Source organism: Mesoplodon mirus (genome assembly GCF_964341445.2).
Source record: "Mesoplodon mirus genome assembly, chromosome: 7".
NCBI lineage: Eukaryota > Metazoa > Chordata > Mammalia > Artiodactyla > Ziphiidae > Mesoplodon > Mesoplodon mirus.
The window spans coordinates 63,606,970-63,679,058 of record NC_138983.1 but is presented as its reverse complement, the minus strand read 5'-3'; the positions used below and the strand labels follow the sequence as shown (position 1 = coordinate 63,679,058).

Genomic DNA, 72,089 nt, shown 5'->3' with positions numbered 1-72,089 from the left:
AGCATGAGTTAAGATGCCATCTCTCTCCCTAGGGAGCCCACTGTCCAGAGGGGGAGCAGACAGGAGCAGACCCTTGTGGCCATAGGGCAGGCAATGGACACACTGAGATGGGAGAAAGGGGCCACCTGAGGGGAGAGGAGGAAACATCCTGGAGAAGCTGAGACTTCAAGGAAGACTTGCTTTCCCAGCAAACGTTTGAGGGAGGGCTTTCCAGGCACAGGCGGGGAACCCACCTCCGCCTTTCTCCTGGCTCTGCAGAGCTCCCATCTCCCTTCCACTCTACACCAGGACAGAGTCCACTTCCAAATGAGGGGGCATGTTTCATCTTCTGCTGGAGGATAGCAGCGCTGCAGTGGGGCCAGGGGGCCAGGGAATCACGAAGCTGTTTCCCACTTACCTCAATAGATTCTGAGACTTCCAAGGAGCATCCTCCAAGGAAAGCCAGAGCTCTCGCCAAGGGAACTTCTCAACGCAGAGCAGAGAGGAGCAGAAGCAGGACACCGAAGTCACACAGGCTGTCCAGACCCACAGGCTGTCCTCCGAGCCTACACCACCTGGAGTTAGTCCAGGAGGATGGAATAGAGCAAGGCCACCCATCAGGATGCTGTCTCTATAGCGCCCTCTGCTGGGCTCCCAGGAGAAAGACCCCCTTGGCAGGATATTGTATCCTCGTTCCACAGGAAAGGCCAAGACCTATTGGGCACGCTCATCAATGGGAGAAGAGGCAGCGAGAATTTTGGCCTCAGCGATGCAACGCTGTGACTGATAAGCAGTGAATCCTTGAGGGCTGTTCACGTCTGCCTGGGACTTACAGAGTCACAGACCAGAGCCTGCATCCCAGCTCCCCCATTAATTAGTTCCATGAGCTTAGGTCAATCAGTTTACCTCTCTGGGCTTCATTTGCCTTATCTGTGAAATAATCCTTGGTTTGTCCACCTTCTAGGGTTGCTGTGAGGAGACAGATAGGTAATGAAAAACAGCGTTGGACAGGTGTGGGATTGCTCTCCAAGTCCATTTGTCTCATAAATATTTATTGAGTCCAAGCTATGTGCCAGGCACTATTCCAGTGCTGGGGATATAACAGTGAATGAGACAATGTCTCCTTATGGAGCAAACATTCCAGGTGATTGGAGAGAAAGAGAACAAACACATATATAATGTCCGTAGTAAAAAGTGCTCTACATAGAGAAATAAACAGAACAAGAGTGATGTAAATGCTACTTGAAATAGGGTATTATGAGGAAGTGACCTCGGAGCAAAGATCTAAATAAGGCGAGGGAGTGAACTATGCAGATATCTGCAGGAAGAGGGGGAGCAAAACCAATGGCCCTGAGGTGGGAACACAGGTGGAGTGCCTGAGGGTCAATGCAGGGGTCAGTGTGACTGAGTAGAGTAGGGGCCTGAGGCTGGAAAGGGGCAGGGGCGACACGTGGAACTAGTAGGACATGGTATTTTTTCTAAGTGGAATGGACTGTCTTTGGAGGATTACTATTATCATTTATTAATGATATTAATAATGCATTAATACTATCCAGTGCTATGCTGTGGCTTATATTCTAGCTAACATTTCTTGGGCATTTAGTATATGCCAGGCTGGACCAGGTACAGTAATCATTCCATTTCATCTTCCCAACCTCCTTGAGGCAGGTACTTTACCATCTCTATTTCATTGATGAGGAAACGGAGGCTCAGAGAAGTTAAGCACCTCACCCAAGATCTTTCATTTATTCAGCCAGTGGTTAGGAGCACCTTTCTTCATGCTCTTTCGAAAGTTTTAAGTCACAGCGTCGTGATTCAGACCCTGCACTGCATCTCGAGAGCCAGCCCTTACCACCACGTGCACAACTGCATGTTGAGGGGACAGAGAGGGGGAAAGACAGGAAGAGCCCCATTCCAGCGACAGTGAGCCCCTCCTTCCTGCGGGTGCGCAGAGCTAGTGAGTATGTGAGGGTCACAGGACCTGAAGTGAGGAGCAGTCAGCCTCCAGATCCCCCTGTAATAGGTTGTTATGTCCCCCTCAAAAGATATGCTGACTTCCTAACTCTCGGTAGCTGCCAATGTGACCTTATTTGGAAATCAGGTCTTTGCAGATGTCATCAAGCTGTGCCAGAAAGCACAAAGAAATTTAACACAGATTTAATCATTATTCCTGGGGACACTATCACACAATCTAAAGAGTTAGCAAAAGTTGTAAACAAGCCATTTTAAGGATCACTTGAAAACTCTGTATGCTAGGGACTTCCCAGTCCAGTGGTTAAGACACTGCACTTCCACTGCAGGGGGCACAGTTTCGATCCCTTGTCGGGGAACGAAGATCCCGCAATCCGTATGTTAAATGGAGATGGAAAATACCCCACCTACTGGACAAATGGAAAGGCCATATGTCCTAATGTGATGCAGTTGGGCACTTGTAACTCAGGTGCCAGGAGCAACGTTGCTCCTGTAGTTCTTATGTGCTGCCCTCAAAAGGACCTGTGTGTTACCAGAGCGGCCGGAGCCGCTACCCCTTCGGCCCCACTCCCTGCAGCCTGAACTGGTTACATATCTTCCCACTGGGCCTCCCTCCCTCCCTCCTCAGGCCAGCAGAAGGCTAAGTGCCCCCTGTCATCCACCCTGGACCCCCCGCCCCCTGAACATCTCCATACACCTGTTAATCCATGCCAATTCCCCACCCATGCTCTCTCAAGCCCTTCCTCCATACCCTCTGGGTCCCACAGTCCATCACCAGCAAATGTCCCTGTATCCCCAATCTCTCTCTGAACATTCCTGCCACCTTGTTCTGAAGGAAACCCAGCTGTCCCCTGATGCCATCACTTCCCCTGCTGTCCTTCCTTTCATGCCAATGGCCTCGGGTGGGCCAGTGTCCACCTTGCTTCCCACCAATGCTTTCCAGCCACATCTGCCCTTTCTTCCGAACACCCAGATCCTTTGAAGTTTGTGCCATCGGACGTCCCTACCTCCCCGGTATGTTGACTTCCCTATTCTTCAAGATAACCATCTCACATCTTCTCCTCCTTCCCTAAGTCTTCTCTAACTCTCCCCTCCCTGTCTCTCCACACCCCAGCCCTACCTGGTGAAATTGCCTTGCCAGGCTTTTCAGCCCCAATGAAAAAAAACTGTGGGTGTTCCCCCAGCGAGGGCACATTTGCAATGATATACAACCTTGCTACTCCAAGTATAGTCTTTGGACTAGTATCACCTGGGAACTTGTTAGAATTGCAGAATAACTGGTCTTACTCCAGACCTACTGGATCAGAATCCCATTAAAGTTTGATGACCCTTGATATACAACCTAATACAGCCCCCCTTGCTGACCACCAAGGATTGTACTGTGTCCCCAGCTGTGGTGGCCTGGGACTCAGCTTCTACTTCATTGAGAAGCAATTCTATTCCCCCATCTCTTCCTACCATTGAAACTACCGACTTGCCAACAATTGTCCCCACGTGACTCTCCTCCTTTTACTATGGATCAAAGGTCCTAGCTCTTTCTGGGACTTCCCTGGTGGCGCAGTGGTTAAGAATCCGCCTTCCAATGCAGGGTGCCTGGGTTTGATCCCTGGTTAGGGAACTAGATCCCACACGCATGCCATAACTAAGAGTTTGCATGCCATAACTGAGGAGCCCATGAGCCTCAACTAAGGAGCCCGCCTGCCACAACTAAGACCTGGCGTAACCAAAATAAATAATAAATTAAATAAAATAATAGTTTTTATTTTAAAAAAAAGGCCCCAGCTCTTTCCAAAAGCCAAATCCTCCCTCCATTCTCAGACCCCATTCCCTGGGGCTAAATAACTATAAGGCACTTGCTGTCCGCACCACAGGAAGCAGAGGGCCACTGGCCATAGCACAACTGTCCCTGGGATTACACTGTCAGCTCATATGACAACTGAGAGCTTCAAAGCTGCTTTGAATAGGGGTTTTGCACAAGATCAGCTGTATGCAATGTGAGATTGCAGCATGAAGAGTCCCTGAGTCTTCTTGGAATCAGAAGAGTGGAAATCTGACTTCTGCAATTTCTGTGAACCATGAAAAAGAGGGATGCTCGTGGCTCCAATGCCAGAAAGTTCAGACTAGACCGATAAGAGGGTTGCAGGTGCTGAAGCAAGATTTGAACATCCATTAAGCCAGCCCCAGCATCTGTCCCTCCTTTAAGTGTTCACGGCCAAGGAATATGGTGGTGCTGCCTTTTCCCACCTCCTTGGCCCAAGAGTGCTCCTTTGCATTGCTTCGCTGCCACAGAACGCTGGGGGGAGCAGGAAGAGAGAGAAGCGAGGAACGTGTCTGCAGGCAGGCACGGCGCATACATGCAGGTCAGGACAGCCTGGCAGCGGGCTGTGGCAGGAAATGAAGTCTCCACTTCTTTCCAGTCAAGGAAATTGGAGCACTGGCTCCCACTGGAGAAATCAAAGCAGCATTGTTTCAAAGAACAAAACAGTCCAGGAGAGAACAAAGGTTTTGGCATTGAGCTCTCTCGGGAGAAGATGCTGTCAAAGACACTCCACCCCACTTAGAGGAATCCAGTCTGTCTGGGGCTAAAAACCAACCCACAGTTTCATTTATTAGGCTCATGCTCAGAGGGGTCATCTTTCGGTAGTTTGACTAATATTTGCTGCCTTCACAATTGTCAAAATGAGACCCAAATCCGGTGAGCCGTATTAAAGGTTTCTAAGAAACTGCAATGTTACAATTTACAACCATGTGGAGAGTCTGACAGTGCACTTGCTGATGGCTGCCATGTCTGGGAAGGGGCATCTGGGCTCGGACCAAATGGCTGCCATTGACAGTCCAAGTGTAAACACGGCTCCAACAAAACAAATTTGCCAAAATCCATTGTAGGCGAGAAGGATGGAGGCACCAGATACCTCAGAGCAGAGAGTCCAATCTTTTCCTGCAACCTCCATTTTTAGATACGAAATTTGATTTTTTTTTTTTTTTTTTTTTTTTGCGGTACGCGGGCCTCTTACTGTTGTGGCCTCTCCCGTTGTGGAGCACAGGCTCCGGACGCGCAGGCTCAGCGGCCATGGCTCACGGGCCCAGCCGGACCGGGGCATGAACCCGTGTCCCCTGCATCGGCAGGTGGACTCTCAACCACTGCGCCACCAGGGAAGCCCAAGAAATTTGATTTTAAGAACAAAATATAAATGAGCACCTACTTCTTGTTGTCTTATGCTGGGCTCTTGGAAAAGAGATGAAAAAGATATAATCCTGGTCCTTGAGTTCACTGTCTGGTGGGGACATATGAATAGATCATTTCAATCAATAGTCTGGGGTCATTCAGGGCAGAGCTAAGGAGCCTGACACAACTCACTTTCTATAGGAACACGCAACAATAACCAGTGTTCAGATTATGACCCTGAATCATCACAAGAGGGTTAATACCTCACTCAAAAGTATCGTATGTGGGAATGGAGAGGGCAGCAACAGAGAAAGGGCACACAGGAGGCCTGTGGTAGGGGTATAGGTCTTGTATTGTTTTCACATCACATATTCTTCTGTGTTCATGATAAAAGTAATGAATGAAGCTGAGTCTTTGACAATACTGAGTCTTCTGATTGAACTGTACCTTCCTTTCCCCAAATCCCAGATGTCCAGCACAGGATACAATAAATTTTCCTTACTGTTAAATCGGTTTGAAACAGTGTTTTCTGTGACTTGTCACTAAAAGCATCCTAATTTCAATAGGACACAGCATTTTCCTAACCTATCTGGCTATGGAATTTATTTTTCAAAGAATATCTTTTGGGACTGATGTTTCATGGAAAACATTCTGGGGAACACACTGGATTAGAGTTCTACTTAGGAGATAGAATTGACAAGAAGGTGAATTCACAAATTTAGTGACCTCTGGATAAGAGGCTTGAAAATCCAACCCTGACGTCTTTTACCTAAAATTGTCCTCTTTGCTACTTAGCTGTGGACTACATAAAAAAAAAACAGGGCTTCCCTGGTGGTGCAGTGGTTGAGAGTCCGCCTGCCGATGCAGGGGACGCGGGTTTGTGCCCCGGTCCGGGAGGATCCCACATGCCGTGGAGCGGCTGGGCCCGTGAGCCATGGCCGCTGGGCCTGCGCGTCTGGAGCCTGTGCTCCGCAACGGGAGAGGCCACAACAGTGAGAGGCCCGCGTACCGCAAAAAAAAAAAAAAACCAAATACAGATTTGCCCCGGGAGTGTTGCCACAGGCAATCTAGAATTGATCAGCTATGTCAAGGGAGATGAATAAAAAGTTAAGATATTTTCCAAAACTCAATATTTTCAAAATGAAAAATGTTACAAAAACATTTTTTTGCTGTAGTAAGCAGAATAACTAAGCAAAAAGAGCAAATACATATATTTCGTAAGCAAAATATATAATCTGTATTGATGAAAAAATAAGTTTCCAGTCACTTGACACAGAAAGACCTCAAATTACTAATGCAGTTGACACATAGACTAGACAGTCTGTTTAAAATTCTCTGCAATGACCCTGAAACATATAACTTAGAAGGATCTCAATCTTATTTTATAGGTAGGGATACGGAGGCTGAAAAGTGAAGGATTTTGTCACACCAGTGGGGGTGACAGTCAGGCTAGAGGCCAGGGCAGCCTTCCTATTGCCTGCGCTTGGTGCAAAGTAAGACTCTGAGGACAGGCTGCAATCTGTTGACCTACTCCACCCAAATCAGTGTGTGCACTGAGATCTAGATGAACTGGATTAGCCTGTAACATAAACCCTTTCCTGTGCTCCTGATGTTATACAGCGAACATCACAACTGACCTGCACTGCTCTAACTTACCCAAATGACCAGAGCATCAAAACTACCTTTAGGAAAAGGTTGTGCTGCCCTACGCTCCAAATTCTAGTTTTAGGAGTTGATTCTTGTCTCTTTTAAATGGTCTTTCTTGCCTCTATTGGCTACTTACTCTCCCAGGGAAGAAATTATTCATTAGTGGAATCAAAATAAAGGATACTTTAAAATATTTTTCTCAACAGGAACTAGGAAGAAGCAAGCATTTTTGAAAGGATGACCTAGGAAAGGGTAACTGACCCAGCCCCCCTTGGTCTGAACAAGGATCCGTAAGTTTGACGAATATTGTCAGACATTCGGAACTAATTTGATCATAGGGAGGACATCACTGGGAATTGATCACAGGCTCATCACTGAATCTGCCTTCATAATCCTCCCAACAATCCTACGAGTTAGGTATAGTCTCCTGCTATATTAGAATAGTTGTCCAATTAGGAAACTTCATGTTATAAACATAGTAACTCCAGTGGAGGAAGTGAGTTTCAAGTCAGAATAGCAAAATGGTTTTTCTTGCCACAATTTAAGCAAAATTTATTTTAAAGCTTAATAGCTAGAATTATGGTTGTGGAACTTGGTCTGGTTCTGAATTAACATCAAAGCCAGAGCAAATAGCATTCTCTAATTGTGACAGATCCAACTGAGGCTTTCAAAACATACAGGGTAGGAGAAATGGTTCGTGTTAGAAAGTGGCCTAACTAGGTAAGTAGCTTGCCTCAGGTCCCACGGCTTGTTAGTGGCAAAAGGCGAGATTCCAGGACTCCTGGACTCCAGTATCTCTGCTCTTCACCAGCTATTCCCTGCTGCCTTCTGCTAACACCAAGTCCACTAAGAAATGGAAGGCGAATGTTCCAGTTCAAGGAGGGGACACAGAAGGATCCTGAATTCACCTCCTCCCACGAACATGCTGAATCTACAGCTATATAGGGAACAATTTTCTCTGAAAAAAAACCCCTAAAAACTAGCAGAACAACTCCTTCCTACTGGGCACATGAGAAAAAAACCACATTAAAGTGGGTAGGAAAGGCTGAAACACCATTTTGTTATGAAGCCCCTAACCCTCAATGGGCACAATGGGAACGGACCCCAAAGCCAGAGCTTCTCCCTGAGGAGCAAACGGCTTGAATCCCACGTTGTGCACTCCACCTTTCAAGACCTGCTCCTGAGACGAGCCCCTGAAACATCTAGTTTTGAAAACCACCGGCTCACGCTCCAAAGACCCGTGGGGCCCTGGCAAACCGAGAAACGTCTCCAGAAGAGCTCACACGGACTCACGCACCCAGGACCCAGGGCAGGGCAGCCTTTGCAAAGTGCCCAGCCTTGAGGTGAAAGAGGTTCATCTGCTATTTTTTTTTTTTGTGGTACGCGGGCCTCTCACTGTTGTGGCCTCTCCCATTGCGGAGCACAGGCTCCGGACGCGCAGGCTCAGCTCAGCGACCATGGCTCACGGGCCCAGCCGCTCCGCAGCATGTGGGATCTTCCCGGACCGGGGCACGAACCCGTGTCCCCTGCATCGGCAGGCGGACTCCCAACCACTGCGCCACCAGGGAAGCCCTCATCTGCTAATTTTAAAGCATTGGACTGAGAGGCCCTGGCCTGCTGGCCCGGACGGAGGCCTGTGGTTTCCTTCTGTGCTCCTTCTGCCTTGCTAAAGCCAGCAGGCACTATCTTTTTCTTTTTCTTCTTCTTTTTTAATCTCCTTTATCTTTAAAAAAATCAAAAAAATTTTTTCAGTGGGCACCATCCTTGCACCTCCCCCCGACCTGGCTCCAGCTGGGCGCCATCTTTCCTCCCCTGCTGCCTTCCAGAGCTGGGATCTCCTGGAGGGGAGCTGCTACACTCACCCGGTGCCCCGGGTTTTACATCTGGTGACCCAGTTTTTAAAGCTGTAGCCCAGGGGACGCCCCTCCATTGCCTGGCTCTGGAGGCTGGGGGCCCTTGAGTTCCCTGGGCCCACGGAATTGTAACAATCAGAGAAACAGTTGTTGGCAGACATCCACCCCCAGGCAGCACAGACAGCAGATTGAAACTTACCCTGTCTTTCTGTTGAAAGAGGCCTATTTGCTTGTCCAGCAGCTGTGGTCTGAGGGGCAGGCACACTCCAAGGACCGGCTCAGGGAACAGAGGCCGGTGGATGCCATCTTTGTGTTCTCCCTCTGCCTTGGCCCAGCTTCCCTGAATCTGAAATACCTCCCACCCTCACGGCCAACAGACCCAGGAATTCAGCCTTTTTGTGAAAGAGGCCTATTAGTGTATCATCATTGCTGCTGCCTGAGAGTCTGGTTTCCAATCAGCCTTAATCTAGGTGTTGATTGAAATCCTCTCCTCTGGGACACTGACAGGTGTCAGCACACCCTCAGCTACTAGGAGCTATTAAAAATAAAATAGGCTGCTTGGACAAGCACAAAGGTTTGAGAGACAACCAAGAGCTAGGGCAGGGTTAAGCAATAAAGTTTGTCTGTCACCATACATCGTTACAAAAAAGTTTTTTTTCTTGTGATGAGAACTTTTAAGATCTCCTCTTTCAGCAGCTTTCAAATATGCATTACAGTATTAACTATAGTCACCATGCTGTACATTACATCCCATGTCTTATTTATTTTATAACTGCAAGTTTGTACCTTTTGACCCCCTTTACCCTTTCACCCACAATCCACCACCCCCTGCCTCTGACAACCACCAATCTGTTCTCTGTGTCTATGAGCTTAGGTTTGTTTGGTTTTGTTTTTTAGATTCTACGTATAAATGATCATATGGTATTTTTCTCTGACTTATTTCACTTAGCATAATGCCGTCAAGGTCCATCCAAGTCATTGCAAACAGCAAGATTTTCTTCTTTTTTATGGCTGAGTAGTATTCCAGTGTGTGTGTGTGTGTGTGTAATCACATCTTCTTTATCCATTCACCTATTGATGAACACTTAGGTTGTTTTCATATTTTGGTTATTGTAAATAATGCTGCATATTTACAATATACAACGTAGGTGGGGACATATATCTTTCTGAATTAGTGTTTTCATTTTCTTCTGATAAATACCCAGAAGTGGAATTCTTGGATCACACGGAAGTTCTATTTTTAATTATTTGAGGAACGTCCATACTGTTTCCATTTTTGTAAATAAGATGACAGACGTTAATTAGATTAACGTGGCGATCATTTTGCAATATATACAAATTTCAAATCATTGTGCTGTACACCTGAAACTAGTATCATGTTATATATCAATTACACCTCCAAAAAATCAACAACAAAAAAAGGAAGGCCGATTCTGACACACAGTCTCCAGGTAATGGAAATGCTCTGAGTCCCCGAGGACAGCATCAGCACAGCAAAGGCAACAGGTCAGTCAAGTGTCCTTTGTCAGAAGGGCCTTTCCCATCCTCAGAGGCATTCCCTGCTCCTCGGTCCTTTCTGTCATATCCAGGCTCCAAAATGTGGCCAGAAGGAGCTGCACCTGAAGAAATTGCACTGTGGCTTCTGACATCAGCAAAGCGGCTGGCAGAGAATATTCCTGTTCTGCTGATCTGAGGGCTCGCCTGGGAGAAATATCCATATTAAGATGGAAATGATTCAAAAGTGCAAATGAGGATGTGTACTCAAAAGCACCAGTATAGCAAAACCTGAAGCAGGCAGTGAAACATTAGAGAAATCACTGTCCTCATTAGGTTAAATCCCTCCATAAATAGCTCTCCAAGGGACCTTCTACCAAAGGACTTGGGTTTAGTTATTGCTTGAAGTGAGTCATCATTTGGGAAATGATTACTAATGTGGTTGGATTTGTCATTTGGGGATTAACTAAGTCACCCCAAGTTACATGTGACATATTGGAAAAAGTAGGGAGAGAGGAGACAAAAGACCTGGATTCTAGTTTGAACCTCACCCTTACTAGATTCTGAATCTCACGCTCTTCACCTTTCCCGAGGGGATATCTGCCCTGCCTTCCTTAGTTATTCTAGTTCCTGGAGCTGCACATACAGCTCTCCCCTCCGAGAACACCCTCCTTTAACTTTGCACTTGGTGGGTCCTTTGAGTCACCTCAAGTCTCCCATCCTTCAGGAAACCTTGCCTTGACTTTGTTCTCCCTTTGCCCCCACAACCTGTGCAAACATCACTCCATTTGAGGACAGGAAAGACATTTCACCACTGTGTTCTCAACATCTAATATAATGCATTTCATACTTGTTGACTAAACTAATTGCAGTTCTTTTACAAACAGTACAGTGCTACATAAAATAATTACTGTTAAGCTGTTAATCACAGTTATTAGAAATAAAAATAGATAGTAGTGCCTTAGATTTCTTGCATTTTTAAACATTTTTTTCTTTTAAATTGAAGTATAGTTGATTTACAATACTGTGTTAGTTTCAGGTATACAGCAAAGTGATTCAGTTATGTATATATGTGTGTATATATATATATATATATATATATATATATATATATATGTATTCTTTTCCACTATAGGTTATTACAAGATATTGAATATTGTTCTCCATGCTATACAGTAAATCCTGGTTGTTTATTTTATACATAGTAGTGTGTATCTGTTAATCCCATACTCTTATTAATTTATCCCTCCCTGTCTTTCCCCTTTGGTAACCATAAGTTTGTTTTCTATGTCTGTGAGTCTGTTTCTGTTTTGTAAATAAATTCATTTGTATTATTTTCTAGATTCCACACATAAGTGGTATCATATGATATTTGTCTTTCTCTGTCTGACTTACTTCACTTAGTATGATAACCTCTAGGTCTATCAACGTTGCTGCAAATGGCAATATTTCATTCTTTTTTATGGCTGACTAGTATTCCGTGGAATATACATACCACATCTTCTTTATCCATTCATCTGTTTATGGATACTCAGGTTGCTTCCATGTCTTGGCTATTGTAAATAGTTTCTTGCATCCTTAAAAACACTCCACAAAACTACAAAGAATTACAAAACTTGAGAGGGGACTTCAAGATGGTGGAGGAGTAAGATGTGGAGATCACCTTCCTCCCCACAGATACATCAGAAACACATCTACACGTGGAACAACTCCTACAGAACACCTACTGAACGCTGGCAGAAGACCTCAGACCTCCCAAAAGGCAAGAAACTCCCCACATACCTGTGTAGGGCAAAGAAAAAAGAAAAAACAGAGACAAAAGAATAGGGACGGGACCTGCACCTCTGGGAGGGAGCTGTGAAGGAGAAAAATTTTCCACACACTAGGAAGGGCCTTCACTGGCGGAGACGCGGGTGGCAGAGGGGAAGCTTCAGAGCCACGGAGGAGAGCGCAGCAGCAGGGGTGTGGAGGGCAAAGCGGAGAGATTCCCGCACAGAGGATCAATGCCGACCAGCACTCACCAGCCCGAGAGGCTTGTCTGCTCACCCGCCGGGGTGGGCGTGGCTAGGAGCTGAGGCTCGGCCTTCGGAGGTCACATCCCAGGGAGAAGACTGGGGTTGGCATCGTGAACACGGCCTGAAGGGGGTTAGTGTGCCACAGCTAGCCGGGAGGGAGTCTGGGAAAAGGTCTGGACCTGCCTAAGAGGCAAGAGACCATTGTTTCGGGGTGCACGAGGAGAGAGGATTCAGAGCGCCGCTTAAAGGAGCTCCAGAGACGGGCTCGAGCCGCGGCTAACAGCGCGGACCCCAGAGACGAGTGTGGGACGCTGGGGCTGCTGCTGCCGCCACCAAGAAGCCTGTGTGCGAGCACAGGTCACTCTCCACACCTCCCCTCCAGGGAGCCTGTGCAGCCCGCCACTGCCAGGGTCCCGTGGTCCAGGGACAACTTACCCGGGAGAACACACAGCGCGCCTCAGGCTGGTGCAACGTCATGCCAGCCTCTGTCGCCACAGGCTCGCCCCGCCTCCGTACCCCTCCCTCCTCCTGGCCTGAGTGAGCCAGAGCCCCCGAATCAGCTTCTCCTTTAACCGCGTCCTCTCTGAGCGAAGAACAGACGCCCTCCAGCGACCTACACGCGGAGGCAGGGCCAAATCCAAAGCTGAATCCCGGGAGCTGTGCGAACAAAGAAGATAAAGGGAAATTTCTCCCAGCAGCCTCAGGAGCAGCGGATTAAATCTCCACAATCAACGTGATGTACCCTGCATCTGTGGAATACCTGAACAGAAAACAAATCATCCCAAATTGACGAGGTGGACTTTGGGAGCAACTGTAGACTTGGGGTTTGCATTCTGCATCTAATTTGTTTCTGGTTTTATGTTTATCTTAGTTTAGTATTTAGAGTTTATTATCATTGATAGATTTGTTTATTGATTTGGTTGCTCTCTTCCTTTCTATATATATATATATATATATATATATATATATATATATTTCCTTTTTCTCTTTTTGTGAGTGTGTATGTGTTTGCTTCTTTGTGTGATTTTGTCTGTATGAATTTGCTTTTACCATTTGTCCTAGGGTTCTGTCTTTTTTTTTTTTTTTGTATAGTTTTTAGCACTTGTTATCATTGGTGGATTTGATTTTTGGTTTGGTTGTTCTCTTCTTTCTTTCTCTTCTCCATTTTTAATTTTTAATAATTAAAAATTTTTTTATTTTAATAACTTTATTATATTTTTTCTTCCTCCCTGCCTCCCTCCCTCTCTCTCTCTCACTTTTTCTTTTCTTCTCCCTTTTCTTCTGAGCTGTGTGGCTAACAGGGTCTTGGTGCTCCGGCTGGGTGTCAGGCCTGTGCCTCTGAGGTGGGAGAGCCGAGTTCAAGACACTGGTCCACCAGAGACCTCCCAGCTCCACGTAATATCAAACGGTGAAAGCTCTCCCAGAGATCTCCATCTCAACACTAAGACCCAACTCCACTCAATGACCAGCAAGCTACAGTGCTGGACAACATATGCCAAACAACTAGCAAGACAGAAACACAGCCCCACCCATCAGCAGAGGCTGCCTAAAATCATAATAAGGTCACAGACACCCCAAAACACACCACCGGACATGGTCCTGCCCACCAGAAAGACAAGATCCAACCTCATCCACCAGAACACAGGCACCAGTCCCCTCCAACAGGAAGCCTACACAACCCACTGAACCAACCTTAGCCACTGGGGGCAGATACCAAAAACAATGGGAACTATGAACCTGCAGCCTGTAAAAAGGAGACCCCCAACTGCAGTAAGTTAAGCAAAATGAGAAGACAGAAACACAGGGCAGATGAAGGAGCAAGATAAAAAAAACCGACCAGACCAAACAAATGAAGAGGAAATAGGCAGTCTACCTAAAAAAGAATTCAGAGTAATGATAGTAAAGATGATCTAAAGTCTTGGAGATAGAAGGGAGAAAATACAAGAAACATTTAACAAGGAACTAGAAGAGCTAAAGAGCAAACAAACAATGATGAACAACATAATAATGAAATTAAAAATTCTCTAGAAGGAATCAGTAGCAGAATAACTGAGGCAGAAGAATGGATACGTGACCTGGAAGATAAAATAGTGGAAATAACTACTGCAGAGCAGAATAAAGAATGAAAAGAATTGAGGACAGTCTCCGAGACCTCTGGGACAACAATAAATGCACCAACATTTGAATTATAGGGGTCCCAGAAGAAGAAGAGAAAAAGAAAAGGACTGAGAAAATATTTGAAGAGATTATAGTTGAAAACTTCCTTAATATGGGGAAGGAAATAGTCAATCAAGTCCAGGAAGCACAGAGAGTCCCATACAGGATAAACCCAAGGAGAAACATGTCAAGATGCATATTAATCAAACTATCAAAAATTAAATACAAAGAACAAATATTAAAAGCAGCAAGGGAAAAACAACAAATAACACATAAGGGAATCCCCATAAGGTTAACAGCTGATCTTTCAGCAGAAACTCTGCAAGCCAGAAGGGTGTGGCGGGACATATTTAAAGTGATGAAAGGGAAAAACCTACAACCAAGGTTACTCTACCCAGCAAGGATCTCATTCAGATTTGACAGAGAAATTAAAACCTTTACAGACAAGCAAAATCTAAGAGAATTCAGCACCACCAAACCAGCTCTATAACAAATGCTAAAGGAATTTCTCTAGGCAGGAAACACAAGAGAAGGAAAAGACCTACATAACAAACCCAAAACAATTAAGAAAATGGTAATAGGAACATATATATCGATAACTATCTTGAATGTAAATGGATTAAATGCTCCAACCAAAAGACATAGACTGGCTGAATGGATACAAAATCAAGACCTGTATATGTGCTGTCTACAAGAGACCTACTTCAGATCTAGGGACACATACAGACTGAAAGTGAGGGGATGGAAAAAGATATTCCATGCAAATGGAAATCAAAAGAAAGCTGGAGTAGCAATTCTCATATCAGACAAAATAGACTTTAAAATAAAGACTACTAGAAGAGACAAAGAAAGACACTACATAATGATCAAAGGATCAATCCAGGAAGAAGATATAACAATTATAAATATTTATGCACCCAACATAGGTGCACCTCAATACATAAGGCAAATACTAACAGCCATAAAAGGGGAAATCGACAGTAACACATTCATAGTAGGGGACTTTAACACCCCACTTTCACCAATGGACACATCATCCAAAATGAAAATAAATAAGGAAACACAAGCTTTAAATGATACATTAAACAAGATGGATGTAATTGATATTTATAGGACATTCCATCCAAAAACAACAGAATACACTTTCTTCTCAAGTGCTCATGGAACATTCTCCAGGATAGATCATATCTTGGGTCACAAATCAAGCAAGCCTTGGTAAATTTAAGAAAATTGAAATCATATCAAGTATCTTTTCCAACCACAATGCTATGAGACTAGACATCAATTACAGGAAAAAAATCTTACAAACACAAGGAGGCTAAACAATACAATACTAAATAAGAGATCACTGAAGAAATCAAAGAGGAAATCAAAAAAATACCTAGACACAAATGACAACGAAAACAGGATGATCCAAAACCTATGGGATGCAGCAAAAGCAGTTCTAAGAGGAAAGTTTATAGCAATACAATCCTACCTGAAGAAACAAGAAACATCTGAAATAAACAACCTAACCTTACACCTAAAGCAATTAGAGAAAGAAGAACAAAAAAACCCCAAAGTTAGCAGAAGGAGAGAAATCATAAAGATCATATCAGAAATAAATGAAAAAGAAATGAAGGAAATGATAGCAAAGATCAATAAAAATAAAAGCTGGTTCTTTGAGAAGATAAACAAAATTGATAAACCATTAGCCAGACTCATCAAGAAAAAAAGGGAGAAGACTCAAATCAATAGAATTAGAAATGAAAAAGGAGAAGTAACAACCAACATTACAGAAATACAAAGGATCATGAGAGATTACTACAAGCAACTCCCTGCCAATAAAATGGACAACCTGGAAGAAATGGACAAATTCTTAGAAATGCACAACGTTCTGAGACTGAACCAGGAAGCAATAGAAAATATGAACAGACCAATCACAAGCACTGAAATTGAAACTGTGATTAAAAATCTTCCAACAAACAAAAGCCCAGGACCAGATGGCTTCACAGGCGAATTCCATCAAACATTTAGAGAAGAGCTAACACCTATCTTTCTTAAACTCTTCCAAAATATAGCAGAGGGAGGAACACTCCCAAACTCATTCTACGAGGCCACCATCACCCTGATACCAAAGCCAGACAAAGATGTCACAAAAAAAGAAAATTACAGACCAATATCACTGATGAACATAGATGCAAAACTCCTCAACAAAATACTAGCAAACAGAATCCAGCAGCGCATTAAAAGGATGATACACTATGATCAAGTGGGGTTTATCCCAAGAATGCAAGGATTCTTCAATATACACACGTCAATGAATGTGATACTCCATATTAACAAACTGAAGGAGAAAAACCATATGATCATCTCAATAGATGCAGAGAAAGCTTTCGACAAAATTCAACACCATTTATGATAAAAACCCTTCAGAAAGTAGGCATAAAGGGAACTTACCTCAGCATAATAAAGGCCATATATGACAAACCCACAGCCAACAATGTTCTCAATGGTGGAAAACTGAAACCATTTCCTCTAAGATCAGGAACAACACAAGGCTGCTCACTCTCACCATTATTACTCAACATAGTTTTGGAAGTTTTAGCCACAGCAATCAGAGAAGAAAAGGAAGTAAAAGGAATCCAAATCGGAAAAGAAGAAGTAAAGCTGCCACTATTTGCAGGTGACATGATACTATACAGAGAGAATCCTAAAGATGCTACCAGAAAACTACTGGAGCTAATCATTGAATTTGGTAGAGTAGCATGATACAAAATTAATGCACAGAAATCTCTTGCATTCCTATACACTAATGGTGAAAAATCTGAAAGAGAAATTAAGGAAACACTCTCATTTACCATTGCAACAAAAAGAATAAAATACCTAGGAATAAACCTACCAAAGGAGAGAAAAGACCTGTATGCAGAAAACTATAAGACACTGATGAAAGAAATGAAAGATGATACCAACAGATGGAGAAAAATAACATGTTTTTGGATCAAAAGAATCAACATTGTGAAAATGACTCTACTACCCAAAGCAATCTACAGATTCAATGCAATCCCTATCAAACTACCAATGGCATTTTTCACAGAACTAGAACAAAAAATTTCACAAATTGTATGGAAACACAAAAGACCCTGAGTAGCCAAAGCAATACTGAGAAAGAAAAATGGAGCTGGAGGAATCAGGCTCCCTGACTTCAGACTATACTACAAAGGTACACTAATCAAGACAGTATGGTATTGGCACAAAAACAGAAATATAGATCAATGGAACAGGAGAGAAAGTCCAGAGATAAACCCATGCACATATGGTCACCTTATCTTGGATAAAGGAGGCAAGAACATACAGTGGAGAAAAGATAGCCTCTTCAATAAGTGGTGCTGGGAAAACTGGACAAGCTACACGTTAAAGAATGAAATTAGAACACTCCGTAACACCATACACAAAGATAAACTCAAAATGGATTAAAGACCTAAATGTAAGGCTGGACACTATCAAACTCTTAGAGGAAAACATAGGCAGAACACTCTTTGACATAAATCACAGCAAGATCTCTTTTGACCCACCTCCTAGAGAAATGGAAACAAAAATAAACAAATGGGACCTAATGAAACTTAAAAGCTTTTGCACAGCAAAGGAAAACATAAACAAGATGAAAAGACAATCCTCAGAATGGGAGAAAATATTTGCAAATGAAACAACTGACAAAGGATTAATCTCCAAAATTTACAAGCAGCTCATGCAGCTCAATATCAAAAAAAGAAAAACCCAATCCAAAAATGTGCAGTAGACCTAAATAGACATTTCTTCAAAGAAGATATACAGATTGCCAACAAACACATGAAAGGATGCTCAACATCACAAATCATTAGAGAAATGCAAATCAAAACTACAATAAGGCATCACGTCACACCCGTCAGAATGGCCATCATCAAAAAATACACAAACAACGAATGCTGGAGAGGGTGTGGAGAAAAGGGGTTGAACCCTCTTGTACTGTTGGTAGGAATGTAAACTGATACAGTCACTATGGAGAAGAGTATGGAGGTTCCTTAAAAAACTAAAAATAGAACTACCATATGACCCAGCTACCCCACTACCTGGCATATATCCTGAGAAAACTATAATTCAAACAGTCATGTATCACAAGGTTCATTGCAGCTCTATTTACAATAGCCAGGACATGGAAGCCACCTAAGTGTCAATCAACAGAAGAATGGATAAAGAAGATGTGGCACATATATACAATGGCATATTACTCAGCCATAGAAAGAAACGAAATTGAGTTATTTGTAGTGAGGTGGATGGACCTAGAGTCTGTCATACAGAGTGAAGTAAGTCGGAAAGAGAAAAGCAAATACCGTATGCTAACACATGTATATGGAATCTAAAAAAAAAAAGGTTCTGAAGAACCTAGGGGCAGGACAGGAAACAGGAATAAAGATGCAAACGTAGAGAATGGACTTGAGGACACGGGGAGGGGGATGGGTAAACTGGGACGAAGTGAGAGAGTAGCGTGGACATATATACACTACCAAATGTAAAATAGATAGCTAGTGGGAAGCAGCTGCATAGCACAGGGAGATCAGCTTGGTGCTTTGTGACCACCTAGAGGGGTGGGATAGGGAGGGTGGGAGGGAGACGTAAGAGGGAGGGGATATGGGGATATACATATACATATAACTGATTCACTTTGTTATAAAGCAGAAACTAACACAACATTGTAAAGTAATTATAATCCAATAAAGATGTTTAAAAAATTACAAAACTTTTGAGTACACAACCTCCAGCTTAGCTCAGGTTCTTCCAAATATTTGCATATTTTTATAGATGCTAAATTTTCATATACCAATGTACTGAGCAAAAAAAAAATGACACAAAGTTACACATAAAAGTTGGTAAAAGAATTTTATTATGTGGCTTAGGTAGGTCTTTGCATACTACTAACAGAAAAGCATTTTCCCACATCTTATTCAACCTAACAAATGATATATTTGTCGTTTTATCTACATGGCTGCAGTATTACACTATTGAAGAAAACCTTCCTTTCATTTGTACTTTGGTGCAATTATACAGTAGATACCTCTTCCTCCAGAAAATAAAAATATTCTTCATCTAAACTTGAAATGGAACAAAGACATTAATACCGAGTTCCTCACACCACTTGGTAAAAGATTGCAATAGAAGTCCTAATAATATGCTGCTTAACATACAAAGAAGATGAAACATCTGCCACAGTTTCAGTCAAACCTCGGGAGGAATGGTTCAGCATGTAGGTTTATCTTCCTGGGGTTTTCACATATGATAGGTGGAACTGTACCATAATAAAGAATAGTCACCTTTTGCTCAAGAGACTCAAATATTGGACTCTCGCAAGGGAAACGTCTTTTGGGACATAGTAATGTACAAATGGATAGGAGAAAAAAATTGCCTTAGGAAAAATCCACCACTGTTTGACCAAACACCTGAAATGTTTTTATCACAGCTTTCATATATTAAAAAAGTTTCCTGCGGAGATGAAGTTTATTCATGAAATAAAACCTAGTCGCTATCATCTGAACCGCGTTCTGAGCCCTGATCCGAGGCCTCGTTGTTGGATCCCTCGGGTTCGGATTCATTGCCGGAGCCTCTGCCGGAGCCTTGGCCGGACCCCTCGTTGTCAGATGCTCTCTCAGAGTAGCGGTCCGACTCGGCGCTGGGGGACACGGGCCGAGAGTCCATCTCAGAGCCCCCCGAGCGGCTCCGCCCGGACTGCAGGGATTCGTTGTCAGACTGTTCGGAGCCCGAGGGCCTGCGCTTTCTGGCCGGCTGGTCGCTGTCTGAGTCCTCATCCGAGTGCTGCCTCCGGGGCCGCCGGGGGCTGCCGGCCTCGCTGCCGGCCTCGTTCTGGTTCTCGTCGGAGTCGCTCTCCTCCGAGGAGGAGCCCATCTTCCGCCGCTGGCCCTCGTCGGAGTCGCTGTCGCTGTTGCGGGGATGTCTGGCAAAGACAAACGCTCGTTAGACCAGGGTTCTGGCCAAGGGAGCCTTGACAAACCGGGGATGCGCTTGAAAAAAGAAGGGCATTTAATGTCTTGACCAGATCGCTGTTGACACAGGTGCTCGTTTTGTGATATTCCTTTGGTGTGCTTTTTTGTAAATGTGAAAGGGTTATTAAGAAAGAGAGGATTAAAAAGTTTAAAAGAATAAGGCACTTTAGCTCTGAGACAGAACATAGACGGTGTAGGGTGACCGCACTGGTCATCCCAGGCACCCTTCATCAGAATGAAGCATTTCTCGGGCTTCCCTGGTGGCGCAGTGGTTGAGAGTCCGCCTGCCGATGCAGGGGACACGGGTTTGTGCCTGGGTCCGGGAGGATCCCACATACCGCGGAGCGGCTGGGCCCGTGAGCCATGGCCGCTGAGCCTGCGCGTCCGGAGCCTGTGCTCCGCGACGGGAGAGGCCACAACAGTGAGAGGCCCGCGTACCGCAAAAAAAAAAAAAGAATGAAGCATTTCTCAATTTCATACGCAAAATTATGAAAAGGAAGGGATACATTTATTTATCTTTATAAACCAATACACAGCGGCAGAGGTGCAACCCGGGACCTCACTAGGCTGCAGAGACTCTGGGGGATGCACTCTGCCCCGAGGCTGGCTGGGAGGGAAGCTTCCCTGTGCCACTGCCATCTGTGCTAGAAGATCGCTGAGGAGCGAAGTCGCCCTTTCTGTCCCAGGATCTGCGTCTGCTCCGGTGCCCTCCGCCACGACTAGACCTGCTCAACATAGGAAGCTGGGGCTAAATAAAAGGGTTCTGCAGCTTGTTTGTGTACTTTTGCCAGAGGTCCCCCTCTATTATCAGATGTTAAGGGCAGGGGACCTGTGCTAATGCTTGGGGGTGCAGTGGCACCCAGGGAATCTTGGCTTCTTGGAGGAAAGAACATTCCCTTCCCCACTGTCACAGCTGCTCCCCCACCAGAGCTGTGGAGAGGAGGACATGCTTCTCCTCGCGCATATTCCTTGGTTTTGGTTTCCATGACAGATATTCCAAGAAAGGAATATTAAATCCTACAGGGTCAGTCTAAGAAGGGTGAGGGAGGTGAAACATACTACTCTCCCTAGAAATGAAAACATCCCTGCAGACCGAAGAAAGGCCCTTTGTGCTTACATCTGAAAGAAGAAACCTAGACACACATCACATAACTCATTCTGTATACACACTAAGGGCCAGTGGGCCCCAGGATCTAATTCACTCCATTCCATCTGGCCAAATAAGCAAACACTTCATGAAGGTCTAACCATCATGTCTGTAATCAGTGGACCAGGGTAACACTGTGGGCAAGGGTGAAACAGTGTTTTAGGGAAAAGCAATCCAAATCTGTGTCAACCAGCATCTTCAGAGAAAAAGGGAACTGCAGATCTTTACAGATGCTTTACCCTACCAGACCAGCCCTGCACCAGGACCCTTAGCTCCTTCGACATGCTAACCTCTCACCCCTGCCTCACCTCTAACCAACCAGGACTCTCTCTTCCTTTTATTTTTTTAAAAATTCTTATTATTTTTATTTTTTATTGAAGTTCAGTTGATTAGGACTCTCTATTCTTCTTCTAAGACTTAAACAGCCTTTCTTCCACAAAAAAACACCTCAATAATTCCCCCCACTACCTCAACTCCAGATAACATGTGGTCACTGAAGAGCAATAAATGCAAAATATAAGTGATAACCCTTTTCCCACTATAATGTAGCTTTGGTTTATTTGTCATTCTCCACTGTCTCTAAAGTACAAATTCCCTGGGGGCAGGGTCGATGTCTTTATCCTCTGCATCCCCAGCACTCAGCCTGCTATCTCATAGCATGGATGTTCAAATGTCTGTTGAATGAATGAATGAAATGATGGCCATCAGAAGAACCCAGCATAGTATATATAGTATTAAGAGTCTTAGTCTAGGAATCCAAATGCAGAGCTTGAGGGGCAAGTTCAGCACAAGTAAAACAGAATATTGTTTCACCAAGTAGGCTGTGAGCTAGAGAAGTCTATGATAAGCCCTCCATAGAGCAGGCAGTGCTGAGTCATCCCTGCCTGACAAGGGAGGAAATGGTCAAGAAAGTCCCTTTCTCCCTGTGACCAAGATCAGGCTACTACTCTTAATACTTTAAGCCAGTCAATGGCAGTGTAGCAAAATGATAGAAAATTTCAGCTAATATCCACGAATGAATGAGATTTCAAAATAGGTTTCCTTCTTTAAGGGACAAACATTTAGTAGGACAAAATGACAAGACTGGAATGAGATGTGTGCTCAGGCTTCTTCCTGCTCTAAGATTCTAAGAAGCTGCAGAAATGATGCTTTGGCACAGTGACCACTCTTGGTTATCCTTCACTAGGAGAACAGAAGTGAAAAATTCCTACCCTTCATCAGCAATTTTCAGTTTATCTTCATCAGATGAATCGTCACTTGATGATATTATGGCTTTGGATTTTATTTTTCCCTTCATTGAAGGAGGCAGACGTTCTGGCTTGGGCTGAAGAAAGAAGATCAAACATAATAGATTAGTCAAGACTCTTTACGTTAGGATGTCTTGTTAAACTGGGTTTGCACTGCAGTGATACTGATACAATCAAACAGCAACCAACAAACTTCAAAAACAAGTGTCTGTGCTTGAAGACACTGCAGGGGAAGAATGTATTCTACCGTACCGCAGTCATCGATGCCTACTGGGGATGAAAACCACAGTGCCGGACACTTACAGCCTTCTTCTTCTCTGCTTTTGGTAGACGGCGCTTTTTCGGTTTGGGGCCATTTTCTGTTTCATCATCATCAGATCCTTCATCTCCCTTCGGAGGTCTAAAATAGTGAACACCAAGAGAAAGTTTGTCAAGATTCACTCATGCCTATAAAACCCAAGACTTCTGTGCCATTCAAATAGTATTAGTCATTTTGAACACCCTTCTCTACAGGTGCTGGCCTCGACCAGACTGTACACCCCTTAAGGGCAGAGACTACAACTTACTCTTGCTGCACATGGCTCGGGAGTCTGCAAAAACTGTATTTATGCCATGTCTGCTGACTAACTGAGTCACTTTTAAGCCCTCTTATTAATCTAAGATGAGCTTGAATCTTGCCCTTGGTGAGTGATAGAAGATGTGAGAAAAGACCCAGGCTCCAAACTCAACCTCCTTCCCCTCCTCTTTCTTCCCTTCCAACTACTCATCCCAGGCCTGCTAATATCCAGCCACAGCTTCAATTCCACAGGTCTGAATGAATTCCACATGCAGAGTCAGACATGGGTTGGAAAGAACAGGTCTAGTTAACACTGGAGGTTCCCGGACATGGAAGCACCAAGAGAGGAACAGACAGCTTAGGGGCACTTCCAGGTGAGAGGGGGGCAGGGCACCACTTACCCTAACAGCAGATGGCACGAGGAGGATTTAAAGGCCCTTCTTTCACATAAATTCACATTTTATACGTCCTGTAAAACCAGGAGGTGGGCCACTGCTATTTTACAGAGAGGAAACTGAGGCTCAGTGGCTTTTCTAAGATTTCAAAGATGGACAGTCAGTGTGGACACACTAACGTTTCTCATCCTAAACTGCATAGATTTTCCAATAAATATTGCAATTTTCAGTCATAAGAAAGGCAATTATTGACTGACTCGGAGCTCTCAGAAGGAAAGCTGCGGACAGCTTTCCTTGTGTGGGGACTTGTGTGGGGACTCCAAGCACGCCGGGAATTTGGTAGTGGGGCCCATTTTAGGATTAAAGTAGGAAGTGGGGGAACGAAAGGCTTCCCTGTCTGGGGGGATCAAGTGATAAAAAGGTGTTCACAGATTCTAAACCTAAGATTCAGAAGGTGAAAGGTCTTTTGCCACTTTCATGAGGTGGTTTAAAACCCAGGTGATTTAAAAGGTTATTCCATGACACTACCTTCTCCTCTTCTTCTTCTTTCTCTCGCCACCCTCCTCCTCCTCGCCTTCTTGCTCACTACCACTGCCCTTCCTTCTCTTCTTCTTTTTGGATATAGGCAGGTCATCATCGGTGTCATCGTTGACAAACTCATCAAACTCTCCTCCCTTCTTGGACCGCTGAAACCCAAACAAGACCACAGTCATTGCTTTCCTGGCGGGTGGAATGTGGGTGGAATGCTAAGGTATGAAAGAGGCCACTTCCCATCAGTCCTCTAAGTCAGAGGTCTCCGACCCCCGGGCCATGGCCTGGTACTGGTCCGTGGCCTGTTAGGAACCGGGCCGCAGAGCAGGAGGTGAGTGGCGGGCGGGTGAGCAAAGCTTCATCTGCCGCTCCCCATCGCTCCCTATTGCTCGCATTACCGCCTGAACCAACACCTCCCCACCCACCCCTCCCCACTGCCACCATCCTTGGAAACATTGTCTTCCATGAAACTGGTCCCTGGTGCCAAAAAGGTTGGGGACTGCTACTCTAAGTCACGTGGAAGAAGTGCATGGTGAGGCCCATACTTTAAAAACTTCTAATTGGGATGAATGCCTCAAATAGCAAAAATCATCAACTACAAAGTTGCTACAAGGTAAACTGTACTCTGCTAACAGTGAAATGCATTTCTAAATACTGGATACCATTTAAAGCAGTCTCTGTTGGAAAACTAACTTTTAGCAAAGGAGGAAGCCAAAGCTCAGGACTAAGTACTGAGTGAATTTAACCAATTAGCTTCGTTTCTAACTGGAGTCATATCTTACCCGTCCACCACTGCCACCTCTTTTCTTTTCTTTTGTTCCTTCAGTCTCTCCAGTAAACATAAGAATATTTTTGGTCTTCTCTACGTATTGGGCCCGCTGTTCCAAAAGTTTCTTTTGCTCTTCTTTTTCTCTGAGACGTTTCTCTTCCTATGAGGAAAAAGAGTAGGAAAAAACCTCATCAAAATGTTATGACAAAAAAAAATCATGGCTACCATCAGAAGAACTTCTTTTTTAACATACAAAGTGTATGTATGTACACCTTTAATTCTAGTATAACTGCAAACACAATACATACCTGTTCTTTGAGAAGTTTCTGCCTTAACAGTTCTTTCTCTTGTTCTTGTTTGGCCCGCAATTCCCTTTCTTCTTCGTCCTGTTTGCGTGCCCTGGCCACGTGGTACTGGGCCTGGCTCAGTAAGTCAGAGCATTGCCTAGAACATTCCAAATTTAGAGAAATATGTATGTAGCTAGTATACTTTTTATTAAAAAACTCATAGAGCATCTGTATTCCTTACACACATTTAAAAGTTTGAAGCAGGATCATTAGGTGATACCTATGGGAAGTCTTTTTTTTTTGTTTTTTAATTCTTCAGCGCTTTTCTCTTTTTTAATTTTTATTTTATCTTATTTTTTTTGGCTGCTTTGGGTCTTCGTTGCTGTGCGCAGTCTTTCTCTAGTTGTGGCGAGCGGGGGCTACTATTCGTTGCAGTGCGCGGGTTTCTCATTGCAGTGGTTTCTCTTGTTGTGGAACATGGGCTCTAGGCACGTGGGCTTCAGTAGCTGTGGCACGTGGGCTCAGTAGTTGTGGCTCACGGGCTCAGTAGTTGTGGCACATAGGCTTAGTTGCTCCGCGGCATGTGGGATCTTCCCAGACCAGGGATCGAACCTGTGTCCCCTGCACTGGCAGGCAGATCCTTAACTGCTGCACCACCAGGGAGTCTTAATTAGGAAAATTAACTTAGTTTTTCAGAAGCCAATACTGTCAACTATGTTAAGTTTGCAAATTATTAACCGTCCTCCCAAAGCACAGCTAAAAAGATTCCCAACACTATCTTTACATGTGACAGATTCAGGAATCGTGTCTTGATTCTGACTACATAGCTGACATTAGTGAAATAGAAAAGTATTTTCCCATACAACTTAAGTACTTGAACTTTGCCATATTCCCTGAAAGGACCCTTAGGAAAAAGCCTTGGTCCAGGTTGGAGTGTCCCAGAGAGGAGTGTGAAAGACTGACCTCTGGAAGGTCAGAAACCCGTTCACTACTGTGTCACTCTCCCAGTCCACACTGCTATCACTGCCTCACCCAGAGTCACCTTCCATAAATAGTACATTACCTGGCTTCTGTAGCAGCGAGGGCCAAATCAAATCTCATTTTATCCCCAACTTTACTCAAGTAACTGAAATATCTAAATAGAATGAGAAAATAAAATACTTTACTTAAAAAAAAATTAATGAAACAGACCCTTTAGATTTTTAATCTGTTCTAAAAAAAACAGTCTGAGAGGAGGCTTACATACTGACTGAAACTTAATGAATACTTAATACTTAAATGAATGTATTCAGGAAGGGCTGTTATCTCAATAGGAAAAATATATATAGAACTCACTTAAAAAAGGACTCTCATCAATATACCACTCAATATTAGTAAGTTCATGATGATAAAGTTACAGTTAACGGTATCAGTAAATTCACAACCAAAAATCAATTCCAGCAATGAATATTTACTAAACACCAAATTTACTAAATATGTCAGCATGGAGGTTAGGAGGCTTAAGCCATGAAAGCACTTACAATCTACTAGGCAAGGCAAGGAATACTTAAACAAGAATTCAAATAAGGCTGGACAAAACCTGAAGAGATGTCAGGTTTTAATATTACCATACACTGAATTACCAAATAAGTACTGTAAGCTTACATAAATTTTGAGCTGAGCTGAATAAATTTATTCAATATTTAAGAGGAAAGGTCTTAATCTCAGCTTAAGTAAAACTAATATCACATAAAAAGACACTAGTATTAACAAGTAAAACCAGCGTAAGTGGAGTCTAAAAATTTCTAATGTGTAAAATGCTGGGTCATATTATTGACAGGTCAATGAAAAATCTAGGGCAAGCTTGCAAAGCCAGCCTGCCAGTTCTAGGGGTCGGACTACATGATCCAATTCTAGCAGGATCCTGGTTACGGTTGGGTGCCACCTGGCGGAAGCTGTCTGCTTTGGCTTAAAAATCGCTGGAATGATTCTAATAGAGAATGATTCTCTTTTGAGCCATGTGGGTTTAAAGAAACAAAGCATTTCAAAGGTTGTTCCTACAAAATCTTACCTGTGTGCAAGCTCCAGTTCTTTCACAGCATTGAGTACTTCCTTCAGATTACTCTTTTCATCTTTCAGGACAGAGGTAGCTAATCTTTGCAGGACCAAGGCCACATTAAACATAAGAACTGTATCACTGGGTGCCACGTGTCTAGCCTATAAACAAAAACAAAGCAAATCTTTCATATGGTATAATGACATGAAAAGGACTTTAGTCAAATAGAGTGTTAGGTGTGTAAGCATGCGTAAAACAGGATAAAAAATACAATGCAGCATAGAATTGAGTTCTCTTTTTTACCTTCAGCAGAGTCTGTTTGCATTCCTGTAACTTGCCACACTTGAAGAGGGCCCGGGCCAAATAGAGCACAACTTCAGTGTTCTGGTGCTTATAGAACTTTCTGAGGCAGTTTTCATACTACAATAAAAGAAAAAGTTAATTAAAACACAACAAGGATTAAATGATATTGTCATTTTGTGACAAAATTTCAAGCGATTTTAAAGCTATGTGAAAAGGTGTTTTGTCTTTTGAATGGTTAATTTCAAAGACTAATTTGAGAACGATATTTTACACTCACCAGCATACATTTTTCACAACATAAAAACCTGACAAGAAAAATTACATACTAGAAATAGTTCTTCCGTTTGAAATTTCGACCAACACTGAAAGGTTAAGCAGATTGGAAGGTCTTTTTTTGTATCTTCAGCAATACTATCTAGAACAAGCTCACTGACAACTTATTAGAAGTCACACACCTGGCTCCTAAGGTGCTCTACCACCTTTCTTTAGGACTGGTGGAACCTACTGGCAACGAGAATGGTAAGTCTCACTGTTCTTGCTGTTAATTTCTTAGTAAAACCAATATAGCAATACTGGTATTAATGTTGCTGTGAACAAATCACTTTCTGACCATGGAACATATCTTGTCATAGGTTAAGTTCTTTTTTGTGGAAGAGATGGTTAGATGGTTTTTCCCTGAATATCCCTAGAAATTCATTTGCAGATCAAGAAGGCCCACCTCCAAAAACACAACCTCTGAGACTACCATATGCAATCTGGGTTCTGCAAGTCCCTGTGACCAGGACCTTTCCAATGTTCTGAATACAATAATAATACCCATCCTTTTTAGAAAAATGGTTAACCACTTCCCAGAGCCTATCTTCTTCTTTTTTTTTTTTTTTTTAAATAAATTTATTTATTTATTTATTTTTGGCTGCGTTGGGTCTCCCTTGCTGCACGTGGGCTTTCTCTAGTTGTAGCAAGAGGGGGCTACTCTTGGTTGCGGTGCGTGGGCTTCTCATTGTGGTGGCTTCTCTTGTTGCGGAGCGTGGGCTCTAGGCGTGCAGGCTTCAGTAGTTGTGGCTCGCGGGCTCTAGGGTGCAGGCTCAGTAGTTGTGGCTCACAGGCTTAGTTGCTCCGCAGCGTGTGGGATCTTCTCAGACCAGGGCTCGAACCAGTGTCCCCTGCATTGGCAGGCAGATTCTTAACCACTGCGCCACCAGGGAAGCCCAGAGCCTGTCTTCTAACTTTGGTCAGAAACCTGTTTTTTCTGACCATAATAATTCCCCCATAAGAGCATTTTTACTTTTTACTATGCAAAAGATGCTAAGTATGACTCTTTTACTTCAAGTTCAAGTAATCAACAAATATGAAAAGCATAATAAAATTCTATAGCCATGGGCTTTCCTGGTGGTGCAGTGGTTAAGAATCCACCCGCCAATGCAGGGGACACGGGTTCAAGCCCTGATCCGGGAAGATTCCACATGCCGTGGAGCAACTGAGCCCGTGCACCACAACTACTGAGCCCACATGCCACAGCTACTGAAGCCCACACGCCTAGAGTCCGTGTTCTGCAACAAGAGAAGCCACCGCAACGAGAAGCCCGTGCACTGCAATGAAGAGTAGCCCCCGCTCACCGCAACTAGAGAAAGCCTGCGCACAGCAACGAAGACCCAATGCAGCCAAAAATAAATAAATTAAAAAAAATAATTCTATAACCATGAAAACTTATCCCCATGGAGTTTCATTTTAAATGTCATTTAACCTTCCTGAAACTCAGTTCTCTCATCTGAGAAGTAAGAGGGTAAAACAAGCAAACGGATATTAAATCCCACTAACTTCTGGGTACTTACTGCTATGCGAGGCAAACTAGTGCCAAGTATGGTGCCAAGTATTTTTCATTCCGGATGCTCAAAAAATTCTATGAGATTAAGGTACAATTATTTCTGTTTTATAGATATGAAAACTGGCTCAGAGAACATGTCCTTTGTCCAAGACATGCAATTAAAGGTGGAACCAGGACTCACATCTCTGTCTGGACACCAAAGACTGGCCTTAACCATATATAATTATAAGCCTCTGAATAGACACAGTATCATAAGAGATAGCACCCAGCTCCAAGGCAGGACCAGAATGGTTAAGGAAACAAGTGCTCAACAATGAACACAAAATAAAAATATCTTGAAAAATAAGACATTACCATCTGAACGGCACTGATATATTGCTTTTGTTCCACGTAGATGTGTGCTAGGTTCAACCACACATCACTGATATCTGCCGTTGCTTCTCTTACTTGGGCAAATACATCACGAGCTTCACGGAAATATCCTTTGTGGGCCAAAACAGCTCCTAAAGTTATAAAAAGGTTCACAGAATTAGAATTTTCTAATTGTAGCCAGAAAAACAACTAGAGAGAAATTCTGATCTACAAACATCCCTCCAAAAGCATTCATTTCACAAATTATTATGGATATCCAAACTGTATAATTACCTATGCCATTAGCAGCATACAGATTCTTTGCATCATTTCTGAGTACTTGTTTGTAGATGGCCAGAGCACGATCTTGATGACGCTTTTCCTATAAAAAGATACAAACATTATAAAAAAATTCAAACAATAATCAAATAAGTATCAATTTTGTTTTAAAGAGATGAAAAAAGATTACCTTTTCTCTATCTCGGGTGGGCTGATGCAAAGTTTGGAGCCAGACGTTGCCAAGGGCCAGCATAGAATAAGTGTCACTCTGAGTAGCTGGTTGTTTTAATATCCTCTCGAATTTCTTCTGGCCTGGACCCCATTCTTGTTTTGCCAAATGAAGATTACCAATCAAAGACCAAGCATCCGGATGGTCCTAAAAACACACATATAAAAAGAAGCAAAATCTGTAATTTGGATTCAGAGAGATCAATCATCTTTCCACAACAGCTGGTTACTGGAGAGGTTTACAAGCTACATTTACAACAGTGTTTTTCAAACTGAGAGTTGAGATGGATCAGTGACTTGTAACATCAATTTAGTCTTTAGTTATCACCATAAGAAATGCAACAGAATGGAAAACAGTAAAAATGTCAATGTACTGCCTATGGAAAGAGCACAAAATGATTTGTAAAACTTTGATTTCAGTTGTCTGTATACACACATGTGTATGTACTAGGCTGTGGTGTGAAATCTATTTCTTACCGTAGGCCACGATCCAATCGTTTAGATGACTTCTATACCCTTTAGTATCTTTAACAAGTAAATGAAAAAAACAGGGGGATGCCAAGTCTAGAAATATGATAGCCATTAAAAGGAAAAATTGATTTACTGGGGAGAAATGGTGAAATAATTATTTTTCAAAGCTAAGAGTTAATATTACCAACCTGATTAATCTGAAGAGCTTCCTTAAACCAATCTGAAGCCTCATAAAAATTTCCTTTATCTCTAGCCATGGCTCCTAGGCGCAGATAGCCTGAAAATATACAAGTTTTCATGTTTAAAATATTAGCTATAAAGTAGAATCATAATTTTAAAGTCATACTTTTGAAACAATTGTTTTTCATTAATACATTAATACAATGAACAGAAAAGCCCCACAGGTGAAAATATATCAAGCATCAATATAACTAATTAATAACCTAATATATGCAAGAGCAACTCTGCCACAGTCAAGTCTTCCTGTTTGAAATCTCAGATTATCTCTTCCACTCCATTCCCCAGGCTAGCACCCTGGACCAAGTCATCATCTCAAGTTAAGTTATTTTAAAAGTTTAGCATTGTTCTGTTTCCAATTTCTCTCTGATGCACAGCACTGTGCTTGGTATATGGCACTACAGTGAAAGCACAGACTATTCTTTCTCACTATTATAAACATTGCAAAATGTTTATATGAATTCCAAGCAGGACCCATCATAAAGATAAACCCATCACCAAATATGCCAAGGAGTTGTCAAAAGCCTAATAAAGGTAGCTGACCCACTGAAGATGGCCTAGTCTATAAAATATGGTCCAACTGGTTTTCAGTTGTTTCTTTTTGTTTCTAGCATAAATTTAACTGAAGCTGCATTTTTTTTTTTTCAGGCCACAAATTTGCCTTGAAGAAAAGGGGGCATATAACCTTCAAAACTTTTTTTTTTTGGTCGCACCGCAGCTGCACTGCAGGGCTTACAGGATCTTAGTTCCCTGACCAGGGATCGAATCCAGGCTCCCTGCAGTGGAAGCATGGAGTTCTAACCACTGGACCGCAAGGGAATTTCCTAAAACTGTTTACTACTGGTTCTAAGAAAGATTTTTTTCAGGCTAAATTTTTTGCTGCTGTTGTGGACATTTTAATACACACAAAAAAAGTTTAAAATTCCTACAGTCAACATAATTAGGATGTTCCCGTAAGATGTTTTTGTATAGTTTTTCTGCTTCATGGAATTCACACATCGCCTCATACAGCCTGGCTAAATTGTATGATGTTGTAACAGAAATGGCATTGTAATAATGTTCATCATGCTCAGCTTCTGCCTTTGCACGATCCAATGATGCCAGAAAGTATTTCTAGGAGAAAGAAAAGAAAATTACATTGTTAAAAGACTTGGTTGATACATAGGAAAAAGTGTGCATTGAACTTGATAGTATAAAAGAAGGGAATATTTCTACGTTCCTACCTTTGCCTCTCCCAGATTTCCAAGCCTGAAATGGAGGGCACCCACGTTATTCAGAATCTCTGGGGGGACATCGGCCTGCACTTTCTCCTGAAGGATCCGTGTCGCTGTTCCGTAGGCTGACAGGGCACCCTGTATTTTCATGGTGGACAGAATAAAGTGTAAGTGAAAATGAGAGGAAGAAAAACACTGCATCAGGCTTACCAAAAACACAGCAGGTAGCAGATGGAAAACATGGTTAAATACCTGTATATCGGTCTGTTCTAAGATTTGTGCCAACTCAATCCAAGCTTCAACGTCATCAGGATACTGTTCTGTGACCTTCTTCAAATGGCCCTGGGATGAAAGAGATCATTAAGCTAAAGCATTCCAACTATAGGGTATGACATTGAAATGTGGTGGCTACTCTACCCTGTTTGCTAAGTCAAATGTTAGTTCAACTGCAACAAACTCAGCTAACAAAACTGTGTCCATCATATTTTTACTAGCAATAACAAGAAACGAGGAATGCGCATCTAGAGATAGCTAACAGAAAATAAAGTTTTTAGATTTTTAAAACATACCTTGGCGATATCTCGTTTTTCTTGGTCTTCTGAGGCGGCATATAGAGAGCCAAGAATTTTCATAGTTTCATAATTATTAGGATAAGCTTTCAAAACTTTCTCAAAGCACTGAGATGCATTCTCTTTGTCACCTCGATAAATGTACATTTGTCCCAAACCAAAAAAAGGCAGCACAAAAGAGGATGAGGCAAACTGTGTGGCTTGATAGTAGTACTGGAAAGCTTGGTCATAATCTTCCTAAAAAACGAAATAAAACAAGGCCAACAATATGTACAAAAGTTTTTAAATGATTTGGAAAACCATTGAAGAATTAGGTATTTAGAGAGGGTGTAAAGTTAACTTACCTGGACGTGGAATGATCTAGCCAACTGATAGCAACTTTCTGCTTGCATGGCTTCCACTTCTGTATTATGGAATGCATGGAGAGCCAAGTGCTGGACTTTACTGTAATCCTGAACAAGGAAGATCCAAAACTCAACTGAGTGAACCCAAACAACTCTACCAGTCTCAGTCATAAGGCTTCCCCAAGTTTCACTTTTAAAATTTGTTCATTGAATGAACAATAACAGCACTGTATCCAGAATTACAAATCATTTTCCTCATTCCCCTTGCTGATAAATTCAGGGAAGATGGGAACTAACAGTTGTACAGTACTTAACATTTCCCCAGTACATCTATTACCTCATTTAATCCCCACAACAATCCTTTGAGGCATTAGTCCCTATTTTTGTGATGAGAAAACCCAAGAGAGGTTAAGTCCTTTATTAACAGTAATGGAAGCAGTTACAATTTATTGAGAACTATTATATCCAAAGCCCTCTGCTAGGTATAATACTTAATATTAGTTCTAAGCTTAATCAACCTCCCTGCAAAGTGTGTCATTATTACCATTTTATTTTATTTTTTAAAATTTTTTTATTTTTTTATTTATGGCTGTGTTGGGTCTTCGTTTCTGTGCAAGGGCTTTCTCTAGTTGTGGCAAGTGGGGGCCACTCCTCATCGCGGTGTGCAGGCCTCTCACTATCGCGGCCTCTCTTGTTGCGGAGCACAGGCTCCAGACGCGCAGGCTCAGTAGTTGTGGCTCATGGGGCCAGCTGCTCCGCGGCATGTGGGATCTTCCCAGACCAGGGCTCGAACCCGTGTGTCCTGCATTGGCAGGCGGACTCTCAACCACTGTGCCACCAGGGAAGCCCCATTACCATTTTATTGATGGGAAAATAGACACTTAAAGAAGTAAAGTTTGTTATCTAAGGTGAAAAGCTAGAATCTCAATTTAGTGGGTTTTTTTTTTTTTTTTCTGACTCCAAGGCTATGTTCTATCACATGAGAGTAGCAAGTGCCAGCACTTGGACTTGTACTCAGCTCTATTTGAATGCATGGGTCATGACCTTTCTATTAGGCCTGACTTTCTTTTGGATTAATTTCCCAAGTGTCTCAAAGTCAGAGTTCATACATCAGGGGTAGAAACAACCTTCCAGTTTTAATAGGAATGTGTTTTATTCATCTGACTAGAAATCTGGTCTGAAGTAGAGTTTTTGTTTGGTCAATGACCACTTTTGACATTTTTTTTTTACATTAGAAATAATAATGGGGTTGCAGCTTTTATCAGGAACTGAGTGTTTCACATTAGATAAGTATTTAATATGCATAGTACATTTAATCCTAACTACCACCCCTCACATCCTATACAGTAGGTATTATTACTATTTTACAAGAGAGGCAATTAAAGTTTAGGGAAATTATTAGTTTATTTGCCCAAAGCCACAGAACTATATACAATGGTGATGCCAGAATTTGAACCAAGTGATTCAAACTCCACACTTTTAATTACATGACACAGCCTTTTGGCTTAATTTATATACTGTTCACTGGAATGAGTGTATGGAAATACCCTGCCTACCTTCTAGGGCTGTTGTAATGCCAAACTGAGAAAACATATGTAAACATGCTCTGTAAACCTTAAAGACATATATCCAGTGCAAGATGACCTCACGACACCTGGCACAGTGCTGATCACAGATCAGGTGTTCAGTAACACTCAAATATACTGGCTTGATTTACATATTCCACCTATGTAATCTTTAAGGTTCTGAATATACTGATTGTTCTCAGTAGAAGCAAGTCTTTATCTTCTGCAGTGGAAGGGTGACTAGCATTGAAAAGTAAAAACTGAATTATTCTCATTTGGTTCAAGGAAGCTGTCCCAACCACTGTGAGCACTGACTACTAGATATGCCCTCAAATATTTAGAATCATCCATCCTCTGTTTTTGTGCTGTTGCTGTTTTTCCAGTAAAAACCAAACTAACTTGTGTAACTGTTTTATCTTAAACAGTAACACTTCATTTACATATGAGATACATTTCCATCCTCTCCCTAAGTAGTTGCCTTTTAGTACTAGAACAGCTATAGCATAAAGCTTAATTAATAATTCATTATGAAAGGGGAGTATGCTTCTACAGCCAGAGAGAGTAAAGCATCATGGTGAATAGCTGTGTGACCTCAGGCTATGAACTCTTGCTTCCATTACATCCACAAAATGAGGAAAGTATTACCTACCTCATAGGATTATTTTGAATATCATATAAATTCATAGCATGCACTTTTAACAGTACTTGGCATTTTACAAGCATATGATGCATATGAATAGCAACAATAACAGCGACACAGCCTCTATTACTAACAAGGGTTGATGCAGTTTTGTGAACTTTTACCTAAACTGCTATGTAATTAAAGTTCTTGGTATAATTTAGTACCTGGTTTCAAAACGACTGATTAAACTCATGCTTACTAACTATATAAAAACTTTTTTAGTATTTGAGAAACCTAGAGTGCCACTGCTTCTACAGAGTTAGTGGCAACTTAAAAAAGTACATCATGATCATCATGTGAAAATAAAGCAAAAATTTCACCATATGCTACACTCTTACTAAACTACTAAGACCATTTCATAGATCTGTGCCTGTCTTCTTTCAGCTACCTAGTAACCTTCTTCTAAAAACATAGTTCAAGAGCTTTCTCATTCTTGGTGATGAAAACTCTCCTTAATCACTTCCTCTATCATTTCTTCACCACAGCAGGGCAGATACCTTTATTTTTACATTTACATTTGTTCCCATACCTGTGTTTTCTATGAAACAACTCCCTGAGTGCAGAAACCACATCTTACTGAACTCCACATCCCTATCGCAATGTTGGGTACAGTATACAGGGTCAATAATTATTAAATGAATGAATGAATGAATGAACAAACATACCCAGATACTAATTAGTATCCCCAGATACTAATACAAACTCTAACTTGAAAAAAACCTCTTGATTCAAATTTCTTTCCACGTTAAAAAGATAAAGTATCACCTGCAGTACAGAAAAACAAAAATCAGGATTTAAAATTAAACAACTTTAATAAATGATTTCTCCTACCTTTTTGAAGAAAAAGTGATTTGCCAAGTGGTTCAATACCATAGGGTTGCTAGGATCAATAGTATAGGCTCTGGAAAGAAGTTGGACACCATTTTTGATGGAATCAGCCTAAAAGAAAAACAATGATGACAGGGTTGAGTGAAATATTACTTAAATAGCACTTTTTCAAAGTTTCCTTTATAGTTGAAGAAATAAGATTATACAAATCTAAGTTCAGATAGCAAAATACAGCTCTTGTTTTAGTTAACTTTCATCAGGGATAAAAAATTTCCAACAGTGATGGTGAGAATGAAAAGTGGCATAGCCACTGTGGGAAACAGTATGAAGGTTTCTCAAAAAACTAAAAACAGAACTACCATATGACCCAGCAATTCCACTCCTGGGTATATATCTGAAAAAAACAAAAACACTAATTCGAAATGATACATGCACCCCAAAGTTCATAGCAAGATATGGAAACTGCCAAGATAATGGAAACAACCTAAGTATCCATTAACAGATGAATGGATAAAGAAGATATGGTATATATATATATATATAATGGAATACTACTCAGCCATAAAAAAGAATGAAATTTTGCCATTTGCAGCAACATGGATGGACCTGGAAGGCATTATGCTAACTGAAGTAAGTCAGAGAAAGATATATAATGTATGATATCACTTATATGTGGAATCTAAAAAATACCACAAACTAGTGAATATAACAAAAAAGAAGCAGCCTCACAGATATAGAGAACAAACTAGTGGTTACCAGTGGGGGGGAAGGGGGGAGGGGCAATATAGGGGTGGGAAAGTGGGAGGTACAAACTATTGGGTGTAAGATAGGCTCAAGGATGTACTGTACAACATGGGGAATATAGGTAAGATTTTGTAATAACTGCAAATGGAAAGTAATTTTTAAAAATTAAAGAAAAAATAATAAAAATAAATTCAAATAGTGAGGTAAACTTTTAGAATTTAGCTTTCTTAACGAACTTAACTGCAGAAACACTGCCACTGGAAAGCATTTCCTGCCCTTTGAAATTGGGTGCATGTAGTAAATATACTTGATATCACTGTCCTAAATAATTTACTGCTAAGGTAAATAATAGAAAAGACTCCAAAAGACTGCATTTTTTAACAGCTCTGTTGAGATATAATTCAATATATAATTCAATACTATTCACCTGACAAATCAGTCAGGAACTAGACAGTTTTTTCACTCACATACCTCTTTATTGTTGAGTTCTAGAACAGCCAGTCCCACCAATGCTCCCACACATTTGGAATTGAGTTCCAGGGCTCTGCTGAATGCCAGACGAGCCTTCTCCAATTTGTTAAGTTTCACAAAGCAATGGCCCATTCCTAAACGAACTTCCGCTACAAAAATAAAATCAAGTCATTCAGTCTGTCAAACTAGGGCATTTTTAGATTCAAATTTTTTTAAATGCTTAAACATTCTCTATTTATGAGTTGCAAAATCGCAGAATTAACCTCAGTATAAACTACACTATAAAATCTTCGGGTGTATCACAAACTTGGTTTCACTGGAGGTCAGAGCATACCACTCTCCCCTCACAGCCCCCAACCCTTACCCCCTCATCAGGGATACCTTTCTCACCATAGAACAGAACACCTATAATAGTGGTATTTTTCTTGTCTTCCAACGCTCCTGGCTACACTGTACCTTCATTATCTAATTTTTAAAGAGCAATTTTTAAACAGAGAACAAAAAGCTTCATTAAGGCCTTAAATATAGTGGCTGACTACATGCACATCTGCAGAGCTGTGCTTATAAATGCTTCCCAATTTCAAAGCCATGCCAAAACACAACCATGTTTCTAAGGATAACCTCTCCACTGCTCACTAGATCCTACCCCTTCTCATCTAAGGACACTACTCCTGCAACCCTGCCCTATTTTTCCCACATCATCAAATTTTCCCTCTCAACTAGATCATTCTCACCCATATACATTCTCACATCTTAAAAAAAATCCCCTCTTGATTCCATTTCCCTTTCCAGTTGTCAGTTCATTCCTACTCTTCCCTAGATAGTAAAACTCCTTGAGAGATCTACATTTGCTGCCTCCCAATTCCCTTCCTTCCCTTTTCTCTCTTGACTCCACCCCAATGAGTATCTCACCTCCACCATTCCAGTAAAACTGCTTTATCAAGGTCACTAATGATTTGTATGCTGCCAAATCCAATGATCAACTTTCATTCCCTATTTTACTTGGCCTAACAACAGAATTTGACACTGACACCCTCTCCTTCTGGAGATATTTTACATTTGACTTCAAAATTTGCTAAATGAATGAGATTTTGGAAAGAAAAATAGTATAGGGCAAAAAGATTATATTATGATCTACTATGCAGCTTTTGAATCAAATATCAATATTTTAAGTTGGATCATACACAGCCTAGACTTACAGTTTTTCTCCTACCTGGACATCCTGGGTTAGTTCGCAAGGCTTTCTTATAGTAAGCGAGAGCTCCTCTGTAATCCTTCTTGTTGAATGAAATGCAAGCTTTACCTGTAATGATTTTTAAAAATAAACATGCACTTATTAAAGAACACAAGTCTCATATGCTCTCTACTAACTCACTTAAATCAAATATATCTCTCAGTAAGATAGTAAAAATGATTTCATATCTAAACTTGTTTTCCATGAGGGTATATTAATCTATGCCTATAAATAGAATGGTACTATATTATGTTAAATGTTATAAAATAACTAAAGTAGCTTAGAGTTGTCCAAATAGATTGTTTATTGACGCTTTAGAAGTGTATAACAAATTATGCTTAACTGGTATATATCTTATTTCTCTAATTTCAACAGAAACAATGATCTATTGTAATAGTTTTATTTTTAATAAGGTAAAGCTCTCCTACTTTGTTGCCCAGCCCAGTTACTAAGGAGTCATCAACAAAGAAATACATTCTAGGCACAGCTGAAAAATATAGATTCCTAAGATGGTTGCCAAAAATGACTTACCAAGAAGGGCTGGAATATTATTTGGAGACTGGTTGAGTACGAAATGAAATTGTGCATCAGCCTGATCCATTTTGTCACCTTCAAGTAGGCAGAAGCAGGCTCTTCCCAACAAATGGTTCTGAAAAAGTAATCATCATCTTAGACTTGACTTTATCCAGGACTAACCACAATTTAACACAAATGTGTAACATGAAAATGAAAACCATATAGGAAGGAAGCGGATCATCACACAAATTCCTCTATCACTGTAATGTGTTTAAACTACCAGTAAGCAATTCTTCTTTTTTTTTTTTTTTCTTTTTGCGGTATGCGGGCCTCTCACTGTTGTGGCCTCTCCCGTTGCGGAGCACAGGCTCCGGACGCGCAGGCCCAGCGGCCATGGCTCACGGGCCCAGCCGCTCCGCGGCATGTGGGATCCTCCCAGACCGGGGCACGAACCCGCATCCCCTGCATCGGCAGGCGGACTCTCAACCACTGCGCCACCAGGGAGGCCCACCAGTAAGCAATTCTTAATTGCAAATTGAGGGACTATCCCAAAATGCAAGTTGTCTGTGCCAGGAACAATGTCAAAAAGAAAAGTTCAAACTCCTTAAAATGTGCTTGAAGCTCACCTGAGGATGTTGGAATTACCAACTCAACATGTGGATAAGAGGTAGTAATATTTAAATATTATTTATATTTATATTATATTTATAATATTAATAAATAATATAAATATAAATAAATATATAATATTTATAAAATATATTTATATGTAGTAAAAAATATTTTACTTCAACAGTACAAGGACCAAAGAAATTTCTATTTTATTAAGGAACCCTTCTTTTTGACTATTCTTATCAACTATGTTATTTTAAGAAAAACTGAAAGGAAACCTGTTGCCTATTATACACATTTTACTTTCATGTGGTATTTTTTTCCCTTTTATAAATTCAAAGATATCTGATTTAATTTACCTGATCATACATAATAATTTTATCTGCCATCGTATACAGTAGGGTTGCCTGTGTAATAAGATCTTTCTTGTTGTCCTTATTCTTCTCCTTCCGAGCCTGTTGTACATAATAGGCTGCCAATGTATCCAAGCAAGTCATCTGGTCTTTTTCATGGTCTCTATAGTCCAAATTGCCATCTATACGCGCTGCTTCCAACAACTTTACAAACTCTTCTGTTTTTCCTTGCTTGTAGTATTCCAGCTATAAGGTAAAGAATCAAACTACAGTTACTGGAGGATATGTCAATACAAAAAGTTGTACACAAATGTTTATAGCAGCTTTATGTGCAATAGCCCCAAACTGGAAACAATTAAATTGTTGAGCAAAAGCTGAATGGACAAACTGTGGTCTATCTGTATAATGGCTACTACTCGTCAGTAAAAAGGAGCTATTGCGTACATGCTACAACATGGATAAATCTCAAACTAATCTTTAGTGACAAAAAGCAGATCAGGGGTTGCCTGGGTACTGTGGAGGGGCAAGGGAGAGGTGGGAGGAAAGTTTTAGGGGTGATGGATATATTTGTTACCTTGATTGTGGTGATGATTTCACAGGTGTACATATATGCTAAAAATTCTCAAATGGTATATGTGAAATATGTGCAGTTTACTATAGATGAATGATACCTAATAAAGCTGTTTAAAAAATTATAATCACTACAAATGCTTCCATCTTCTTACCTAGCAATAGTTGATTTCAAACTAAATCAGAGCCCAAGAGAGAATGCAATAGTGAGAGGGTATAAAGAATTCCAAACAGAAAACCTGGGTTCTAGTTATAGATCCATCAAAAATTGTCTATGACTTTGGGTCTGCTGAATAACTTCCCTGGGTATCTGTTTCATTTATTAATAATAAAAGGAATAGCCACCATTTATTAACCCCTTACTGTGGGCCACAAACAATGCCAGGAGCTTCATATACATTATCTCTAATCTGTACAACCACCCTTAAAGTGAGTGCTAACAACCCCCTATTTTAGATGAGGAAATAGGCTCAGAAGGTAGATCATTTGTCTAGTTAGTAGCCGAGTTGGAATTTGAACAAAGGACTCTCTATTCCCAAAGCCTACATTCTTTCTAGTGTAACAACCTACAGCCCACAATGCTTCATGAATTAATTTTACTACAGGTTCCATGCTAACCCTCCAAGACTTCAATTTTCATGTAAGTGCTGTTAAAGGAGGCATTTGTACTAAAAAATAGTAAGTTCCCTTCTGGTTTTAAAAAATATGTGACAACCATTAATGTCTTGTTCTCAAAAGACTAGGAAAACTTAGCACTTCAAGTCAGGAGGGCACTGCTTGTCACTGAAAGTACCTCTCTGTAAATCCATACCTAAGAAACTCTTTAAGAGTTAGGCTTGAGCACTGGACATAAGCCCGATTCCAGATCTACTTCTCTGACCCTTCAAGGTCAGAGGCCTCCTGTGTATCTTTACATGAAAGGGACCTGTGACAAACTTGCTTAGGAATAATGATCAAAGTATTTACTATATTTTATTCATAATCATTTACTATAATGTTCCCACAAAAAAGAAACATCATTATGCAGCTGGTGCTGGGGAGGGTAGAGGGTGTTAGATTGTTTAAATTGTGGCACCTCGTTTTTTTCTGTTTATCTACAAACCATAAGCCAGTCTTCACTGAGTAATCACTAAATAATCAAACGCTCAATATACAGTACTCTTTAACTTAAATGAATTCTGCTTTTACCAACATATACTAATTTACCAGAGGCCAACACATCACTTACTAAACTTGCCTTTAAGACAATTAACTTCCAAATACATGGTACTATCTATCATTCACCCAAGCTGGCTATTACTGTATCTGAAAACAGAACCACGTATTTTTTCCAGTCAACATATAAAAAATATTTGTTACATGAATACTCACCGCCAAAGCAATCCATATGTGCAGTTGTGTGTGTTCCTGTTTCAGAATACTGATAACTTCATCTCCCTCCGGTAACTGATCGAAGTCAAGTTCAATGACCTAAAATACAAAATGTAGGTTTTAACTCACATTTTTCTTTTTTAAATTCACATTTCTTCTTTGACTGCTGCTTTCCTAAAGATACATCAGTATGGTTATACATAGGATTTGTGTTCACTTTCAATAGGGCTGAACAAGCATACATTAAGAAACGTTTAAGGAGCATATGACAAATACGTTATATGGTAATATTAAAGCATAGCAAACAAACCCTGCTAGTTGTCCTCAAATCACTAGAACTATAAAATGCTATGAAAGCTTTGCTTACTGAAAAAACTAAAAGGAAACCCTGCGTAACATGTAACGCAGGTAAAGTACAGATAAGCACCCCAGGGACTCATGCCACAGACTCTGAGACTCGGTCTGACAACTTTTTTTTTTTAATTTATTTTTATTTTTGGCTGCATTGGGTCTTTTGTTGCTGCACGCTGGCTTTCTCTAGCTGTGGGGAGCGGGGTCTACTCTTCATTGCGGTGTGCGTGGGCTTCTCCTTGTGGTGGCTTCTCTTGTGCCTAGAGCACAGGCTCTAGGCATGCGGGCTTCAGCAGCTGTGGCTCGCGGTCTCTAGAGCGCAGGCTCAGTAGTTGTGGCGCACGGGCTTAGTTGCTCCGTGGCGTGTGGGATCTTCCCGGACCAGGGCTTGAACCCGTGTCCCCTGCATTGGCAGACGGATTCTTAACCACTGTGCCACCAGGGAAGTCCCGGTCTGACAACTTGAGAAGCACAGTCCTAGAGGCAATGCAAAGTTGAGTGCCACCGTACACACTAATCATGGAGGCATCACTTGTGTCACACACACTCCTGAATATGGCACAAAAATAACAGTAGGAAAATGTTCTGGAATTAGATAGTGGTGATGGTTACACTACTAAAAAAACACTGGATTTTACGGTAAGTGAAACATATCTCAATATTGTACCTCAATCAAAAGTAACAGTATGAGATATCCAATAAGACAACATCAATTCTGAGGGCTTTACTCAGACAAGCCATAGGCCACCCATAAAAGAGGCGACAGGAAGGGAAATGGGGTTAATTCTATCAGCACACTGCAGCGGCTATTATCTTGGGGTCTCTATTTCGTTGATGGAGCCTTGTGTGGCAGATGTGGTGCACCATGACACTCGAGTTTCTAAGGGAGGAAGGGCGACATCCTATATATTCCCAGGGAGAGACACTTAGTTTGAGTAGCAGAGAGAACACTGTGACATCTGCGCCCACCTCTGTGATCTATGAGGTGCCTTACATTTTATCAGGCACTGTCACACACCCCTGTGCTCCTGAATTAGGAAAAGAGCAGAGTACTGTCAAATACGGACAGGCTGGTGGGGAACTTTCAAGAACTCCTTCTCGGGGTGGCTTCGAGGTTACGGGGATCTGATGTTCCCAGCCTGGGAAGGCGTTGGGGCTGGGGAAAGACGTGATCGGAGCTTCGGCCGGGTATTTGGATCTGGGGAGAGGGTGCTCTCGCTTCGGAAACGAAGTCGAGAGAAAGGGGGAGGGGGAGATCGTCCAAGTTCAAGGTCCCCACCCTCCCCCATTCTCAACACTTACCTCGTCAGTGTCCCGGAGGGGAATCTCAATGGAGCCCCGCGACATGGCGAGATCAGAAGGCGAGCGGGCGTTCGGCCCCGCCGCTCCGCAGCTGGTGCTCCTGGCTTCTGGCTCGTCTAGAGGCTAGCGGCGGCTCGGGCTCCGATCGTAACTGCTGCTCCGCGGCGCCGCTGAAGCTCTGGCTTCTCCTTCCCGTCAGCAGCTCAAACAACGAACAGCAGACGGCGACCAGCGACTTCCGGCAGCCCCGCCCCCTGCCCCGGAAACTTTCCCCGCGGGAGAGCCTGTCCGATGGTAGCTCCTCCTGTGGCTCAGGTTCTCCGACTTTAGGAGGAGCGCTCGGAGGCTTCCGTTGGCTTGCCCACCCTTCCGAGGTTCTGAGGTTACAGAACCTGAAGCCTCACTGGCGCCGGAATAAATACGCCGAGGGCGTATCCTCCCCGCCCTACGGTGGGCGGGGCGACGAATGAGGCGCGGATTCGGGGCCTGGCCACTGACTGACATGGGAATTCTGGCCAATTATAGCCATCCTTTCCTGATCCTTACTCTGCCCCCGAACCCCGGACTTGGCCCCTGCCAGGTGGCCCTGGCCAGTCTCATTTTCCAATCTGTTGTAGATTTCCATGAATAATCCAATCATTAATTCCTTAACCGCAGCTACTATTCTTTTGTCATACATGTGCTACCTTTGTGACTAGTTTAAATATGAATGTTACAATGAATTCTGTAATCATTGTGATAGTTCATGTATTTTGTGTGGGTTTTGTTTTGGGGTTTTTGTTTTTGGTTCTTTGAAGCATATGAGAATCTGCTAGATTTGGGATTTTAATAAAATTGTTGAAGAATTGGATTAAATTTGTAATCAATGTTTTGATTATAGTATTTGACTAAATGCATCTCAATTACTGTTTTCATTAAATTATAGAATGTGATTAAATTAGATTGTAATCAATGTTTTGATTGAACCAGAGAGGAATCTGATAAAATAGATTTGTAAACACTGTCAGTTTTACCAAGTGCCTCTTATATGTATCGGCTTCATCTCCACCACCTCCATTTTAGCCCAAACCAATCTCATCACTTTCCTGCAAGTCTCCTGTTTTACCAAATACTTCATCCACTCTTGGTCCCAAACTCCAATCCAGTTTCAGCATGTTACACAACTATCTTTAAAAAAATACCAGTTTGATGTTTGTGTTTCCTCCCACCTCCCTCAAAACCTTGAAGTGGAAACTTTGTTAAATTTAAGTTTTGATATGGGGAGGGGGAAGGGTAAGCTGTGACAAAGTGAGAGAGTGGCATGGAAATATATACACTACCAAAAGTAAAATAGATAGCTAGTGGGAAGCAGCCGCATAGCACAGGGAGATCAGCTCGGTGCTTTGTGACCACCTAGAGGGGTGGGATAGGGAGGGTGGGAGGGAGGGAGACGCAAGAGGGAAGAGATACGGGAACATATGTATATGTATAACGGATTCACTTTGTCATAAAGCAGAAACTAACACACCATTGTAAAGCAATTATACTCCAATAAAGATGTAAGATAAATAAATAAATAAAAACTTTAGGCACACACAAAAAAGTCCTTTCTTTTGAACAGTAACAAATAAAAATTATGTAGTCAATGTGTTTTTAAATTGTTTAAATATGTATTTACATGCTAAACTGAGGGATTTTTGGAGTTGTTTGTATAGGAAGTGGAGTTTTAAATTTTCCAAATATCTGTTCATCATAATAAAATAACTTTAAATGAGAAAAAAAAGAATACATATGTGTATTTGCATGAAACATTTCTGGAAAGAAAGAAGAAAAACTTGATACCAGTTACCTATAGGACGGAGTTGCTAACATATCACTGTGTGCTCTTTTGTGCTCTTCATATTCTTTAGCATGTGTCTGTTTTCCTCTTGTTTAAATAAATGGCCAAAAGAACACACAAAAATTTAAGTTTTGATTAGTTGTCCAATACAAACGTAATACTAACTATGTAGGTATGTAGGTAATTATAAATTTTCTGGAGTCACGTTAGATAAAAAGAAGTAGATGAAACTAGTTTTAGTAAAATATTTTGTTTTACCCGATATATCCAAAATATAACTTCAACATGTAATAAATATGAAAATTGAGATAGCTTACATTTTTTTCATATTGTCTTGGAAATCCAGTTTGTACTTTACATTTATATACTTAATTCAGTTGCTTAATTTTAATTGGAACTACTGGACCTGTACTTAGATTTCATAAAATTTGCAGCTGAAAAAAATAGATCCACATACTTGAGTTTGCCAAGCATACTCAAAAGTTTTCCAATAACTGAATCAATTATCAGGTTAAAATTAAAATTTTCAGTTAATTAAAAACAAACAAAATTTAAAAGTCAGTTCCTTAGTTGCATTAGCCATATTTCAAGTGTTCAATAACCATATGTGGTTAGTGTAGACTGTATTGGACAGCACAGCGCAGTATTTCCAGGAAATATCATTTAATAAATTTCAAGGTTTATAAAATGAGCATTAAACAAGAGTACACCTAGTGATGAGTGTTACTCTTCTTGCCCAAAACATCCCTGGCCTTAAAGACCCTAGCAACACATTTGAAATGGTGTTTCAGTTACCGTCAATCAAAGGCATCCTAACTGATAGTGCAGTTGTTCTGCACTATCAGTTACTATGATTGAATAATATGAGAGCTCAGTTTAGACTGGGATTTGGAAGAAGTGACATTTAGGTTGCCAAAAGAAAAACAAGTAAAATTTGGCTAAGTAAAGGCAATAGAGGATGTGTACCAGATAGAGGGGACAGCATGCTGGGGAAGAGCATTGTGAACTGGAAAGAAGGCCATAGCCCTGGAACGTATCACTGGATATGAACCGGAAAGAAGGCCATATCACTGGAACATTGGGGATAGTAGCATGAGCTGAGGCTGAAGACATAAGAAGTAGTCAGATCATGTCCAGATTTATCCATGTAAAGCAAAATTGGTGCATTGCCTTGCTTCCAATGTAAGTGCAGACGTCACAGTTAGGAAAAATAAAACATTTGCACTCTGAGGTATACCGAAAAAAAAAAAAGGCAGTGTCACACTATCTATAAGTCTCCAAAGTGAATGAAACCTTCAGCATTTCCCACATGTTACTGACTTCCTAAAAAAACGATTCAATCACTAACTTTTGGGACTTCCTGGTGGCGCAATGGTTAAGAATCCACCTGCCAATGCAGGGGACACAGGTTCGAGCCCTTGTCTGGGAAGGTTCCAGATGACTCGGAGCAACTAAGCCTGTGTGCCACAACTACTGAGCCTGCGCTCTAGAGCCTGTGAACCACAACCACTGAAGCCCGCGCACCTAGAGCTCATGCTCCGCAACAAGAGGAGCCACTACAATGAGAAGCTCGCCCACGGCATGGAAGAGTAGCCCCTGCTCACTGCAACTAGAGAAAGTCCATGAGCAGCAACGAAGACCCAACGCAGCCAAAAATAAATAAATGAATAAATAAATAATTTTTTAAAAGAGAATCGTTGACTTTTGCAATGCTGACTTTTGCAAGTCTAAAGATATGCAAAAATTTGGACAAATATGGCAATCATATGAAAGAATTGCTCTTTTTCAGTCATGAATCAGCTAACTATAAACCTTATAACCTTGGGTGGGGGAGGGGTGTCTGATGAACCAGTCCTTCTAAAGCTTTAACTCACTTGTAAACTTTTGCAAGCAGTTTTTCTAAGGAAACATTTTTTTCTAATGCTTTTGTCTCTGAGACTTCTTTTGACATAAGGTATGTTAAGGAGTTTGGATTTTATCTTCGGTGCAATGTAACTGAAAAGTTTGAAGTGATGTGTTGCAATATATGTATCAATGAATATGTGTGTACAAAAGAGAGAATTGGTTTTGTGGTTTTAAAAGATTGTCTTGGCTACATTGTGGAGAATGGATTGGAGAGTATTCGAGAGGATGTGGACAGAATACTTAGGAAACTACTGAGTGACACATGATAAATAGCTAGGAATAGGTTTAAGGTGGTAGAAGTGGAGAGAGATATATATCTCCATTTCTCTCCACTTCCACTACCTGAAATATACATAAATCCTGAAATATATATATATGTATATATATATGTGTATATATGTATTTATATAGCGAATCACCAGGACTTGCTTAACTGGGTACAAGGGTCATTGAAAAAGTAGTGTCAGAAAGGACGTCCCGGTTTCCGGCATGGACGACTGGGTGAATGAAGTGTCGTTTTCCAAGATAGAAATGATTAGCGGAGGAGTACATTTGGGCAAGGGTAGATCACTGGTTGGGTTTCAGGTATGTTGCTTGCCCTGCCTCTGACATCTCTGAGACAGATATCAGACAGGCAGTTGAATATACAGCTTTGGCGCCTAGTAGACGGGTCCTGAGCTGGAGAAATAAGTCCGAAAGCTGCTAGTATATAGATGAAATTTAAAATTATGGGGTAGGATGAGGTAAGCTCAAGAAAGAATGTAGAATGACAAGAGAAGGGCTCAGGACAAAGCTCTGAGGAATTCTAGCATACAGCAGGCAGGTAGGGGAAGAGGTTCTGTAAGGGATCAAAAGACTAGAAGGAGAGAAAATCCTGTGGCAACAGTTGGGACTTAAACTGTAACTTGACACAGATAGCTACAGGCAGCTTTTTGTTTTTCCCTAACTGTAGCAGACATGGGTGAAATTAGATGTTTTTAAGCTGCAGATCTAGTTTTGGAGTGAGTACAGAGATTTTCCTTCAGCTGACATGATTGTGCAATGTCCGTTCACAAATGCTGTGCTCCATGTTGGGCCTGAGTGCACCAGATCAAGGTAAAGCAATTAGTGTACTTGGTCAGTGTGGGTTTTGTTGAGTACATATTCCAACTAGATTGCTAAGATTCTTCAGCTTTCTGTTGTTGATTCTGTGGTTGGTTGTAGTATTGGTAAATACATATATTTAGCCAGTCTGAAGAATGACCTATTTTACATGTTGATCAAATATGCTAACTATTAAAATATTTGATCTTAACAAAGAATATTTGAGATCTTAAATTAGATATCTTTTAAATAGTGGGACACAAAGGCATATATTTTAAGTAGTTCATATACATTATTAAGAAAGAATAGGGGGCCTCCCTGGTGGCGCAGTGGTTGAGAGTCCGCCTGCCGATGCAGGGGATACGGGTTCGTGCCCCGGTCTGGGAGGATCCCATATGCCGCGGAGCGGCTGGGCCCGTGAGCCATGGCCGCTGGGCCTGCGCATCCGGAGCCTGTGCTCCGCAACGGGAGAGGCCACAACAGTGAGAGGCCCGCATACCGCAAAAAGGAAAAAAAAAAAAAAAAAAAAAAAAAAAGAAAGAATAGGAATTGTATTTGTTTGCTAGGGTTGCCACAAGAAAGTACCACAGACTGGGTGACTGAAACAACAGAAATTTATTTTCTCATAATTCTGGAGGCTGAAAGTCCAAGATCAAGGTGTCAGCAGACTTGGTTTCTTCTGAGGATTCTTCTCTCCTTGGTTTGTATATGTTGTCTTCTCCCTCTGTCTTCACGTGGTCTTCCCTTGGGTGTGTCTGTGTCTTAATTTCTAATTCGTATAAGGATGCAGTCATATTGGATTAAGACTCACCCTAATGACCTCGTTTTAACTTAATTACCTCTTTTAAGATCTATCTCCAAATAAAGTCAAATTCTGAGGCACTGGGGGTCAGGATTACAACATCTGAATTTTGGGAGGACACAGTTCAGCCCTTAACAGAACCTATCAATAGGATAAGTCTTTGCAGGTGAATTTTTAAATTGTGCTTTTTCTTGTCGTTTATTAAAATAAGGCTTGTTTCTGAAGTAGTAGGACATCTGATCATTAGTAAAACATTTTAGGCTTATAATTTGTCATTATATTTTTCTGGGCAGTTGTTTTATTATCTATGTCACAGTTTCTTCTAGATTTTTTTTTCCTTACCCCTTTCCCACCTCTAGGTTTTTAATAAACTTTCATCTTTAAAATATGAGCTTATTTTCAGGAATTTAAAACTATATAAAATGCTCCCTTAGGTAAGAACTGGGAAAGTAACGATTAACAGAACTAATTTGATTGTCAGTAAAAAAAAAACTATGATAGAAATCTTAGTTCTGGCAAATTAGAATAACCAGAAAATCCTCCTGCTATAAACACCTAGATATGCTGAATTAAAAAACAACAAGAACAGCATACATATCCTTGTAAATACATGTCCTTGTAAATACATAACTGAGAGATCTACTAATCTGAATAACAGAAATTGAAGCCTGTACTAAGACTACCCAGATAGTGGTGGGTACAAGTAGAATTCTGTTTTCTATTACTTCAGGGCTTTGAGTTTTAATGCTCACACAGAGACAGAGTTAGAGGCTTTGGGTTCATGCTAGAAGCCTTAAAAGGCTATTCCCTACATAAAAGGGGGTAAGGGAAAAAATCCCTAAAGAAAAAATATCCCACCAATACAGGTAACAGTCTGGCCTCAGGATATAAAAGTTGCAGCTGGTGGGGTGCTTCCCTGGTGGCGCAGTGGTTGAGAATCTGCCTGCTAATGCAGGGGACACGGGTTCGAGCCCTGGGCTGGGAGGATCCCACATGCCGCGGAGCAACTAGGCCCGTGAGCCACAACTACTGAGCCTGCGCGTCTGGAGCCTGTGCTCCGCAACAAGAGAGGCCGCGATAGTAAGAGGCCCGCGCACTGCGATGAAGAGTGGCCCCTGCTTGCCACAACTAGAGAAAGCCCTCGCACAGAAACGAAGACCCAACACAGCAAAAATAAATAAATTAATTAAAAAAAAAAAGTTGCAGCTGGTGATGGGAGATGAGTCGGGTGGGAGAGAGGTGGGAGAACTTCCCTGGTGGTCAAGTGGTTAAAACTCCACGCTTCCAAGGGAGGGGGCACGGGTTCGATCCCTGGTCGGGGGACTAGCATCCCACATGCCACCCTTCTCGGCCAAAAAAAAGAGAGAGAGAAGTTGCAACCATGGGTCTGTATATCAGGCACGTTGGATGTTGGACATTTCCCACTTGGTCTGGGAATACCCAAGACAAGAAATTAGCACAGGAATTATCCCTAAGTGTGTGGTGTCTCTGGCATGTTTGGGCAAGTTACTTAATGCTTTTGATTGATTGGTCCTTACTTCCCCTAGTGGGGATTAAATAATGGTAACTAAGAGGTATTGAATGTTTACTTGTGTCAGCACTTTACCTGCCAAAACTCATTTAATCTTCAGAACAGCCCTATGACATGGGTACAGTAATCTGCCAATGGTGCGAGGCCATGGGGGGGTGGTCATATCTGTCTCCTGGGATCGTTATGGAAATAAGATGAGGTGTAAAGTGATAGGCCAATACTCATGTGACTTTACTTTGCAAACTGCAACCAACTCTCTATCCCTTGGAGTTTGCTCACTTCAGATAGGACACATACTCTCAAACTCTTCACTTCCTCTCTTTCTTGTTGTCCCCAAAGGTAGGAAGCACAAGAGCCCTTCTTATTTTAAGGATTTTATTATTGATCCTTGTTGAAGGAAGGAAAGAAGATGGACTTTGAAGTGGCTTTGAAAGTTGGGTAGGATTTGAGTAGGCAGAATGTGGGAAGCGTTTCAAGCAAAATCTTAATGGCAAGAATTACACTCTTTAAAGGCCAGTGACAAATGAATACATCCCAGCATTAAAACTTACCAATTCTTGGACATCCATCATGTGTCTGTTGACAAATATTCAATTAGCAATCAAGTTAAGAAGAAGAAAGAGAATTTTATTTAAGCCAAAATGAGGATTGTAACCCATGAGACAGACTCTCAGAAGCTCTGAGAACTGTTCCACCTGTTAGAAGTCAAAGGCACAGTCATATAACAATACGTTTTCAAGACAAATACATCAAAATGATACACTGATATTTTACCTAAAGTTCACCAAAGATACATAGTCCAGATAAACATGTACAAAGTGAGCTGTTAAGTCACTATGACCACCTACAGAGTTGGGAAGAAATGTGAATCTTCTGAGAAGTTATGTTGCTAGCATCACAAGAAAGAAAATAAATTGATGTTTAGTGTCGAGTAGGCATTCCCGTCTTTGAGGAGCTCTGGTTAACGTGTAATGCAGATGCACACCGCACATTAGGGAGGGAGGGAGGAGGCCCAAACGGACAGAAAGAATTTTATGTTTAAATGTTCTCATCCTGTCTTAAAATATAAATTTTATTTTATCACGTCCCATCTCCTCCAGGAAACCTTCCTTGTTAATATCATTCAAGAATCTGTTGCCTGTTCGTCTTATTGTCTCCAAAAATAGCTTGGCATTGAACTATATTCAGTTTGGAAGACAGTATATATCACAGTATACTTATTTATTTATTTTTTTTACATTTTTAAAAATTGAAGTATAGTTGATTTACAATGTTGTGCTAATTTCTGCCGTACACCTAGAGGGGTGGGATAGGGAGGGTGGGAGGGAGGCGCAAGAGGGAGGGAATATGAGGATATACGTATACATATAGCTGATTCACTTTGTTCTACAGCAGAAGCTAACACAACATTGTAAAGCAATTCTACTCCAATAAAGATGTAAAAAAAAATTTCTTCTGTACAGCAAAGTGATTCAGTTACACGTATATATACATTTTTTAAAATATTCTTTTCCATTATGGTTTATCACAGGATATTAAATATAGTTCCCTGTGCTGCACAGTAGGACCTGTTGCTTATCCATTCTATATATAATAGCTTACATCTGCTAACCCCAGCCTCCCACTCCATCCCTCCCCCGACCCCCTCCCTCTTGGCAACCACAAGTCTGTTCTCTAAGTCCGTATATCACAGTATATTTTAAATACCTATTTTTTTAAAGTAAACAATCTCAAATTTTTATTGTCTTCATAATAAAACAAAATAAACTCAGAACTGGGTCACTTGGCCCTTTCTTTTTTTATCTCCTCCCAGCACAAAGTGCTTATTACACCTTTTGATAGCCAACATTCTCTTAGATCTGCAGTTGGGCTCAACACATTCAAGCCTCAGCACAATCGTCTTTGTAGTTTCAGCCTTTTTCTGGAAAATCGACTTAGTCTGGCCACCATAGCCACTCTGCTTCCTGTCATAATGCCGCTTTCCCTAGGCATACAGAGAATCCTTGACCTTCTTATACTGTGTGACTTTGTGGGGTTGGTGCCTGCCGCACTTCTTGCAGAAAGTCCGGCCAGTTTTAGGAACGTTCACCATGTTTGCAAGACTGCTATCAGCACGGAAACAAGTTAAAATACCTTTTCTTTTTTTAAAGATTTTTTTAAAAATATTTATTTTATTTATTATTATTTATTTTTGGCTGCGTTGGGACTTTGTTGCTGCGCGCAGGCTTTCTCTAGATGTGGCGAACAGGGGTTACTCTTCGTTGTGGTGTGCAGGCTTCAGTAGTTGTGGCACGAGTGCTCAGTAGTTGTGACTCGCGGGCTCTAGAGTGCAGGCTCAGTAGTTGTGGCACACGGGCTTAGTTGCTCTGTGGCATGTGGGATCTTCCTGGACCAGGGCTTGAACCTGTGTCCCCTGCATTGACAGGTGGATTCTTAACCACTGCACCACCAGGGAAGCCCTAAAATGCCTATTTAAAAAAATATATTTTATTTATTTATTTGGTTGTGCTGGGTCTCACTTGTGGCAGGCAGGCTCCTTAGTTGAGGCTCGCCTGCTCCTTAGTTGTGGCATGCATGGGGGATCTAGTTCCCTGACCAAAGATTGAACCTGGGCCCCCTGCATTGGGAGCTCGGAGTCTTAACCACTGCACCACCAGGGAAGTCCCTAAAATAACTGTTTTGAATGCAGTCTTTTCTCCCCTCTGACTTTCCTCAAGGCCAAAATATTTTTCGAATATTCCCCTCTCACAGTGTAAGGAGCCTAGAATTCTCAATACATAAATAGATTTTGAATTGCTTGATAAAAGCCACAGTTGGAAGCACAGCAAAGGATATTGCTTCCAAAAGCAAACGTACACAAGGAATTTGCATACTATTGCTTTGTGTAGATGAAGCCTTCTGCTTGAGTGTTTAAATAAATATTTTGAAGATATTCTCAGAACTTTGAAAAGTGAAGATTGTTCTTCTCATTCATCCCTAAAAATCATGAGAACCATTTCAAATTCAAGGAAAGATGGATTATTTTGACTGAGTTATCTTAGATTTTGTATGTTAAAAGATGTCTGTTTATAAAATGAGTTTAGAACAGTTTAAAAATACTTTTACCTGATTCTTTGTCCAGATTTATGTATGTGATAAACATACCACTATATTCTGGGACTTGTTAGGGCAGAGAAAAAATTAATGTGCACTCCAGTGAGAATTCTTTTTACTTATCCTTAGGGTGACCTTCTGCCTAAAGAAGTATGTTATAACAACTTAAGAAATTCTCTTCCAGCTACACTACCGACTTACCCCCTCTATGAGTGTGGGAAATCAACTCAACTGTGTAGTTTATGATTGGTCAAGTTAGTGGTTTACACAGTGTAACCAAAGTAACCAATTTATCAGTGCTTTTTGGCTGAGGGCATGCCAAGGCCTGGTCATACTGACATATCAATATTTACCCCAGAGTGTAGATGACTCCTGCTGGTGAAGCCTGTTTACAAAGCCTGTTTACATGTATATGTAATTTTAAAAGGCATTTGGATCAACATTTCAGCACTATTCTTATTTTAAAATAATTTTATATTATGGTGGGATAAAGGGAAAACTTTTCAAGTTTTGGAAAGATTTCCCATTCTTCTGTTTCAGAGACAGGACTGCTGCTTACAGCAGTGCTTTTCAAACTCTTTAGTGTAACAAGCATCACCTGGAGAGCTAGTTAAAACTCAGATTTCTGGGTCCCAATCCCAGTTTCTGATTCAGTAGGTGTGGGGTGAGATGGAGAATTTGCATTTCTAATGAGTTCCTGGTGATGCTGATGTTCTTGGTCCAGGGACCAAACTTTGAGAACCGCTGCTGAGAAACCCTGGGCTTAGAGAATCCTAGAGTTGGACCTCCGAATACTTACATTACGTCAGACACTGTGCAAATCACTTTACATCCATTATATCTATTCCAGATGACAACCTTACAAGTTAGGGACAATTACTCCTATTTTATAGATCGAGGAACTGAGGCTCACGAAGTTAATTAAGTTATCCAAGGTCACACAGCTTGTAAGTGGCAGAGCCAGAATTTGAACTAGGGTTTTCCTGTCTCCAGGTGCGTGTTACTTCTCTGTTAAAATATGCTTTTTTATCTGGGTTAAAGTTCTTCTAGTCCCAGTTTCTTCCTCACATGGGAATAATTTCTCTAACATCCCTGATTTGCATTTCTTTTCTTTTCTTTTTTTTTTTGCTACGTGGGCCTCTCACTGCTGTGGCCTCTCCCGTTGTGGAGCACAGGCTCCGGACGCGCAGGCTCAGCGGCCATGGCTCACGGGCCCAGCCACTCCGCGGCATGTGGGATCTTCCCGGATCGGGGCACGAACCCGTGTCCCCTGCATCGGCAGGCGGACTCTCAACCACTGTGCCACCAGGGAAGCCCTGCATTTCTTTAAGTATACATGAGTTAGAGCATCTTTCTGCATGTTTATCATCCTTTGAATTTGCTTTTCTATGATCTCTTTCTATCCTTTGTATACTTTTCTGTTGGGCTTTTAAATATATATATATATATATATATATATATATATATATATATATATATATATATATATATATTCATTTATATCAGTTCTATTTAAGTTAAGGAAAAGAGCTCTTTGACAAATATGTTTTAAATTTGTTTTCCCTGTTTTGGAACATAGCCTTTCATTTAAGTTTCAGTTTTTGTTGTTGTTTTCCTTTTTTTCATACTAAAGTTACATTGCTACCTAGACAAGTTGACTACCTTTTCCCTTTCTAGCTTCTGGATTTCATAGCCTTCTCAGAAAATCCTCTTTCTTAGATTAGTATTTAGTTAACCCCCTTTTTAAAGATATTTTATGATTTATTTTTTACAGTTCATATTTGATCTATCTGGAATTGACTTGGGTGTAAGGAGTGAGATAAGAACCCAGCTTTGTTCTTATCTCAGTAGGTACTGACCAGTTGTGCTACCGCTACTTACTTTTATTTTATTTACTAACCTCTTTTCCCCAATGATTTGAAATCTCACCTTTCCACCTTTACAGTAAATTCCCTTGTGCGTTAGAGTCTATTTCTTATTTTTCTTTGGTTTCATTAATTTCTTCTCATATCAAACTGCTTTATTAATTGAAGTTTCAAAATATGTTTTGATATCAGATAGAACTAGAAGTGGACATGTTTTGGATGGGTGACATTTAGGCTGACATTTGAAGAATAAGAAGTAACCAGTTTCATGGAGACAAAGGTAGGAGCATTCGAGGTAGAGGGAGCTGCATATCCAAAGGTTTGGAGGCAGAAAATAGCTTGGCTTATTTGCAGAAGCTAAAAAAAAGACCAGTGTGGTGAGCACAGCAAACACAGGAGAGAAGGACACAAGATGGAGTTGGAAAGATAGGCCAGATTTTGTAGGGACAGCTTGGTTTTGTCCTAACTACAAATGGAAGCACTTAATGGATTTGAAGTGGGAAAGTGACATACTCCAACTTCTCGGTGTATAACATTGTCACTCTGGCTGTTACGTGGAGATAGGAGGAGAACAAAAGTTGCAGTGAGGAAGAGTTGCTTCCTCCTCATCCAAGTAGCTTCTCCTTGTTATATTTTATCCCAGCATCTTCTTTATTCCTTTTTGGGACAGTTTCTTTCTTATTCCTTTTTGTGTCCTTAGTGCCAGCGCGGAGTCTAGCAAACAGCCTGCAATAAACATTTGAATCATGAATGAATGAAAAAGTAAGTCTTTCAATTTTCACCCTGGCCCTGGGGAATGAGAGTTTTAAATCCCTTAGAGCTTTAAAAAGATTAATTAAGCATCTGAGAAGCGATGGGTAGGTTAAAATATTGGTGAGTTATGTTCCAGCGGCCAGACCAAAGGGGGACTCTGAAAGAGTTGGGGAAGAGAGTCCCGTAGTCCCCGGGTGCTGGTGAACTCCAGGGCTGTGTAAGCAAAACCCCAGTAGAGGGCAGTAGAGGGCTGCACAGGACTGGTTCCGCCCGACTGGCCAGGGCCCGGGCGAGGGCAGGGAAGGGGACAGGGACGGGGAAGGGGAGGGGGAGGGGCTGGACAGCAGGCCAGGCAGCTAGAACCTGCACCAGACTAGGGCTTGGGGAGAAGGTGACCTGGTCTCTCGTCGGAGTCTAAAGTGCGCTGATGGAGAGCATGAGGCCACCTTTCTGTGTTTAGATCGTGCTGCTTCTTAGCTTGCAGAGTATAATGAAGCTGTTTTACTGTGGGCCCCTTGCTGCTGGGAAAGGCAGTCTCCTGGAACAGTGATGGGAGGAGGGGGAGAGGAGGGGGTGGGAGGAAGGGCCCTGAGGTGAAATGGTGAGCACAGATGGGAGTTTTGGCCTTGGCTGCAAGGGAACAGGTTTCTTGGAGACTGTTCTGCAAAGCAGGGAGTGAGACGGTGTCCCTCAGTCACAGCCAGGAGCTGGGAAGACTCAAAGGCAGACAGCGCTTTGAGGAAAACAGGAGGTAATTATTGACTCCAAAATGTACGTTGTAAGAGACAACTTTGAATGTTTCTTATGCTTTCTGAATTGATTTCCTTTCTGTTCGTTTTTGTTAGTATCGTTGTTTTCAAAATTTCCAACCTCTCATCTGTGCTTAGGGGAAAAGGATTTTGTACACTCATTGGCCAGAGGGTTAAAAGGGGAGCACAGTGCCCCCTAGTGGCCATCAAGGTGGTAGCAGCAGAGGTCAGAGTGAAAGGCCCCAAACAGAAGCGACACTTAATTTGGACACTTGTTCTTCTCAGCACACACACACACTTCACATACACACATATACACACAATCACATAGCATACGTACGGTTTTTAAATTTTTCCAGTTTTATTGAGATATGATTGACATCCAGCACTGTATAAGTTTAAGGTGCACAGCGTAATGATTTGACCTGTGTACATTGCAAAATGATTACCAAGCACACCTACACTTATAGACGCACATCTCACACACATTCTCTCACACAGACACATCACATACACATAGCACACTCATACTTTACACACACTGGCATATCACACATACAGGGTGACACACACCCACACGGATAAAGGGTTTTGTAGCAGATAATACGGTTGCCCCACCAGTAGCTATCCCACCGTGTATAACTACAATGTGGTTTAAGTCAAGGATCAAGTCAACTTTTGGGTTTGGGGTAGGTTCCAACTGACCTAAGTCTTCAACATAATACCAACCCCCTTGGCATAGGAGTGGGCATGTGAACACATCGATCCATTAGCTGTGAATGAGGAAGCATGTCGCCCTCGAAGCTGCCAGGAGCCATCCTGCTACCCCCAGAGGCCAGTTTGGAAAGAGCTGATGGGGGTGAGAGGGGGAGGGGAGAGACTCAGGCAAACAGAGGTGTAGCCTGCTGAACGCTGGGGGCCTCTGAACTGCAGACTTTGGGAACAAATAAGTTGCCTGGTATTTAAGGCCTTCCGGTTGGGTTTTCTGTTTCTTAGATCAGAAAACCTCAGAACAGATCAACTCCTCCCGGAAGTCATCTGTGGAGGGGTCCAGCCTCTGCTTTAAGAAGGAGGACTGTTCCTTTCTACTCCTCCTTTGACCTCTTGGTCCTCAAAGTGATTATGATGGACCTGGCACAGTTCTTGGAAATTTTCATGGATCACAGAGAAGAAAATAGTATTTAAAACCAAGCCTCTTTGCCTTCGAAGGAAAGTGACACGATTCCAATTTGTGCAGGAATAAATCTCTAGATGGATCTTGTCCCTGGCAGAGGCTGAAATAAGATTCAAGCCAGTGTTTTTGAATTTCAAAGGACAGGGAACCTTGGCTGACAACACAGATTTTGTATACACAGTTGGCCCTCTGAATCTGCTGGGTTTCGCAGCTTCTGTTTTTTTTAATTAATTTTTTACTGGAGTATAGTTGCTTTACAATGTTGTGTTAGTTTCTGCTGTACAGCAAAGTGAATTAGCTATATGTATACATATATCCCCTCTTTTTTGGATTTCCTTCCCGTTTAGGTCACCACAGAGCACTGAGTAGAGTTCCCTGTGCTATACAGTAGTTTCTCATTAGTTAGCTATTTTATACATAGTATCAATAGTATATACATGTCAATCCCAATCTCCAAATTCATCCCACGCCTTCCCCCTTCCTTCCATACATTTGTTCTCTATGTCTGTGTCTCTATTTCTGCTTTGCAAATAAGATCACCTACCATTTTTCTAGATTCCACATATATGCGTTAATGTACGATATTTGTTTTTCTCTTTCTGACATCACTCTGTATGATAGTCTCTAGGTCCATCCACATCTCTGCACATAACCCAATTTCGTTCCTTTTTATGGCTAATATTCCACTGTATATATGTACCACATCTTCCTTCTCCATTCTTCTGTTGATGGACATTTAGGTTGCTTCCACGTCCTGGCTATTGTAAATAGAGCTGCAATGAACATTGTGGTACATGACTCTTTCTGAATTATGGTTTTCTCAGGGTATATGCCCAGTAGTGGGATTGCTGGGTTGAATGGTAGTTCTATTTTTAGTTTTTTAAGGAACCTCTGTACAGTTCTCCATAGTGGCTGTATCAATTTACATTCCCACCAACAGTGCAAGAGGGTTCCCTCTTCTCCACACCCTCTCCAGGATTTATTGTTTGTAGATTTTTTGATGACAGCCATTCTAACCAGTGTGAGGTGATACCTCATTGTAGTTTTGATTTGCATTTCTCTAATAATTAGTGATGGTGAGCATCTTTTCATGTGCCTCTTGTCCATCTCTATGTCTTCTTTGGAGAAATGTCTATTTAGGTCTTCCTCCCATTTTGGGGTTGGGTTGTCTGTGTTTTTGATATTGAGCTGCATAAGCTGTTTGTATATTTTGGAGATTAATCCCTTGTCAATTGCTTCATTTGCAAATATTTTCTCCCATTCTGAGGGTTGTCTTTTCTTCTTGTTTATGGTTTCCTTTGCTGTGCGAAAGCTGTTAAGTTTAATTAGGTCCCATTTGTTTATTTTTGTTTCTATTTTCATTACTCTAGGAGGTGGGTCAAAAAAGATCTTGCTGTGATTTATGTCAAAGGGTGTTCTGCCTCTGTTTTCCTCTAAGAGTTTTATAGTGTCTGGTCTTATACCTTTGGTCACCTAATCTATGACAAAGGAGGCAAGAATATACAATGGAGAAAAGACAGTCTCTTCAATAAGTGGTGCTGGGAAAACTGGACAGCTACATCGAAAAGAATGAAATTAGAACATTCCCTAACACCATACACAAAAATAAACTCAAAATGGATTAAAGACCTAAATGGGTTTCACAGCTTCTGATTCAACCAACCACTCAATACTAGGTTGGATGAATCCATGGATGAAAAACCCATGGATACGGAGGGCCCACTGTACCCATTTTATATAAGCGACTTGAGCATGCATGGATTTTGGCGTCCGAGGAAGCTCCTGCAACTGATTCTCTACGGATGCTAAGGAAGGACTGTATACGTACTCATTTAAACCCTTTAACCACCCTACAAGGTGAGGATCACTTATCCCATTTTACAGATAATGAATCAGGCTCAGAGAGGGTGTCACGTGCTCAGTGTCAAACAGCTATGTAGCGGTGGCACTGGGCTTTCAACCCAGGGCCCTTTGGCTAGAAATCTCTTCGTCTCCCTTCCAGGGCAGCACACCACCTACCACACTGCTGGCCGCCTCCTGTGTGCAATTTGGTTTGGGTGGGCCTCTTGGGGCGACAGCTGCAAAGAGGTAAGAGGAAAGTTATCCTTGTACGTTTATTTAACATTTCATGGGGGCAGTGGTAGGAATGGGGAAGATAGAGAGCCTCTTACACCAGGGTTCTGATCGTGCTGGAAGGGAGCCTGAAATGGATCTTGAAAAGTCAGCCTCTGCCAGGGAGGCAGTGTGTTGTGGTGCTGGCTACCCAGCCTCGGAGCCTTACTGGACCTGGGGTCAGGTCTCAGGGTCACTGATGTGTTAGCTCTGTGACTTGGTAAGTCACAGACTGTGACTTTAACCCGTTGAAGCCTGAGCTTCATCCCTAATAATTAGACCTACCCCCTAGGGTCTTCATGTGGATTAAATAAGAAAACATGGGGCTTCCCTGGTGGCACAGTGGTTAAGCATCCGCCTGCCAACTCAGGGGACATGGGTTCAAGCCCTGGTCCAGGAAGATCCCACATGCCTCAGAGCAACTAAGCCCATGTGCCACGTGCCACAACTACTGAGCCTGTGCTCTAGAGCCCACGAGCCACAGCTACTGAGCCCCCATGCCACAGCTACTGAAGTCTGTGCGCCTAGAGCCCATGCTCCACAACAAGAAAAGCCATTGCAATAAGTCCGCGCACCGCAACAAAGAGTAGCCCCTGCTCGCCACAACTAGAGAAAGACTGCATGCAGCAAAAATAAATAAGTAAATAAATAAAAACCCAACACAGCCAAAAATAAATAAGTAAATAAATAAAAATTAAAAAAAAAAGAAAAAGGAACCACAAGAAAAGTACAGTACTGAGCGCAATGCCTTGTGCCCCACCCCCTCCACCACCAATGGCAGATGTTATACTATATTAAACACATAGCGCTCCTGCAGATTTGGGCAGGTATTCTAAAGGTCCCTTCTAATCCAAATGGTAATCCTCAAACACTGTTATATAGAGAAGGCAGAGAAAGGCAGCTCATGCACAATGCTTTTCTTTTTTTTTTCAATTAAAAATGTTTTAATTGTGGTAAGATACACATGACATAAAATCTACCATCTTAACTCTTTTTTTTTTTTTTTTTGCAGTACGCGGGCCTCTCACTATTGTGGCCTCTCCCGTTGCGGAGCACAGGCTCCGGACGCGCAGGCTCAGCGGCCATGGCTCACGGGCCCAGCCGCTCCGTGGCATGTGGGATCTTCCTGGACCGGGGCACGAACCCGCGTCCGCTGCATCGGCAGGCGGACTCTCAACCGCTGCACCACCAGGGAAGCCCCATTTTAACTCTTTTTAAGTGTACAGTTCAGCAGTGGTAAGTTCATTCACATTGTTGTATAAAAAAATCTACAGAATTCTTTTCATCTTGCAAAACTGAAACTCTATACCCATTAAATGTCCCATTCTCCCCATCCCCTAGCCGCTGAATCACCATTCTACTTCCTGTCTTTATGAATTTCATTACTCTAGGTAAGTGGAATCAAAAGAATTTGTCTTTTTGTGACCGGCATATGTCACTTAGCCTAGTGTTCTCAAGGTTCATCCATGTTGCAGCATGTTCAGAATTTCCTACCTTTTAAAGGCTGAATAATATTCTACTGTATGTATATATTTTGTTTATCCATCAATGGGTACTTGGGTTGCTTCCACCTTTGGGCTATTGTGAGTAATGCTGCTATGAACATGGCAGTATAAATATCTCCTCAAGACCCTGCTTTCAATTCTTTTGTGTATATACTCAGAAATGGAATTACTGGCTCATACGGTAACTCTATTTGTAATTTTTTGAGGAACCATGATACTGTTTTCCATAGTGGCTGCAGCATTTCACCTTCCTACCAGCAGTGCACAAGGCTTCCAATTTCTCTACATCCTTGCCAACATGTGTTATTTTCTGGTGGCTTTTTTGTTATTTATTTATTTAAAAATTTTTTTTACATCTTTATTGGAGTATAATTGCTTTACAATGGTGTGTTAGTTTCTGCTTTATAACAAAGTGAATCAGTTATACATATACATATGTTCCCATATCTCTTCCCTCTTGCGTCTCCCTCCCTCCCACCCTCCCTATCCCACCCCTCTAGGTGGTCACAAAGCACTGAGCTGATCTCCCTGTGCTATGCAGCTGCTTCTCACTAGCTATCTATTTTACGTTCGGTAGTGTATATATGTCCACGCCACTCTCTCACTTTGTCACAGCTTACCCTTCCCCCTCCCCATATCCTCAAGTCCATTCTCTAGTAGGTCTGTGTCTTTATTCCCGTCTTACCCCTAGGTTCTTCATGACATTTTTTTTTCTTAGATTCCATATATATGTGTTAGCATATGGTATTTGTCTTTCTCTTTCTGACTTACTTCACTCTGTATGACAGACTCTAGGTCCATCCACCTCACTGCAAATAACTCAATTTCGTTTCTTTTTATGGCTGAGTAATATTCCATTGTATATATGTGCCACATCTTCTTTATCCATTCATCCGATGATGGACACTCAGGCTGTTTCCATCTCCTGGCTATTGTAAATAGAGCTGCAATGAACATTTTGGTACATGACTCTTTTTTTTTTTTTTTTTTTTTTGCAGTACACGGGCCTCTCACTGTTGTGGCCTCTCCCGTTGCGGACCACAGGCTCTGGACGCGTAGGCTCAGCGGCCATGGCTCACGGGCCCAGCTGCTCTGTGGCATGTGGGATCTTCCCAGACCGGGGCACAAACCCGTGTCTCCTGCATTGGCAGGCGGACTCTCAACCACTGCACCACCAGGGAAGCCCACATGACTCTTTTTGAATTATGGTTTTCTCAGGGTATATGCCCAGTAGTGGGATTGCTGGGGCATATTGTAGTTCTACTTGTAGTTTTTTAAGGAACCTCCATACTGTTCTCCATAGTGGCTGTACCAATTCACATTCCCACCAACAGTGCAAGAGTGTTCCCTTTTCTCCACACCCTCTCCAGGATTTATTGTTTCTAGATTTTTTGATGATGGCCATTCTGACTGGTGTGAGATATATCTCATCGTAGCTTTGATTTGCATTTCTCTAATGATTAATGATGTTGAGCATTCTTTCATGTGTTTGTTGTCACTCTGTATATCTTCTTTGGAGAAATGTCTATTTAGGTCTTCTGCCCATTTTTGTATTGGGTTGCTTGTTTTATTGTTATTGAGCTACATGAGCTGCTTGTAAATTTTGGAGATTAATCCTTTGTCAGTTGCTTCATTTGCAAATATTTTCTCCCATTCTGAGGGTTGTCTTTTTGTCTTATTTATGGCTTCCTTTGCTGTGCAAAAGCTTTGCAGTTTCATTAGGTCCCATTTGTTTATTTTTGTTTTTATTTACATTTCTCTAGGAGGCAGGTCAAAAAGGATCTTGCTGTGATTTATGTCATAGAGTGTTCTGCCTATGTTTTCCTCTAAGAGTTTGATAGCTTCTGGCCTTACATTTAGGTATTTAATCTATTTTGAGCTTATTTTTGTGTATGGTGTTAGGTACTGTTCTAAACTCATACTTTTACATGTACCTGTCCTCTTTTCCCAGCACCACTTATTGAAGAGGCTGTCCTTTCTCCACTGTACATTCCTGCCTCCTTTATCAAAGATAAGGTGACCATATGTGCGTGGGTATATCTCTGGGCTTTCTATCCTGTTCCATTGATCTATATTTCTGGTTTTATGCCAGTACCATACTGTCTTGATTACTGTAGCTTTGTAGTATAGTCTGAAGTCAGGGAGCCTGATTCCTCCAGCTCCATTTTTCATTCTCAAGATTGCTTTGGTTATTCGGGGTCTTTTGTGTTTCCATACAAATTGTGAAATTTTTTGTTCTAGTTCTGTGAAAAATGCCATTGGTAGTTTGATAGGGATTGCATTGAATCTGTAGATTGCTTTGGGTAGTAGAGTCCTTTTCACAATGTTGATTCTTCCAATCCAAGAACATGGTATATCTCTCCATCTATTTGTATCATCTTTAATTTCTTTCATCAGTGTCTTATAATTTTCTGCATACAGGTCTTTTGTCTCCTTAGGTAGGTTTATTCCTAGATATTTTTTTCTTTTTGTTGCAATGGTAAATGGGAGTGTTTCCTTGATTTCACTTTCAGATTTTTCATCTTTAGCGTATAGGAATGCCAGAGATTTCTGTGCATTAATTTTGTATCCTGCTACTTTACCAAATTCATTGATTAGCTCTAGTAGTTTTCTGGTAACATCTTTAGGAAACTCTATGTATAGTATCATGTCACCTGCAAACAGTGACAGTTTTACTTCTTCTTTTCCAATTTGGATTCCTTTTATTTCCTTTTCTTCTCTGATTGCTGTGGCTAAAACTTCCAAAACTATGTTGAATAAGAGTTGTGAGAGTGGGCAACCGTGTCTTGTTCCTGACCTTAGTGGAAATGCTTTCAGTTTTTCACCATTGAGGACAATGTTGGCTGTGGGTTTGTCATATATGGCCTTTATTATGTTGAGGAAAGTTCCGTCTATGCCTACTTTCTGCAGGGTTTTTATCATAAATGAGTGTTGAATTTTGTCGAAAGCTTTCTCTGCATCTATTGAGATGATCATATGGTTTTTCTCCTTCGATTTGTTAATATGGTGTATCATGTTGATTGATTTGCCTATATTGAAGAATCCTTGCATTCCTGGAATAAACCCCACTTGATCATGGTGTATGATCCTTTTAATGTGCTGTTGGATTCTGTTTGCTAGTATTTTGTTGAGAATTTTTGCATCTATGTTCATCAGTGATATTGGCCTGTAGTTTTCTTTCTTTGTGACATCCTTGTCTGGTTTTGGTATCAGGGTGATGGTGGCCTCGTAGAATGAGTTTGGGAGTGTTCCTCCCTCTACTATATTTTGGAAGAGTTTGAGAAGGATAGGTGTTAGCTCTTCTCTAAATGTTTGATAGAATTCGCCTGTGAAGTCATCTGGTCCTGGGCTTTGGTTTGTTGGAAGATTTTAAATCACAGTTTCAATTTCAGTGCTTGTGATTGGTCTGTTTATATTTTCTATTTCTTCCTGATTCGGTCTTGGCAGGTTGTGCATTTCTAAGAATTTGTCCATTTCTTCCAGGTTGTCCATTTTATTGGCATAGAGTTGCTTGTAGTAATCTCTCATGATCTTTTGTATTTCTGCAGTGTCAGTTGTTACTTCTCCTTTTTCATTTCTAATTCTATTGATTTGAGTCTTCTCCCTTCTTTTCTTGATGAGTCTGGCTAATGGTTTGTCAATTTTGTTTATCTTCTCAAAGAACCAGCTTTTAGTTTGGTTGATCTTTGCTATCGTTTCCTTCATTTCTTTTTCATTTATTTCTGATCTGATCTTTATGATTTCTTTCCTTCTGCTAACTTTGGGGTTTCTTTTTGTTCTTTTTTCTCTAATTGTTTTAGGTGCAAGGTTAGGTTTTTTATTCGAGATGTTTCGTGTTTCTTAAGGTAGGATTGTGTTGCTATAAACTTCTTTCTTAGAGCTGATTTTGCTGCATCCCATAGGTTTTGGGTCATCGTGTCTCCATTGTCATTTCTTTCTAGTTTTTTTTTTTTTTTTGCTGTACGCGGACCTCTCACTGCTGTGGCCTCTCCCGTTGTGGAGCACAGGCTCCGGACGCACAGGCTCAGAGGCCATGGCTCACGGGCCCAGCTGCTCCACGGTATTTGGGATCTTCCCGGACCAGGTCATGAACCCATGTCCCCTGAATTGGCAGGCAGACTCTCAACCACTGCACCACCAGGGAAGCCCTGTTTCTAGGTATTTTTTGATTTCCTCTTTGATTTCTTCAGTGATCACTTCTTCATTATTAAGTTGTGTATTGTTTAGCCTCTATGTGTTTGTATTTTTTACAGATCCTTTCCTGTAATTGATATCTAGTTTCATAGCATTGTGGTCAGAAAACATACTTGATACAATTTAAATTTTCTTAAATTTACCAAGGCTTGATTTGTGACCCAAGATATGATCTATCCTGGAGAGTGTTCCATGAGCACTTGAGAAAAATGTGTATTCTGTTGTTTTTGGATGGAATGTCCTATAAATATCAATTAAGTCCATCTTGTTTAATGTATCATCTAAAGCTTGTGTTTCCTTATTTTTTTCATTTTGGATGATGTGTCCATTGGTGAAAGTGGGGTGTTAAAGTCCCCTACTTTGAATGTGTTACTGTTGATTTCCCCTTTTATGGCTGTTAGTATTTGCCTTATGTATTGACGTGCTCCTATGTTGGGTGCATAAATATTTACAATTGTTATATCTTTTTCTTGGATGGATCCCTTGATCAGTATGTAGTGTCCTCCTTTGTCTCTTCTAATAGTCTTTATTTTAAAGTCTGTTTTATCTGATATGAGATTTGCTACTCCAGCTTCCTTTTGATTTCCATTTGCATGGAATATCTTTTTCCATCCCCTCACTTTCAGTCTGTATGTGTCTCTAGGTCTGAAGTGGGTCTCTTGTAGACAGCATGTATATGGGTCTTGTTTTTGTATCCATTCAGCCACTCTGTGTCTTTTGGTGGGAGCATTTAATCCATTTACATTTAAGGTAATTCTCGATATGTATGTTCCCATTCCCATTTTCTTAATTATTTTGGGTTTGTCATTGTAGGTCTTTCCCTTCTCCTGTGTTTCTTGCCTAGAGAAGTTCCTTTAGCATTTGTTGTAAAGCTGGTTTGGTGGTGCTAAACTCTCTCAGCTTTTGCTTGTCTGTAAACGTTTTAATTTCTCCATCAAATCTGAATGAGATCCTTGCTGGGTAGAGTAATCTTGGTTGTAGGTTTTTCTTCATCACTTTAAATATGTCCTGCCACTCCTTTCTGGCTTGCTGGGTTTCTGCTGAAAGATCAGCTATTAACCTTATGGGGATTCCCTTGTGTGTTATTTGTTGTTTTTCCCTTGCTGCTTTTAATATGTTTTCTTTGTATTTAATTTTTGACAGTTTGATTAATATGTGTCTTGGCTTGTTTCTCCTTGGATTTATCCTGCATGGAACTCTCTGTGCTTTCTGGACTTGATTAACTATTTCCTTTCCCATATTAGGGAAGTTTTCAACTATAATCTCTTCAAATATTTTCTCAGTCCTTTTCTTTTTCTCTTTTTCTTCTGGAACCCCTATAATTCGAATGTTGGTGCATTTAATGTTGTCCCAGAGGTCTCTGAGACTGTCCTCAGTTCTTTTCATTCTTTTTTCTTTATTCTGCTCTGCAGTAGTTATTTCCACTATTTTATCTTCCAGGTCACTTATCCGTTCTTCTGCCTCAGTTATTCTGCTATTGATCCCATCTAGAGTATTTTTAATTTTATTTATTGTGTTGTTCATCATTGCTTGTTTCATCTTTAATTCTTCTAGTTCCTTGTTAAATGTTTCTTGCATTTTGTCTATTCTGTTTCCAAGATTTTGGATCATCTTTACTATCATTATTCTGAAGTCTTTTTCAGGTAGACTGCCTATTTCCTCTTCATTTGTTAGGTCTGGTGGGTTTTTATCTTGCTCCTTCATCTGCTGTGTGTTTTTCTGTCTTCTCATTTTGCTTATCTTACTGTGTTTGGGGTCTCCTTTTTGCAGGCTGCAGGTTCGTAGTTCCCATTGTCTTTGGTATCTGTCCCCAGTGGCTAAAGTTGGTTCAGTGGGTTGTGTAGGCTTCCTGGTGGAGGGGACTAGTGCCTGTGTTCTGGTGGATGAGGCTGGATCTTGTCTTTCTGGTGGGCAGGTCCACGTCTGGTGGTGTGTTTTGAGGTGTCTGTGGACTTATTATGATTTTAGGCAGCCTCTCTGCTAATGGGTGGGGTTGTGTTCCTGTCTTACTACTTGTTTGGCATAGGGTGTCCAGCACTGTAGCTTGCTGGTCATTGAGTGAAGCTGGGTGTTGGTGTTGAGATGGAGATCTCTGGGAGATTTTCGCCATTTGATATTACGTGGAGCTGGGAGGTCTCTTGTGGACCAGTGTCCTGAAGTTGGCTCTCCCACCTCAGAGGCACAGCAGTGATTCCTGGCTCCAGCACCGAGAGCCTTTCATCCACACAGCTCAGGATAAAAGGGAGAAAAGGTAGAAAGAAAGAAAGAGGATAAAATAAAATAAAATAAAGTAAGATAAAATAAAGTCATTAAAATAAAAAATAATTATTAAGAAAAAAAAATTTTTTAAAGTAAAAAAAAAAAAAAAAAGGACGGATAGAACCCTAGGACAAATGGTGAAAGCAAGGCTATAGAGACAAAATCTCACACAGAAGCATACACATACACACTCACAAAAAGAGGAAAAGGGGAAAAAATAATAAATCTTGCTCTCAAAGTCCACCTCCTCAATTTGGGATGATTCGTTCTCTATTCAATATTCCACAGATGCAGGTACATCAAGTTGATTGTGGAGATTTAATCCGCTACTCCTGAGGCTGCTAGGAGAGATTTCCCTTTCTCTTCTTTGTTCGCACAGCTCCCGGGGCTCAGCTTTGGATTTGGCCCCGCCTCTGCGTGTAGTTCGCCGAAGGGCGTCTGTTCTTCCCTCAGACAGGACGGGGTTAAAGGAGCCGCTGATTTGGGGGCTCTGGCTCACTCAGGCCGGGGGCGGAGGGAGGGGCATGGAGGCGGGGCGAGATTGCAGCGTCAGAGGCCAGCATGACGTTGCACCAGCCTGAGGCATGCCGTGTGTTCTCCCGGGTAAGTTGTCCCTGGACCATGGGACCCTGGCAGTGGCGGGCTGCACGGGCTGCACAGGCTCCCCGGAAGGGAAGTGTGGACAGTGACCTGTGCTTGCACACAGGCTTCTTGGTGGCGGCAGTAGCAGCCTTAGCGTCTCATGCCCGTCTCTGGGGTCTGCGCTGTTAGCCGCGGCTCGAGCCCGTCTCTGGAGCTCCTTTAAGCGGCGCTCTTAATCCCCTCTCCTCGTGCACCAGGAAACAAAGAGGGAAGAAAAAGTCTCTTGCCTCTTCGGCAGGTCCAGACTTTTCCCTGGACTCCCTCCCGGCTAGCCGTGGTGCACTAGCCCCCTCAGGCTGCGTTCACGCCGCCAGTCCTCTCCCTGCGCTCCGACGGAAGCCCGAGCCTCAGCTCTCAGCCCCGCCCGCCCCGCCCCGGCCTCTCGGGCTGGTGAGTGCCGGTCGGCACCGATCCTCTGTGAGGGAATCTCTCCGCTTTGCCCTCTGCACCCCTGTTGCTGCGCTCTCCTCCGCGGCTCTGAAGCTTCCCCGCTCCGCCACCCGCAGTCTCCGCCGGCGAAGGGACTTCCTAGTGTGTGGAAGCCTTTCCTCCTTCACGGCTCCCTCCCACTGGTCCAGGTCCTGTCCCTATCCTTTTGTCTCTGTTTATTCTTTTTTCTTTTGCCCTACCCAGGTACGTGGGGGAGTTTCTTGCCTTTTAGGAGGTCTGAGGTCTTCTGCCAGCGTTCAATAAGTGTTCTGTAGTTGTTCCACGTGTAGATGTATTTCTTATGTATCTGTGGGGAGGAAGGTGATCTTCACATCTTACTCTTCCGTCATCTTCCCCCTCTGTTATTTGTTTTTTTTAAGGTAACCATCCTAATGGGGGTGAGGTGGTGTCTCATTGTGGTTTTGATTTGCATTTCCCTAATGATTAGTGATATTGAGCCTCTTTCCATGTGATTGTTGGCCATTTATGTATCTTCTTTGCATAAATATCTACTCAAGTCCTTTGCCCATTTTAAAATCAGGTTGTTTATTTTTTTGTCACTGAGTTGTATGAGTTCTTTATATATTCTGGTTTTTAACTCTTTATCAGATAGTATATGATTTATAAATATTTTCTCACATTCTGTGGGTTGCTTTTTCACTCTGTTGATTGTGTCCTTTGATGCACAGAAGTTATTATTATTATTTTTTTTTTGCGGTATGCGGGCCTCTCAGTGTTGTGGCCTCTCCCGTTGCGGAGCACAGGCTCCGGACGCGCAGGCTCAGCGGCCATGGCTCACGGGCCCAGCCGCTCTGCGGCATGTGGGATCTTCCTGGACCGGGGCACGAACCCCTATCCCCTGCATCGTCAGGCGGACTCTCAACCACTGCGCCACCAGGGAAGCCCAGAAGTTTTAAATTTTAATGTAGTCTAATTTATTTATTTTTACCACAATGCTTTTCTTCCTTTTTCTCCTTTTGGGAGTAAGTTGGTGGAAAGTGGGGTGAGCTTAGCCATATTCTACCTCTTTCATTGCCTATTGGTATGAAAAAGGAGAAGGAACTCCTTACTCCATAAGACAAAAGAGCAGCATCCCTCATGAGACATCAGCACAGAGGGATTTAAATGCAGCTGTTTACTTTCTACTTAGTTTTTTAAAAATTGAGGTATAGTTTTTTTTTAATACATTTACTTATTTATGTATTTTTGGCTGTGTTGGGTCTTCGTTGCTGTGCGCAGGCTTTCTCTAGTTGCGGTGAGCAGGGGCTACTCTTTGTTGTGGTGCACGGCCTTCTCATTGCTGTGGCTTCTGTTGTTGTGGAGCTCCTGCTCTTTCTGCTGGCATTACAGTTGAGGGACTGACTGAGCTCTCTCTGGTGGCGTGAGCAGGCATCCCGGTGTCCTGTCTCTAGCCTCATGGATGTTGGGAGGCCAGGATCATGCATTTTGCTGGTGACCTTGTGGCAGGAGCAGGGGTGATTTTGGAGCGAGCAGCTTCATTGGTGGCCCAGATCTTCTTTGGGAGGCTTTTCTGAAAGCTCAACCTAAAGTCTTTTCTACATTTCTCCTAGTAGTTCTGTAAGACACTTAATATCCTGTCATAAATCCCTTCTTGCCTAATCTAGCCAGAGTGGATTTTGTTCTCTTCAACTCACCAATACAAATGGGATGGAGAGACTTTTATTGCTGAATTCCTCTTAGAGAAGTCACTGCGTGTGTGCTTTGGAAGGATGCCTTGATCCGTCCTTGGAGAGAGGGTTCGTCTCCTTCCCCACCAACCCTCAACGCACTCTCACCCTGGGCCTAGGTGTCAGCGGGCACTAAGACTCAGGAACTCTTTGAGCTGCTTCTGAAAAAAAAGGGGAAAGAGACAAAAGTGTGGAGAGAAGGCAGAGGGACTCAGTGATGGCAGAAGTCCAGGTGCTGTATAATATGACCCTTTCCCAGGACCCATTCTCCCATATTTTGTAAAACCTGTGTGTATAAATGCTTGGTGGGATTGAATTTTTCTATTGTGGAAGCCAAAGGAGTGGCTGAATTTTGTGTTGGGGGGGGATGTCATATGGGGACAGAAGTGGTGTGTGAGGAAGCTAGAATTTCAAAAGGTAGAAGGGCCAGGAGACTGAGGTCCCTACAGGGAGCCAGCAGAAATGCTGGAGAGCACGTGGAACTCTCTGGTTCACGGGATTCAGAAGTCCAGGCCATCTCACTTGGACATCAAGGTACAGAAGCCCTCGGTGGATGTCTGGAGGATGTGGGAATGCATTTAGGATTGGTTCCTTCTTGTTGTGCTTGGCTCTTTACCTTACAACTTGACCTCTCTCCCCCATGAACTCTCAAAATACTTCAGCGCCACAATCGTCAGAGTGCCCGTCACATTGTCCTCTATATTCATGTGCATTTTTGTTTGTTTACCTTCTCTGTGAGACTCTTAGCTTCTGGAAGGCCTGTCTCTGAAGTTATTACATGCACAGTGTTGTGTGTATGTGCC

At 41.8% G+C, this 72,089-nt stretch overlaps 1 protein-coding gene and 1 pseudogene across 4 annotated transcripts; both read right to left on the bottom strand.

Moving 5' to 3' along the window:
- Positions 1–19,171: 19,171 nt before the first annotated feature.
- On the bottom strand, positions 19,172–44,059 carry CTR9 (CTR9 homolog, Paf1/RNA polymerase II complex component). Of its 3 annotated transcripts, none has more exons than XM_082628901.1 (25): positions 43,684–44,059; positions 42,031–42,129; positions 40,096–40,335; positions 39,140–39,257; positions 38,588–38,677; positions 37,375–37,523; positions 36,163–36,270; positions 33,085–33,192; positions 32,741–32,977; positions 32,424–32,513; positions 32,181–32,309; positions 31,887–32,070; positions 30,909–30,997; positions 30,212–30,397; positions 30,037–30,124; positions 29,746–29,894; positions 27,567–27,683; positions 27,279–27,424; positions 26,292–26,363; positions 25,250–25,385; positions 24,955–25,101; positions 24,170–24,327; positions 22,994–23,090; positions 22,655–22,767; positions 19,172–20,247 (listed from the first exon to the last, which is right to left on the bottom strand). In XM_082628901.1, the coding sequence occupies exons 1-25, from the start codon at positions 43,726–43,728 to the stop codon at positions 19,812–19,814; spliced, it is 3,531 nt and encodes a 1,176-aa protein (XP_082485027.1). In that variant the 5' UTR covers positions 43,729–44,059; the 3' UTR covers positions 19,172–19,811. The 3 variants fall into 3 exon arrangements, with proteins under 3 accessions (XP_082485027.1, XP_082485026.1, XP_082485028.1); XM_082628902.1 differs by lacking the exon at positions 19,172–20,247 and adding an exon at positions 20,758–21,021; XM_082628900.1 differs by having other exon boundaries at positions 32,181–32,513.
- An 8,532-nt stretch (positions 44,060–52,591) lies between these two features.
- On the bottom strand, positions 52,592–53,174 carry LOC309807633 (large ribosomal subunit protein eL42-like; annotated as a pseudogene). Its single transcript has one exon. The product of its transcript is annotated as a large ribosomal subunit protein eL42-like (transcript).
- Between the last annotated feature and the right edge of the window lie 18,915 nt (positions 53,175–72,089).

Coding starts and splice junctions, on each gene's coding strand:
- CTR9 (XM_082628900.1), bottom strand. CDS start 43,728: ATGTCGCGGGGCTCCATTGAGATTCCCCTCCGGGACACTGACGAG. Junction 40,336..42,030: donor ACATATGGATTGCTTTGGCG/GTGAGTATTCAT, acceptor TTTACCTTATAG/CTGGAATACTACAAGCAAGG. Junction 33,193..36,162: donor ATCACTTTTTCTTCAAAAAG/GTAGGAGAAATC, acceptor TTCCTTGTTCAG/GATTACAGTAAAGTCCAGCA.